The sequence below is a fragment of the Hemibagrus wyckioides genome, linkage group LG15, assembly GCF_019097595.1.
Source record: "Hemibagrus wyckioides isolate EC202008001 linkage group LG15, SWU_Hwy_1.0, whole genome shotgun sequence".
In the NCBI taxonomy this organism is placed as follows: domain Eukaryota; kingdom Metazoa; phylum Chordata; class Actinopteri; order Siluriformes; family Bagridae; genus Hemibagrus; species Hemibagrus wyckioides.
In genome coordinates this window covers 11043493-11115581 of record NC_080724.1, presented here as the reverse complement: position 1 = coordinate 11115581, position 72089 = coordinate 11043493, and the positions used below count along the sequence as shown (strand labels likewise).

The following is a 72089-nucleotide window of genomic DNA, read 5'->3' as shown; positions in this document are numbered from 1 at the left end:
GGTTTGTTGATATTTCTGTAATGTGTAAAAGCTGTTGTGGGATACTGTATAATTAATGCTTTGTCCCTCCTCCAGCCCCTTGGAGCAGCAGGAAAGCCTCACTCTTTGGTCAGCGCCTCTACCAAGACACAGTAAAGAGGTTAGCCGATGGCGGATCAGGAGACATCAATATGTCGCTAATAGAACTGCTGCAGCTGTGCTCGTGCTGGGGTCATCACCAGGCTTCTCTCATGCTCGCCACTTTACATTTCTCAGGTTTCGGCATACCAGCAGACCAGGAGAAGGTTAGTGGAACAGGATTAGAATGTTGGCTTGACGTCTTGTGTGTTTAGTTGATAACACATAGAATAATATGAGAATATCTCCATTGGGGATTATACAGATAATTATACATCTATTATCTCATTATTGACTTCTACAAAATGTCTGTTTTGGTCACGCCACTATCGGGAATCAAACCCACTTCTCGACTGCAGGGCCACGTGTACAGCCTGATGGGCGGAGTCAAAGACGAGCGTCTGGCTCTGCTGCATTTGGGCTACAAGCACATGCAGGGTCTGGATGGCTTCCCTAAGGACCAGGACATGGCTTATGGCTACTACGCCAACGTGGCAAAGCAGACCAGCACCGACCATGATAAAGTCCATGACAAGGATGTAAGAGCTCAATAGCACTATACATTTCCAAGACCCAAAACATAATTTCAGTATGTAATTCATATCCTAACACAGGATGTAGTTTAGAAGGGAAAGATACACTATGTTGCCAAAAGTTTTGGGACACCCCTCCAAATCATTGAATTCAGATGTTCCAATCACTTCCATGGCCACAGGTGTATAAAATCAAGCACCTAGGCATGCAGACTGCTTCTACAGACGTTTGTGAAAGAATGGGTCGCTCTCAGGAGCTCAGTAAATTCAAGCTTGGTACAGTGATAGGTTGCCACCTGTGCAATAAGTACATTCATTAAAATTTCCTAACTACTAAATATTCCGCAGTCAACTGTTAGTGATATTATAACAAAGTGGAAGCAGTTGGGAGCAACAGCAATTCAGCCACAAAGTGGTAGGCCATGTAAAATCACAGAGTGGAGTCAGCGCATAGGCACACAGGCGCACAGTACGCAGAAGTCACCAACTTTCTGCAGTCAATAGCTACAGACCTCCAAACTTCATGTGGCCTTAAGATTAGCTAAAAAACAGTGCATAGAGAGCTTAATGGAATGGGTTAGTTGCATGCAGTAGATGCATCCAAGCCTTACATCACCAAGTGCGATGCAAAGCGTCGGATGCAGTGGTGTAAAGCACGTTGCCACTGGACTCTAGACTCCCTCTGGAGTGATGAATCATGCTTCTCTGTCTGGCAATCTGTCTGGGTTTGGCGATTGCCATGAGAATGGTACTTGCCTGACTGCATTGTGCCAAGTGTAAAGTTTGGTGGAGGGGGATTATGATGTGGGGTTGTTTTCCAGGGGTTGGGCTTAGCCCCTTAGTTCCAGCGAAAGGAACTCTTAATGCTTCAGCATACCAAGACATTTTGGACAATTTCATGCTCCCAACTTTATGGGAACAGTTTGGGGATGACCCCTTCCTGTTCCAACATGATTCCACACCAGTGCAAGGGTCCATAAAGACATGGATGAGCAAGTTTGGCGTGGAGGAACTTGACTGGCCTGCACAGAGTCCTGACCTCAACCCGATAGAACACCTTTGGGATGAATTAGAGCGGAGACCGCAAACAACATCAGTGCCTGACCTCACAAATGCGCTTCTAGAAGAATGGTCAAAAATTCCCGTAAACACACTCCTAAACCTTGTGGAAAGCCTTCCCAGAAATGTTGAAGCTGTTATAGCTGCAAAGGGTGGGCCAACTCCATATTTACCTCTACGGATTAAGAATGGGATGTTAGTAAAGTTCAGGTGCATGTAAAGGCCCAACACTTTCGGCACTATAGTGTATATACATATCATCATTTATATCTCCTCCTATTTCAGTACATTTAGGGATAGCATTAATATTAACATTACTGTAAATTTGCCTTGACAAATATTTAGCAAAATCTGTCCATCTATATACATGCCCTTCCACCTCATATACATAATATATGCACTATACAGTACAGTATATAGTACTCTATAGACTTTGTATTATGCTCAAAGGCCAGTGTGTGTGTGTGTGTGTGTACAACTGCATTGCATTGAAGCAGCTTCCACACCTGATTCCACTTCTTTAATCAGTTAATTAGTTTAATCAGAGCTTGGCTTTCAGTAGACTCAGGTGTTGCTCCATCTTGATTGGACTAAATTACGTGCAGCCATACTGGCCCTTTCTGTCCGGATAAGATCAGACACCGCTGCACTTACAAAGCAGCTCAAGATAACCATACGAAGCTGTACATAAAGTTCCTCAGAATTAAAATAAACATTTGCTTACCCATTCGGTCTGACGAGTCTAATCATGAGCATAGCTGATCTAGAGACCTTTTCGTACCCAGCAATCCCTCACCGAGCACATACACTTAACCAACCCAGAGGATCTTCAGATGCAAGCAGGCGAGTCCGATGACATCATACAGTTTCTTAAACACCAGGCTGAGAGAGGAGACATCGAGTCCCAGGTATGTGATGGTTTCTGCTACAAGGGAAGTTTCGTCTGCTTTCGATTTACTCACTGAAATTGAAAAATTAGAATGATGTTGTTTTGCTGAGTTGCTGCTGGTGTATGTGTGTGTGTGTGTGTGTTATAGAAAACACTGGCGCGGATGTCATTCTTTGGCAGTAACGGCATGACGAAGGACATCAGCGCATCTCTGAAATGGTTCGCCAGATGCGCCATGCAGATGACAGATGCCTCAGCCATGCATGACTACGGCATCCTGTTGCTGAAGGTCAGCGTCCTGCTTACACACTCAGCGAAGACAGCGTGTACCTGTAGCATGGGTTCTGTGTTGTTTTACAGACATTTAGAGACAAAGCAAGCATAATTTGCATCAGAATGTCCAAATCCACCCAGGAAAGTTGTAGGGACAGTGTGACCAAAAGTTTAAAAATTTTTCCATTTATCTCAGTCACCAACCAGTCACTGAAGCTACTTTAGATAACAAGTACGTTTATCGCTAGCAGGTTAACACTGGAATATTACACAAATTAAAACCCTGGGTTTTTTTTCATGCTGAAACACCACCAGGGTGGGTTTGTTTGATAGAAATCTCTCCATTAACCAACTCGGTGCTGTTTCGTTAATGTGTGTCTGCTCAGTTCATTCAGATGTAGACAGATGTCATGACTGTGTCCCGATTGCTGTTTATCAGGGAATCGGAGGGAAGAAGAACAAGACCCTGGCTTTACAACTCCTGGAGAAAGCGTCTGACATGGTACGAAAACCTTGAATTTGCTTGAATTTTGTGCTGTGTATATATATATGTCATTTTCTGTTAATGTTGCTGCTAAAGCCAGAAATTCTTTTAGTTTGTCCAGATTTACATTCCTCACTCTCATAACAGCTAATCTAATGTTCATTTCTCTGTAAATTATTATTGAAGTAGTCAGTTAGATGATGTATGATTTATCTGTGTGAATACACTGCTATATTTATATAGATCTTGTGTGTGTGTGTGTGTTTCTCAGGGAAGTGTGGACGCGCTGAATGCTCTCGGTTGGTACTACAGCACTTCGGGAAAAAATTACAAAAAGGCTGTGTACTACTTTGACATGGCGGCTCGTAATGGCAGTCGAGAGGGTCTGTTTAACTTGGGGGTGTATCACCTGAATGGCGCTGTCCTGGACAAAAACGAGGTGGGCGGCACATACAGATAACTTTCTTCATCAAACTCTCTCAGTCTTAGACATGGTGTGTCTGTGCTGTCTCAACTGTAGTGATTAAGTGTGTGTGTGTGTGTGTGCATTTCAGACAGCTGCGTTTCAGTGTTTCCTGAAGGCAGGTGAACTGGGTCATTTGGAAGGCGCAGTAGAGGCTGCATCATCTCTATCTCGAGGACAGTTACCAGGCATACACAGAGATCCCAAGAAAGCCGTGAGGTATCTTTACAGATGCAGTGCAGCTTCTCCAGAATGAGAAACGCTCAGTTATTAAACGCTTGCAGCCATGCTCATTATAGGAAAATAATCTGACAGTCTGACAGGATTATCATCACAGCTTTATTCCTCTTTTACCACTGCGATTTTTCATTTTATTTGTAAAAGTGTAGATTTTATTTGTTTATAGTTACATATAAGATCGTGGAATGTCTGTAAGAGAACCATTAGCATTATAGTGGAAAGTGTCTGGAAAAAAAAAAGCTGCTACTATGGAAACGATTTGAAAATTCAGTTTCACAGTTAAATATCCTCTGACCAATCAGATTCCTGAGCACTGCTGTACAAATCAAATGAAGCAGCATTAAAATGTTTCGCTTTTGTTTGAGTCTGATTTTTACCTGCTACCCTTTTATCCCACAGTCTGCTGAAACCGGTCAGCGAGAGGAACGGTCACCTGGGCTTCACAATCCGAGATGCTCTGAAAGCATTTCAGCAAGGATCATGGTAACACCCCTGGTTGTTTATCCCTCTGTCCATTCTTTGCTTTTTTTATTCTGCACTTCATCCCTTCTGTTTTTAGTCAAAATTCTAAATTGTAATCCTATCAGTCCCTGTGTGTGTGTGTGTGTGTGTGTGTGTGAGTGTGTGTATGTGTATAACACACTAAGTGTTTTTGTGGTAAGAGACGAGGCCTTGCTGAAATATGCCAAGCTTTTTTCAATGTTTTATTTTTACTGTGTTATTTTATTGTTTGCATTTAGTTTCTTGTTTTCACTTTTTTAAATGTTTTATTTACTCTTCTTCTTCTTCTTCTTCTTCTTCTTCTTCTTCTTCTTCTCCTTCTTCTTCTTCAGCTTTTCCCTTCAGGGGTCGCCACAGCGAATCATCTCTCCCTACCTATCCCTGTCTTCTGCATCCTCAACACTTACACCCACTAGCTTCATATCCTCATTTATTACATCCGTTAAGTTTATTTTACTTCTGTTATTTTTTTTGGTTTTATGCTTCAGTTAAATTTAGTATTTTCGTTACTGTTTATGTTTTGTTGCATTTTTTAGTCAACTGTGTATGTGCATGTATATATGTATATATATGATGTGTATTTTTGTATGAAGGGATGAAGCCCTGCTGAAATACGCCATGCTCGCTGAAACCGGCTTTGTTGTGGCCCAGCTGAACGCCGCACACCTCTGTGAGGTAACTCTGCCGTTCACTACAGTACATTTGAGAAGCGCTGCGTCCTGACGGGACGATCGTATTTCCAGGCTGGGTGTGTTCACTAATCATTACAACAGCAGTGGATTAAACCGATCTGAGACTGGGACTCAGAGCACATTTACGTTCACTGGAGCCTTAACTGTTGCTCATCTTTGGGGTAAAAAATCACTACAACTGTTAGGATTCATTGGGAACTGAAGAAACTCATGGATCAAATGACTTTGTGATAGATTTGATTGTTTCACACACTTTTTATGCTTTTATATTTTTTTGCGTGCTTTGCTTTTTAGACGTTTTCTTTATTAGACATTCATTTTCATTATTTTAATTTCTTTATTTTTTTCTTTATTTTTTTTTTACTTTCTCCTTTCTGTCTATTTTTGTACATGCAGTTGCTATGGAAATATTAAAGCATTAAAGCAAGCACCTGAATTAAGATCTTTCATTTGAATTACAGCCACAACTACAGTCAGAGCTGTTAATCCAAATTCTCTTTCCTAAACCCTTTACATGTCTATCCCGCTCCAAAATGTAATCTCTGCACATCTAATACTAACAAACGCCAAGATAATGCTTTCCTTCCACGCCGAAAATGCGGCTCGCCTCTTTAACAGGATTAAATAACACTCCTCTGGTAGTGTACAGTGTTGCTTTAAACTCCTGGCACTTCGTCTCGTAGTCTCAAACGTTTCATAAATGCTCCACTAGAATTTTATTACACAAGTAGAATTTTATTTTTAGAATCACTGCCTGATATTTGTCACATATGGCTATAATTAATTTACACTTTAAACTAAACTTTATTCTTGTCTGTTGCAGGTGATGAAGCACGGCTCCGCCTGCCAGTGGAGGTATCATAACTACTCCACCTATAACCACGCCCCACATGAATCAGGTGGGTGTGTCCACTTACAGCTCAAGTATTTGGCTGTTCAGGACAATATACCAGATTTATACTGCTGTGCTGATGAATGTGATTGGTCAGAAGATTTCTCCAACAGCAGCTCTGACCGTAGTTCTGGCTATAATTCAATTAAAAATCCCTTATTCAATATTTCTGCATTGATTATTTTTCTAAAACAGCGTGCTCTCAAGTTTTTAGAGTGCACTTACCGTTTACTTTCTTACCTTCTCTCTCTCTCTCTCTCTCTCTCTCTCTCTCTCTCTCTCTCTCTCTCTCCCCCTCTCTCTCTCTCCCTCTCTATCGATCTCAGGGCTGCTGAAGATGGGAGACCATTACAGTGCTTCAGGTGAAATGGCAAAGGCTGTAGTGCTGTACAGCAGAGCAGCACTGGGAGGCAGTGCACAGGTAGCACACACAAAACACACACACACGCACACACACACACACAAAACACACGCACACACACACACACACACACACACACACACACACACACACACATACACACACACACACACACACAAAACACACACACACACGCACACACACACACACACACATACACACACACGCGCACACACACACACAAAACACACACACACATGCGCACACACACACACACACAAAACACACACACACACACAAAACACACACACACACGCGCACACACACAAAACACACACACACACACACACACATACACACACGCGCACACACACACACAAAACACACACACACATGCGCACACACACATACACACACACACACACACAAAACACACACACACACGCGCACACACGCAAAACACACACACACACGCGCACACACACACACACACACACACACACTTGTCTTGTCTTTCTCTCTCTCTCTCTCTCTCTCTCTCTTACATCCACACACACTCCCTCTCTCTCTCTCTCTCTCTCTCTTACATCCACACACACTCCCTCTCTCTCTCTCTCTCTCTCTCTCTCTCTTACATCCACACACACCCCCTCTCTCTCTCTCTCTCTCTCTCACTCTCTCTCTCTCTTACATCCACACACTCTCTCTCTCTCTCTCTCTCTCTCTCTCTCTCTCTCTCTCTCTCTCTCTTACATCCACACACACTCCCTCTCTCTCTCTCTCTCTCTCTCTCTCTCTCACTCTCTCTCTCTCTTACATCCACACACACCCCCCCCCTCTCTCTCTCTCTCTTACATCCACACACACTCCCTCTCTCTCTCCCTCTCTCTCTCTCTCTCTCTCTCTCTCTCTTACATCCACACACACTCCCTCTCTCTCTCTCTCTCTCTCTCTCTCACTCTCTCTCTCTCTTACATCCACACACTCTCTCTCTCTCTCTCTCTCTTACATCCACACACACTCCCTCTCTCTCTCTCTCTCTCTCTCTCTTACATCCACACACACTCCCTCTCTCTCTCTCTCTCTCTCTCTCACTCTCTCTCTCTCTTACATCCACACACACACTCCCTCTCTCTCTCTCTCTCTTACATCCACACTCCCTCTCTCTCTCTCTCTCTCTCTCTCTCTCTCTCTCTCTCTCTCTCTCTCTCTCTCTCTCTCTCTCTCTCTTACATCCACACACACTCCCTCTCTCTCTCTCTCTCTCTCTCTCTCTCTCTCTCTCTGTCTCCCTCTTTGTTTATGAAAGTTAATTGAATCAGAGAAAATATAACTAAACATAAAAAATGCTTGGATAAAATCATCATGAAAATTCTGTGTTGAGTGTCACATGTTCTCCTTTTGTCCATGTGGGTTCTCCCCTGAATTTCCTCCCACCTCCTAAAAACATGGCAATAGATTTTGTTTTTTCCCCCAAATTAATCTGCCTCTGCAAAGTCACACATTTTATTGTCCACACATTTTTGTGGATCTTCTAGTCTGATGACGTTGTCTTCTAACTTTTAGGGCATGTACAACCTGGCAGTTCTGACCGAGGAAGGACTTGACATCCCCGCAAACATCCTGGAGCAAATGAAGATCTGGACCGAGCCTCGGCTGAACAAGCGTGATGTTGTGGAGAAACTGTTGATCAGGTGCTGGGTTTATAAAGCCGTTATCTACTTTTGTCTGCGTAGCAACACGTGTTTCAGGTTTCAGGCAGGAGCTGTAAGATTTCTCCGTTTTCTCCTGGACCTGAGAGACTCAACTAATCTCTTAAGAGCTGGACTGTGAAACTATTTAGTGTGAGCATTATATCAAAATGACGACATAGTAAGATGTGACGCTATTTTTCTGGCAGTAGTGACTTATTAAGAACTATAACAACAGCTGATAACATGTTGCTATTGACCAAGAATTAAAAATAAAAAAAACTGAGCAACCTGAGATCTCAGTTCATCTCCAGTAAGAGCAAAAGTAATGATCACACTTTCTGATCATATGTGAATGTCTAAGTGTGAGTGCTGTTTTGTGTCTGGGTTTAGATGCAGAGAGCTGGAGGGTAATGGCGAGGAAATGAGCCCATGCTCTCTGGCTCTGATGGGGCTGCGCGTGTCCCGAGCATGGCGCAGCTTCACCCGCAGCACCGTCCACCTCATGCTGACCCTCACCGCTCTGGTCATATTAGTACTCGCCATCGTGACACAGAGTGCACTTGGTACGATCTTTGCCGTCTGTCCTTACATTTCCTACATATATATAGACATTTCGATTCTTATTTATTTATTTATTTATTTATTTATTTATTTATTTATTCCCTCAGCCCACTACTCTGCAGGTCTTCCACGCAGTATTCCTGACCACTCCTCACCTCACCTCATCAGAAGCGAACCCGACTCTCACTCTGTAGCTCAGGAAGGACCCACTGGAGCTGTCCGGATCGGTCAAACCTTTGTGACCCGACACTTTGGATCCCTGCAGGAGGCGGCCGATTTGGTCATCACGGCAACAGGAGTGTGCGTTTGCGCCTTGTGCACTGTGTTCGTTTCTCATCTGCTTTAACTGTATAGAAAAACATCGCAAAAGTGAAGGAGGACGTTTACAAACACACTGAAACTTTGCACTCAAAGCTGCAAAACAGCACCATCTTCTGGGAGAAACACAGAGGAAGCCAGTGACACGCGACCTGTTTTCAGGTTTATTCACAACCTTATTATCAGCAGTGAATAGTGTTTTTGTTTTTGTTGTTGTTGTTGTTGTTGTTTTGAGGAAAAATAGGTCAGGACTCAAGCAAATCAAGAAGGTTTAAAGCAAAAGAAAAAAAATCTATTCACCTAAGGGGAAAGGATGTGTGGTGTGAAAGATGTAATTGCTTCTTATAGAGCTTACCTTCATTTCAAAACTTAATTTTTTTTTAAAGTGGATATGAAGTCTACACACTCCTGTAAAAACTTTTGCCAGTTTTCTCCTTACATTTTTTTCTTCCTGTTATTTTTTTTTTTTTTTTTTTATGAATTCTGTTGGTTGCTGATGGTTAACACATTAAAAGCGCTGCTTTGTCATGCCTTATCTTAGGTTTTCAGGGTGTGTAGACGTTTTATATCCAGCCACGTCGATGAAATCTTTGGAAAAACAAAGTAAACTAGGAAGGAAGGACTGTGGATCCTTTTAGGATGAAAACTTGAAGGTTTTTGTGGTAAAATTCTGGGATTTTCTTTTGTAATCTTTTAACACAGTAAGCTGTATGTTTGAAGCAAGAAGAGATTTGAAACTTCTTTTTCCAAGCTGGGTGTCCTTACATAAACAGAGAAGAGGCACCTTTTTAATCTACAGAGCCAAATACAACAAACTAACTCTTTTAGAGTGAAAGCAAAGTTTACATTAAAATGTGTTACGGAAACATGAATCCATCGCGAAGCTGTTTTTATAAACCCTCCACGTTTCCAAGATGCATTTTGTACTTTCCTGTCATTGGTCACTGTTTTGTTCTGGTTTGAGGTGGTTTCTGATGTTTGAGGTCTACTGCACAAGATAATAAGTGTGCTCAAGCCCCAAAGGTCTCATTATTATCTCAAGAGATTACAAAGCACATGGCACAGGAAGTAAGCGGTTTTAAAGGTTATGAAAATCCTTATATGGGCAAGGGAATTTTTTTTATTTTGGTCGGCTCTATTGAGGAGCATGTGTGGTTTAAAGGTGAAGGATAGATTGTCGGAGAAGGTAGAAAAATGGACAACAAATAGATGGTAAAAAAGATCCATATGGAGACTGTGAAGATTAGTTTCTTCTTTTTTTTTAAACAAAGGAAACCAGTCAGCCGTTTAGGGACACATACTCAATTTCTTCTGTACAGCAAATAAATGTTTAGCATGGTTCAAGAGAAACGTCTAAACTTTGTGGCATAAAAAATAAACCCTTGTAATTTTTTATCAGAACCGCTAGAGGGAGACAAAATTCCAATTTCTGAGCGACGCTTCTTCCGTTGTGATGGTTTACAACTTCCAGCAAATAATTAGACATCTCTGAAGATCCCAGACTGACAGATTTGCATTCAATTTCAAAATATTTTATACATTATCTAAAATTAAACGGATTGCTTGACCTTAATCTTAAACATCGATTCCAAAAAGAAGGAGAAAGAAATGTAGTGTAGAACATAAAGAACATGATGTGGTACAAACCAACTGCTTCTGATACTGTAAATAAAATCCCATTAGGTGCTAAAGTCCAGTGAGTAGAGATTATTAGTTCTTATTAAGCCTCCTCGCTTTACCGCTGCCATAGCAACAACTTAGCAATGCTATCAGAGATGTCATTAGCGTGGCTTCCCCGATGTTCAGCCGATCGCATCTTGTGTAATAAAAGCAATAAACATCAGCGATTCTTTAGGGCCTGTGATTTGAGGCGTGTTACAGGCTGTGTGATACTTCACCAGTTTAGTTGAATGTGATATTATGGCTGTCCAGTAGAGAGCTTGAAACACTTTTGATGAACAAATTCTGCATTGTAATTTTAGTGCTCGATGATGACGCTGATGTTTGGACATCAAGATCAGATCTGAATATTTTCTACCTTTTAAGGATTATGAGTTACTGTTACTGTTAAATTGCTTAGTTCAGTTACTGTTTTCATCCTGAAGCTGATTGTTTTTCGATACAACACATCCCGAAATGCAATATTCCTCTTATAACTTGTAATTTTGCTTATTTTTTGATTTTAATAGCTACGTTTCATAGCATACCACCTGTGAAAGAACTATAATCCAAAAGTTAAAGATGTCCTTGTAGTGTTACAAAGCCCTGACACTGGAGACTCCTTTCTCTAAATATACATCTCTTGACATAAAACATCACACAATTACACACGATTTTAAATCAGTGCTTATGCGGCATCCGTCCTAGTGTATGTTGTTACTGTAGAGATGACAATGTAATATAATTAGTTGAATATGAATCATTTGACTTGCGCTGCTGATATAGAAAGCAATCAACACTTTCTGACCAATCAGAATAGAAAAGATTGAGTTGTATTAGCTGGTGAAGTGTTTCACAGAAATTTAATGTTGAGTAATACTGATATTCAAATGAACAGCGAGAGAGAGAGAGAGAGAGAGACATACATTATGTCAGTGTTTTCCTCAGATTTGTCTGTCCTTTTGCTAAACAGCAGTCCGTGTTGCTCTGACCTTACATTTACTGTAATCACTTTCAGACTTGATGTTTGTTTCAGTTGCCGTGCTGTGGCTTTGCACTAATAATAAGCCATTGTGCTTTTGTTGTTGTTTTGGCTGCTTAAAGATGCTATTGTGCTCAATCGATGTTGTGGAAATTCACAGGAGCAAGATCGTGGGTGCTCGTGGCCGGACTCTGACATCACTGGCAGTCTGGCAGTTCACTGTCGTGGTTTGTTGGGTTTTTGACAGAAAGAATGAACAGACCATCATCCAGTCTTCCTTCCCCCGAGTCGCGACCATAACCAGATCGTTTGTGAATGTCTGTAATTTACTTTTGAGGTGGCATAGAAAAACACCTAGTAAGTACTATTTTTGTCCGTAAGGCGTTTGTTCATGGGCAATAACAGTCATTTAAGTCTTAGGTCTGCACAACAATAAAAACTTTTGCTTCATGCTGTTGGTCTCAATGAGAACTTTTGCTGGACGGTGTAGTGCTGGTGCTTAACTACCTCAAAGGTCTTGATGTTCATGCTGATATTGCAGAATTTGCAGTTGTTCCACTCACACAAGACCGCACTGAGACGATTATATGTATATATTAATGTGCTCATTTGGGCCATTTTTGTCCCAGATTCCAAATGCCATTGAAAACTTTATATGCAGCTGTTAACCACTGGACCACTTTTACCATAACTTGGAAAAGTTATCTCAAGCAATGGATTTGGAAGGAAACTTATTGATGGTAAATTTCTAATAACAGATCTGGAATAACCATTACTGGAAGTTAGGCCTTGTGCACCAGATCTGAAGCTAGGAATCAGGAAGGGATCTCTCTAGGGAATGGCGAGATGCCACAGATAAGGTAAGGTTAAATAATGCAGATCTGGCAAGGAGAGATGACACGGATCCAGCAAGGTGAAATGACACAGATCTGGCAAAAGCGAGATAATGCATATCTGGCGAGGCAAGATGAGAGAGATACAGCAAAGCAAAATGACTCAGATCCGGGAAGGCGTAATGACGCAGATCCGACAAGGTGAGATGACACAGATCCGAAAATGATGCAGATCTGGCAAAGCGAGATGACACAGATCCAGCAAGGCGAGATGATGCAGGTCTGACAGGGAGAGATGGCACTGATCAGGCTCCAAGTCAATTCTGGATTCTAGTGCTTTTGATTGATTAACACAAGACTGGATAAGTTTGCTTTATCCAGTACATGAGCAATGATTTTGGGGAATGTTGTCTGAAGTAACTATATAACTTGATGGTCCTTGCACCATTGGTGTTCTCTAAACCTGAAAGTCATAAAAATATATGGGCTTAATTTAGAGTTTTGAGCCTAAAAGATGCACTGTGGCATTAAACTGCTCTCATTTGGTTTGTAAATGCTTGGTTGGATTATCCTTGCCTAACTTCCTGCTAAAATACATCGAGCCCAAGAATCGACGGTAAAGTACAGAACCTTCCCTGATAGGACAGCTTGTATGCTAGCTTGCTGTTCAGTCAGAGCTGAAAACTGAGGGTAGCTCTTAACCTGATCACAAAAAATAACAGCAGCCAGCCATCTGTGGAGAAATCCATCTGCAAGCAGAACCACATCAGAAGGTCATTCTATGTCAGGAGCTGATGGATTGCTGACCTGCAGGTTTACAAATTCTTCTCCTTGTCCCTGTGACATCTCATAACAGCTCTTTCAGATTCCAACAATAGCGAGTCAGTCTCTGAGTGACGTCAAGCTGTAGCATCTAGTGTGGCAATTATGTTGTAAAAGAGCAACAGGCTGGAGTTTCCATCAAGCAGAAAGACAAATTATAAAAATCTTCTTTAATGTATTTAAGCAGATATGTGTGCATGTTTATTGGAAACATCTTTGGAAAACTTAGAAAGAAATCTGATTCCAGAGAAATGACATTAAAGAGCGTAAGTAATGGTATGACCCAAGCACAGGTTAATCTGACCAGCAGTTAATAGTTTTGTAATAAACATGATATAACAACTGTGATATGACTGAACAGTGGATCATTGTAGACTTGGCTTTAGGTCTGGAAAATGGTATCTATGGTGTTCTATGGTATCTATGGTATAATTGTCATCTCTCTCTCTCTCTCTCTCTCTCTCTCTCTCTCTATCCTGTAACAGAAGCTATTGATTTATGACAGTTAATTAATTCATAGATTAAAAACAGACTCTGACCTACGATATTGTTTTACGTTCATTCTAGTAGTCACTAACATAAACTAAATTTTTATTGGTTTTCAAACACATTGGATTGGATTTCGAACACTTATTAAACGTATCTCTTGTTCCATTCATAGCATTTAATTCAAAAAAGACATATGATTTATTTTAACGGATACCTATCAAGTTTTTTTTGGTTCTTGTAACTTAAATAATTTTCAATATTGAATCTAAGAAACAATTTAAAAATCTGTTCATTTCCAGCAACAAATCTCATTTTATTTTATAGTTGTTGTTTTTTTCAAGGTTTCTTAAATGAGTAAAAATAGTGGGGGTTTATAATAATAATAATAATAATAATAATAATAATAATAATAATAATAATAATACCTTTTTAATGAATAATTTACTTTCAGTGTTCAATTTCAGTAATCGTGAGCTCATCATTCTATATCACATGATCATTATAAATAAAAATAAAAATAGAGAAACAACTTTTTTTCTTCTTGGATGGTGCAACTTGTTGCAAAGTGTTCCAAACATCCCGTGTTCATGATCAAGTGAACACGTGAATAAATAAAAGATCATCTATAACAGAAGACTCATATACTAAACATTTAATTATTATATTAGGATAAGCACAATGTTGTTTAAGTGCTGGGTTTAATAAACTGTAGTTAATATTTGAAGTTATTTATCTAAAACTTTCATCGATGGTGTTGTAAAGAAAACTTATCTACGCTTCAGACAGCTTTGATCTTTATTTTCTGTACGTATCAGTAAATATTGCGGTATCAGTAGAACAAATATGGCAACATAATCACCTCAAACCTTTTTTTTATTATAAAATAATCCTTTCAAATGTGTCAAAGTAATAGAGATTACACTGAGCATTTACTTAAGTCTAGAAGCCAATTTCATTTATTCAGTTAGATTTAATATTAAGATATGAAGATGTCTCTGTGTTCCAGAAAAAGCTCATTTACCTTATTATAACTTTAACAATAAAAATTATTAATTAAAAGTTAAAAATTAAATGAGATTTAACAAGTGGCAGATCTGCCAAAGGATTTTACAATGAAATGATTAAATATTCTTACATTTAAAAAAAAAAAAAATTACATTTTGAAATATTTGCTGATCTTAAATCTTAAAGCTTTTTTAAACGCTGGTATCACGGAGTGAGATATCTACACCTTGGAGCTGTGTGATAACTCAGGAGCTCAAGTCTCAAGTCCTTGAGGGCTTGAACCTGCTTTTTTTTTTCCAGGAAATGCAGTATGCACTTGCACATGCTCAGAAACAAACCTACACGTGAAAGGAACACAGACAAACCTCCTGTGTTTAAATCCTTTACACCTGTATGTCTTTATATGATGTATTTTTTAACTTTAGTTAGCAAGATCTTGAACTAATATCTTCCGTCGCTGTCCGTGTTCCTAGCTGCAGTTCCATCACGCTGCTCGTGTTCGCGTTCTTCTTCAGAGCAAAGTTCTCCGGAAAAATGCTATCACCATCAGATATCTGCTGATAGGCTTCTCATAAAAACCGGCCAACGCGAGTTTTCCAAAGTCAATACTATACCTTCATTGCTTGATAAGATAGTTGATATAACGCTAAGACGATGCAGAGAGAGGATAAACTTTTGGCCAACAGACATTCTGAAGAGTTTCTTCAGTATAGGATCCTAGGTCATTATCACCATGTGATTACTGCTGAATTCTTGATTCTAGATTCTAAATTTGATCAAAAGCTGTTTTGTTTTAGGATTTTGTTCATATTATATATTAACACACTCGTATTAATCAGTTCCTCCAGGATTTTACGATTGACCCAAAAACAAGCAAATTCTGCGATATTCTGAGGAGACTGTCCGCAGATTCGGCCAGATATGTGTCGTGCGACATCATCACGACATTTTCTGTGACATCACAGCACGCATTCAACTGAAGTCCACTTCGATTCAGATGCATCAATTCAAATAGTTTTCTGCAAAAAAAATACACTCAAATAAAGAATTTGTGTCACAAATGAAAGAAAAAAAGAAAAAACCCCTGCAAAATCATTCTTTTATGGCTTCAACAATCACAAAAAGAAATTTCTGCAAAATCCTAGATGGACTGATTATTGTGTTATCGTGTAATTGTGTAATAGTTGGACACGCAACCTAATCTACAACATGCCTAAAAATAAGCGTGAGCTCATCAGTCTATATCGCGTAAAGAAGAATAAAAATAGATAAGCGACTTTTCTTCTTATTTTGATCTTCAGGAAATGCTTATGATGCATCTTCCGGTTGCAAAGTGTTCTAAATATTCTGTGTTCAGAATCGAGTGAATAAATCCATCCATCCATCCATTTTCTCTACCCACTTTATTCCTAAATAGGGTCAGGGGGATCTGCTGGAGCCTATCCCAGCACACATTGGGTGAAAGGCAGGTACACCCTGGACAGGTCGCCAGTCCATCACAGGGCCACACATATAGATAGACAACCACACACACCGAGTGAATAAATGAATAAATAAAAGGTAGATTTTTGATCAGCTATAGTTAAAATAAAAAACCTGAATTACCCAAGAGATACCTGTAATCATTGATCCTTGTGAACCTTTCCATAAGGAGGTGTTTATAGTAATATTATTAACATGTCCCAGTTGTTTGATATTTATTATTAGTCATAGATTTTTCTAGCGGTCCAGCTGGATTCTAGCTAGCCACACAAAGTTGTTGTGATCTTGTAGCTAACACACAGGAACAAAGTACAGATGTTGTTCAGAATTTGTGGTACTGTAATGAATTAGAAAACAGTAACTGTTTAATTGATTCAAGTTCATTATCATTATTATTGTCATTAACTAACATTGCAGTTTTTTGAATATTAGCTAATGTTAGAATTAGCTTTCATCCATTATAGTTAAAAAACTATATTTCATTTTAAAATATTTACATTAGAGTATTTTGTATTAGGTATTAAAAATTCGTATTTATGCATTTTTATTCACGGATTTTCAACACGCTTTTTGGAAATTGTGTTGAAATCAGTTGGAGCAAAACCCAATATCAGTTGCGGGCCGTACATTTCACACCTAGGCCTACACTGGTGTCCTGAATTAATCCACCTCTATACCATCATTATGACGCCATTTTATTTTATTTATTCATTTATTTTTTACTATTATACCCTCATTGGGGGCTGAGTCCCCCTTAAATGAAAATTATCTTAGATGCCACGGCAATAGATACTAATCAACCGTTAAATAACAAAGTAAAAAAGAAATTAGGCTACAGTATTTCACACCTCACAAGGAATAGTCTGTTTTATTACGGTTACGACATTCTTGATGCAGCATGCAGCAAACTGCAATCTCCGGAGGACGCAGCATCCGAAATGAGATGCAGCGAATATAGAAACACTATATGGGCGGGTCGCTGCCTCTGACTACTCCAATTATCAAATCAAAGGACGGGAAATTGCTGACATAATCGTATGCCTGCTAGATGGCCCCAGTGATACCAACTCGAAATCTGATTGGTAAATGGAACAGTTTCATTGCCACTTATTTTAAGTTCTGGGCGCCTGCACTATTGATTCTGAAGGCCTTAGAGCCGGGCAACACATGATGTCAGCCACTAGCTGAAATATGATTGGATAAACACTCATCATAAATAAACACTACTGGAAGCAGCGCAACCAAGAGAAAAGCTATGAAATGTAGAGAATAGACTATTGGGAATCATTTACTACACATTCATGGAAAAATATATTAAATATATTAAAATGCAAATCAGTGATTCAGATCACTGCTGTTTAGGCCAGCAGAGAAGGCCTTACTGGCCCTGATGGTCTGCCACTGCCCATAATAAAACCCAAAAAAAATACCACATCATTAAGTATATATATATATATATATATTTTTTTTTTTACATTTTTATTTACAGGCCATACTTCCCAGTTCTGACTGGTTTAAAATCCTTATATACAATACAGACAGTCTGTAGTGATTCATGTTTATATTTTTTTTTTCTTTTTTAATCTGTATAAACAATGCACATATATAAGAAACATACATATTAGAAATCTCTAAAAAGCCATGGGCTTAAAAGGCATCAAATGTAATAATTCTTTACAAATATAATTCTTTAAAATATACAACTCTTTAAATAGTTTTAAACAAAATCCATATGTACGAATTAATAATAAAGGCCATCTGCATTTGCATTTAAAATTTGCACTTCACAGATATGCGGTCGTACAATGAGAGCAGCTTCAAACGGTGCTAAAAAAATGAACATACAGCAAGCATAGTCTAGATCTGGTTAGCAGAATGTCTCAGGACCGAGAACCGGACTCCTCCAAGGCTTGTTCAGTCAGATCTGCTGTTGTTAGAATGGTTCTACAAGTTCCTTCTGGGCTGCTTTAAAAGAACCATCTAGCAGCCTCAAGTACACAGTCTACTTCAAGCCCCTTTATGTAGCGCACATGCTAAATGATAATATGTAATAGAGTCCTGTAATAACTATACACTTTATTACATGCTACAGATGTGTTCCAGAGACTGTCTGAATCTGGCTCTTCTCATCATCTACGGAAAGTGTGGGGTTGTCGTACATCTCCAAGCCTTTCTTATTCTTCTCCTCCTCATCCACTTCCCCTTTCTGGCAGCACTTGCAGCAGCAGCAGCAGCGTTTCCCGCAAAAGCCCATCATCCTGGTGACGATGCGGTCCCACGGTTTGAGCGAGTGCAGTGGCCGGGGGAGGAAGTCCCAATTGCGAAGCACAGGAACCAGGGCGTGTGGGCAGTGTGACTGCATGATGTTCACCACCACTACGAAGATCACCAGCACCACCACGGGTACGCCGACCCCCACCAGAACCTGCCAGCCGGCAATGGACAGCCCCAACACAGTCAAGGGCAGAATGAAGAAGCAAAGGACCAAGTAGACGAAGGCAAACCAGCGGTATTTGGCTGTTCGGTCACCCAGAGCTTTAGCTAGTCGGATAGGCACACGTGTGAAAGGAATTGGGTACCACAGCATTATGCCAAAGATGTTGAAGAAGAAATGGCACAGGGAGATCTGCAAGAAAATGAGACTACATGAGTTACAAATGATATTAACAAAGCCATTGGAAGTTTAATTAGTGTAATCGTATTTGGAGGGCTAACCTGTAGCGAGTTAGCCAGTGTTTCTCCAGGACTTGCCATGGCAGCAAGAATAGCAGTGGTTGTTGTCCCAATATTGGAGCCAAGCGTAAGGGGGTAGGCTCGCTCAATGCTAATAACACCAATACCTGCAAAGAAACATGAAAACTTTTGAACTCAAATTTAAACAAAATAAAACTCTAAAAAGACCATTAAAATGTTCAATCTTTGAGGAAAAAATGGAAATACCATGAACAACTTACACTATACCATTTACGGACTGCTAGATCATTTGATAAGTAGTGTAGTGCACACGTCTTTGTTAGTAGAAGAATTCAAATGTTCATATTTCAGCTAATACTCACCAACAAGAGGTGTAATGGCAGAGGTGAAGACTGAACTGCTCTGCACGATGAAGGTCATTCCTGCCCCCACCAAGATGGCAAGGTAGCCAGTGACCCATGCAAATGGAAAGGGGAAATCTGCAAAGAGGAATCCAGTTACTCAAACCACATGTGTATGAATGTTTTTGGAAAATGTCTGATGATGGCAACATTAAAAAACCATCCAAGTGTCACCAGGTCACAAGATAATACAAAGAAGCCTTGTGTAATCAGTACATTCTGCTGTACTCAGGAATGTAGTGTACCTGAGCACTCTTGGTAACATATCACATGCTCAGATATGTTGCCCAAGTAAGAGGCCCAAGTTCATATTTTTTATACCTGTTTAACTCTTCAGACATCAGGATAAGGAAGCCTGTGCCAGCTATCATATACAGGCTATGCACTCATCCACTTGGACACTAATCCATGACTATTAGAGGTTTTACTGCTTCCTTTACACAAATAGAATCAATGCCTTGATGGTCCACCCAGTTTGTTTGCCAAATCAATACCAAAGCTGACCATATCACACTAAATCAAATGTCCAGATTTAATATTAAATCCTATGTGTTCTTGAGAAAGAAAATGAATGCAAGCATCACACAAGTTAATCATTTGAGCAGTCTCACCTGTGTTGAGCACCTTCTTAATGGCGACAGCCACCTGACCTCTGAGCATGGAGTTGAGCAGCTTGACGATGAGAATGAGGCATGTACAGAGCACCAGCAGGGACAGAGCTAGCAGGATCAGTCCTACAGCCAGATCAGGCAAGTTCGCCGAGGCAAAAAGATGAGAACCTGGAGCAAGATAAAAGGTTCAGGTTTTCAAATTTCAGTTAAAGGGGAAACAATGCATGGTGATTCCATTGGTCTATTGGTGATAGCAAATCAAGGATGATAAACATTGTATAATTCCTTCGATTGGCTTCATCAGTTCTGACACTGATGTACTCAAAAGAGTATTAAAACATCTTCAAGGACCTAACAACCGTCCAGTCACTTTTATACTATTAAATCCTTTATGAGGAACGTTTATGACGATCCAATTCCAATTATCGATGATAATGGTACTATTTGGTAATGTAGACTCATTAAAAGGCTACAAGATGGCGACAAGGGTACAGGATGTATGTAAGTGCTACTACAACCAGCAAGCTTCAAGCAGGCTTAAATTTCGCCATCAATTCCAAACGTGACCCCCAACCACAAGCCTTCCTCTCTATTTAGCCAGGCCTTTTTTGTCTGGTTTCGGCGGCCTCAGGTAGTTCAGCCCAAAGAGAAGAATAGCCCCATTGAGCATGTAAGAGTAGAATGAGAGGGAGGGGAAGATGGGGAAGATGTTTGCCGAATCATATGCCACTGAAAGAAAACCATTGTCCTTACAGTGCAGTAGTTAATGGGAGTCGCGGTCTAATGGTCTGAAGTATGTATGCAGGGATGAGAGGCGACAATCAACCTCCAACAATCAACCTTCCCACAAAGGACAAGTCACTTACATTTCTGTAAGTTTTTGGTCTCTGTTATGTTCTGTTGTGTCCATGTCTGGTTGCCCTCCATCCAGCACGGCGCACCGACTGTGCAGTTTGCTACTCCAGGAACGGTGACATTCATTAGAGTCTGAAATACCAAAAAGCAATAAAACATGTAAGTTCATGTTCATGTCACTAACATGTTTCCAAACAGAACAGCTAATATACAATGTAGTCGGTGCTAGAGTACATGCTATTAGTAACCAATGTTTATCTCCATGCTTTTTAAACCCTTAAACACCTTTCATTGGGGCACAAAGGCTGTTACACATTAACACAAGTCAAATGATAGGTCTATACTGTATATGTTCAAATTCTTCTGTTTCCCTGTTACTGCTGGAAATGAAAAATTGGACATCTATAGGTGGCATGTTTGCCTACATTCTCAGTCCTTACCGTGAATTTCTCCTTTTTGCACCATATCTTGATCAGGCTCTTGTTTCGAGCACTGGGATCACCAATGGCTATGTCACTGATGACAGAACTGTCCAGCTAAAAGGAGAGAGGAAGAGAGAGGAATATGAGTCACCAGACCAAATTCCAAACTCAAGAGCTGTTATTTCGATGGAACCTGTACAGTATACGGTTGAGGTCACATGCAGAATGAGATCAGGCACTAAATCAGAGGCTAGAAGTCATGCAGTTAGAGGAAAAACAAGCCACCATCCATAATGGACTGTCATCTGAGATGGATTTGATTTCACTGACAGATTGTGGGCTAATCTGAGCCATTCCAAGCTATTATTTTAACCCACAATTGGGTCGCCTCATTAATCTTGAGATGCTAAGTCATTCAGTGGGATGGTTTATTTTATTTATGTATTTATTTATTTATTGTTACCTCGATGATGTTTTTGGTGAGTGGTTCAGTGATGACTTTAAGCAAGTCTGGGGCGTCCTGGCCTGTCTGGATGTGGAATGAGTCGATGAGGAGTTTGGTGAGCTTGTACAGGACACCAGTGGCTGCTTCCAGAGGCAGCAATATCAACACAGACAGCCAGTTAAAAAAGTCATGAACTGTGGCTCCAGCAAATGCCCTGGAACACACAGTGAGAAATATTCATTAGATAATGAAGAGCAGGATATTTGATGGGACATGCTTAGTGTAGCGTTCATCATTTTGAAGATTTTTGACTCTAAGGATTAGAACCAAGTATTTCTACAAGGTATGAAATCTTATGCATTGCTCAATACTTTAGGAATTATTTGGCATTACATTGAAAATGGCTGAATTCATTTGTAGGGTTGCCAGGTTTTGGAAAAAAATCCAATCTCAAATACATCTCAAAAATTTAGGCATTAGAAAGTTTTTATTTTATTTTAAATACATGTTTTATTTCTTTTTTTCAGTCTTTGTCTGAAAAAGAAGTTCATATTTATCATCCCCACTGCTTCATCTGCTTTTCCCTTTCCAAATTTTTGCATTATTATGTTTGTATTCACCTGTCCATTTGATCTCTGTGTTTCCAGAACTTGATTAGCTCAAACTAATTATTTTACACTAGCCATAACAAAAAAACTCTTGACAAATTCATAGACTGGCTTTTTTCCACCTGCAACCTTGTCCCAAAAGTATCCTAATTTTGTTTAAATCCTTTGAAGCTGCTTCTACAAATCTGGCATGTTGTATCTACCTGCGGAACTCATTACGATCCCCGGCCTGCATCACAGCCACAATGGTGTTGGTGATGGAGGTACCGATGTTAGCACCCATAATGATAGGCACTGCTGACTGCACCTCCAGTACTGAAAAAAAAAGAACACAAGGAACTCTTAAATCCCAGCACATGCTATTCCAAGACCATTCACCACAAGTTCTTATGGTTTGTATATTATATTTAACATTGGGATAAAGTAAAAAGTGGACTCACGTCCAGATGACACCATGCTGACCACAATGGATGAAGACGTGCTGGAGCTCTGAACCAACACCGTAACCAAGACACCAATCACAAGCCCTGCCACAGGGTTGGACAATATCACATTGTCTTGAAAGATATCTCCAGCTGCTTTTCCTGTTAAAAAAAATGAACTGAATGTCACCTGCACCTGGACACATGCACATCTAAGCAAAAGAAAAGATAAGAACATTTCAACACTTTACACATTAACCACATTAACGACAGTTAGAATAGATAGCAGTAAAAAGCTGTACAAATCGTGACCTTACTGTAACACTCTATGCTAATAGAATAATAGAACCTGAATAGAATAATAGAACATAATTAAAAATCCAGAGTAAATTCTTCTCACTTACCACCAACAAGCTGAAACGCTGAGCTCAGAACATCCAGGGAGCAAACAAACATGTAAAGGAATCCGAGCAAGAGAACAAATCTTCCGATCGAGGTAAGGACTCGGAGTATTTTTCCTTTTGTGTCCAGTTCTGCACAGAAGAACAAAAAATGAAAGATTGTTTCATACCCAGCATTCCTTCACACACGTGCCTCGACTTTGGAGACCGCTGAGCGTCAGAGACTGGCGTGGCAGCTCACCTGACCATTTGGGCCCCATGTCCTGGAGCTCAGGAAGTTCCCATGGGTTAACCGAATCAGGATCTAATTCCACAAGAGCCACGGTGGAGTACGCTGGAAGCACCACAGCATCTTTGGACGAGTTTGTGTCTGTTTAAAGGAGCAGAAATATTATGGGTCATGGGTGAAGGAAGGAGAAGATGGAGAAAGAAGGAAGGGAAAAGAATATGGTTTACCAAGGTCTGGTGGAGAGACTGAAGAGTCACTTCCGATCTCTGGCCGTGGAGCCATTGCCTGGAGGATAGTTACAAAAATATTAAGCAGCGGCTTCATGATAGATTATTTCTCTCACATAGTCTAGCTAAAATAACACATCAACCCCTGCCTGTATTCCACTGTACCGCCAGTTATGTAACATTGTGACATTCATGTACTATTGCGTTCTTTATATTGTGTAGCTACTATCGTAGTATTGTACTTTCATTGGGTTTTCCTGGCTAGGTCTACTGTTAGCACCCTCCATGCAGATTCTAAAACAACTCAATAAAATTAATAATAATAATAATAATAATAATAATAATAATAATAAATAAATAAATAAATAAATAAACAGCTAAATTAAAAATAATTGGATTTCCACTGTTATGTTTCTTCAAAGCCAACAGTCACAGAAGAATTCTAGATAAACGTGTAAAATATGATGCATATTATGAGATCTGATTGCCTTCAGGTGTAGATGAGATAAAAAATGAGTGCCTGATGGAAATGCGTCTTTTTAGACTTTTTACAAATAAATTCACAAATTTTAGTCACAGATGTTTTGAACAAACAATCTCCCAGCTGTAAAGTTGTAGAAAAGTTATAAAATGAGCAAATGCATATACCTTGTTCTTACCTTTTGGAGTAAGTTTAAAGCAGCTTTAAGTCCTGAAACAACTGAGCAGTGTCCACCTGAGGTACCTGTTCGAGTCTGGGCTCGCGCTCCTTTTTATGCAGCACACCTGTCGCACGAGACACCTCCCCCCCTCCCACCACGCATACAGCGCGCGCGCTCTGCAGCCGCACGGAGGCACGTTATAGATTTACGAGCGCCAATAAACAGCCTTTGGACAATGTTCAGATTCAATAATGTGATAAAAAAATGTTGTAACGCTACAAGCTGAAGATTTTTTGGCTCTAATGTCTAATGTCTAATCAGTGGAAAAGATGTTTGAACTTGTGTATGATTGAATCAGTAGAAATATTACGTGCGTCTTATCGGCTCCGTGCGCCCTCTGCTGGCAGAATGAGAAAAAATATCAGGACTTAGAGCTAATCCTGCTTAAAGATATTATTTCACAATAAGAAGCTGAACATTTGGGGAGAAAACAGTAATAATTTCATGCAGCTATGCCTTTTACTGCTGTTTATGTTTTACTGTGACGTTCTTGTGCTACTCTAATGTCATTTGTTGTATTGCACGGTCATTCATGTGCTATTATGTCATGTATTTACTTTTGTGTCATTTCTGCTTTTGCATTGTCATTTGTTCTGTTGTTCTGTTATTTATGTGCCACTGTGTAATGTATTTATTATTGTGTCATTTCTGCTATTACAATGTCAGTTATGTTATCCTACTGTTATTTATCTGCTATTATACTGTCATTTCTGTTTGTTTCATACATCAGTCTACTGTTAGTTTCTGCCATGAAAAACCTGTAATAACCGAATAATAATAATAATAATAATAATAATAATAATAATAATAATAATAATAATACATTGGTAAATGGAAAAATGCCAAGTTCTGGGTCTGTTATTTCTGAGAGCTCTGTTGTAGAGAAGAAATTATTTCTTCTACACGTCTGATCGTAGGCAGTAAACATTTCACGCTTAAAAACCTCTGTGTCCAGCAATTGACGTAAGATGTAAATCGCAATTACTGAAATTTAACGTTGTGATTATTTACTTTTTGTACTTTTAGTACATTTGTGTGTGTGTGTGTGTGTGTTTTATTATAAATTGTAGACCCAGTTAAAAATGGCTTGTAGCACATAATATATTCATAGATGTTCTTGATTTTATATCAAGACTATAAGCGCTATTTTATTATATATTATATTTTATTATATTCATGCATGTATATATAACATGGACATATAGCTAGCTAGTTTAATCATAATGTAATTATAAAGAACAGCAATATTAGTATATTTAACTTTTTGAGGGATCTTTTTGAGGATCCTAAACTATAAGCTTTAAATGTGAGGTTTATTAAAGATTGTCTCATGTTAATAGTTTTATGGACAGTTTCAACATTGAATCTACAAGTAAACTCAGAGACAGTGCTAGTATTAACTGTAAAACCTTAAATTTTGGCCTTTATTTATGGAATAAATTTGATTCTTTTTGGATTATTTGAGTAAAATAACAGTAAATAGTTAAACCTGTTGAATTCCTGCCTATGCTCTGTTTAGATATTTCATGAGTTTAGATTAAATTATGTGAACAGCTAAATCTAATGAGCTCTCTGCTCTGCAAAGAAGGTGATAAAAGATTATAAAACAATTATACTTATTATTGTGTCTTTATTATGCCTATTGACCTGTATCTGTATGATTCCTTATCAAAGTGTTGATGCTTCAAGGACACGGACTCCTGAGAGACAGATTAAAATAGTTTATTGGGGTTTAGTAGAACCTTTAAATCTCTCTTTCACTTGACTTTTGCAACAAAAATATTAAGTTAACTAGATAACAAAGCAAAGACATACAAATTAAATCCCAACTCAAACAATCAAAGTTCTAAAATATTGTGTTGACAAAGTTTTCTCTTATTTTATTGGTCAGGCTGAGAAAAAAATTGGTTTTGGTTTTTGGAAATGAAGTTGCATCAGAGAGCAATGATTTGAAGCACCTTTTACAAAAGATATTAGAGCTTTGCAGCATTTTCAATCCTACTGATCAAACCAGAGGTGAAAGTTGTGAAGAAAAAAGTTCAAAAAATGATTCAACAAACTTTAATTAAGCTAACAGAAAAAGTAAACATGAAATTGGGAAGCCATGGTCAAATAGTGAAATATTGGTTTATGTGTGACAGGAAGTGGATAGGTCTCTGTGTAGGCAGGGGAGGAGTCACCTGGAGCTACAGAGTTAAGTCAAACCAAGCCAAAGGACCTGGTGGTTTTAGCATTAGTGAAAATTTCAGATAAACACAATTTAGGGAGTTCAGTCATGCAGAAAATATCTTTGTCCCGGTATCAAGGTACAAAAATTTGAAAAGTTGGATATATCTTCTGAGGATGGATCTTCCAGATGGTTCTGGAGATAATGTTTTGAGTAGATACTTAAAAGAGTCCATTCCTTTGACTGGTGAAGTGAGAAGAAAAAATCAGGATCCATCAGCTTCCAATCCCTGTATCTTGTCCTCCATTGTTTCTATACAGTGCTTCATTTTAAACATGGACATCAAGTTGAGATTCCCTTCAGCATTTCAATGGCCTTGAAACTTCAGCCTTTCCAATTGCTGAGGTCATCTGCTTCAGATGTTCACAGGTCCATCTTCATCTACTCATTACTTTGATGTCCTCTGTTATTCTTATTCAATGTTTCAATATCAGTCTCTACTCATCCTTAAGGCCTAGACCTAATCAGTTTATATAGCCAGAGGTATCCCCGAGTCCATCCCTGCTCCTGTTGGTTCTGGTTGTGTTTCTGTTTTAGGTCAGGCTGCATCACTGCTGTCTGGGTTCAGGGTTCATCTCTTATCTGCTGCATTCCATACATAAAGAAAGGGCATTGATTATTTCAGATCTTCTTCTGCTCATCTCCCTGCACTGCCCAGCCCTGTCTTGTCCACTGCCTGGAATTTTCCTTTACATCTTTTTCCTGTATTCCGCTGTAATTGTTTCAGCTTTGTTTCCTTGTTCATTATTTCCTGGTTTCTTAACAGGTTTAACACATTTTAATAGAAGACCTCATTCATCTGTTTCGTTTGACTCTGGTAATGGATTTACCTGCATTAACCACATCCGTCTGAGTTTCGACCCTTGTCGTGGACAACGACGACGTTTCATGGAAAATACAATAAAAGGACTTGGCGGTTTCATCTTGCTCTGAATCGTTTTTGATACTCTGAAGGAAAATTTTATTTAAAATGATTTGAATGACTCTTTTAGTAAGACTTTACCATCTGCTGTGACATTGCACAAACTTGGATAGGACATGTACATCATAAAAAGAAAGATACATCTGCGAAATTTCACCATCCGAACAACCTGTGCTAATAAAATAAAACACGTCAGTTTTTATTTCCTGAAATTTTATTTTTATGTTTATGACATAATCTTGTGTAATTGGATACAATGAATCCTTGCATACTAGTGTACTGTAATAATGTAGACTCATACCTGCATATTTGCGTAATTATATATTTACTTTAATTTCATACTTGCATGCTAGCACACTGGCAGCAGTTTCCCTAAAGAAATAATTTAATAGCAGCATTCTTGGGGTTTAATCATCACATCTGCTGTTGTTCTTCTTGTAAACGTGAAGATGTTAAAACAGGAATCACAACAACACATGTCCTGAACAAAATCATGGTATTTTATCATTAATTTTATAAATAAATTTGCTATTCATATTTTGATCATTAAAATGCACAGAAATCATTCAACACCTCATAAATGAAACATAGTCTTTCATTATAGATTATAGATTTTTACCGCAATGTTTAAGATGAACAGAAAGTTGCATCATAAGGATTTCATGAAGATCACGAGAAGACGAAACTTCTCTCACACAGGTTTTTTTTTTTTTTACTGATTGATGGGATTTCTTGAAAAATTTCAACCTTCATAACCAGATGGCAAGCTGAAACAGAATTATGAGTTGAAAAACGTTACTTTAATATCTTCATGTTATTAGTGGTGGATGCTAGTTTTGCTAATTCAGTGCTAAAACTTGATATAGAAGAAAATGCATGAATTTTCAGGAAATTGATCTTCACCTTGAGGTAGTGGCTTGAGAAAGGTTTTTATCTGAATGTTGAAAATGTAAAAAAGTAGAAAAGTTGAAAGACTAAATGCAATGTTAATCTTGGAATCAGCTCCACACTGAAATATTCCTTTATCGCTTGGCAGCTTTTATGACTGAAATCAAGTCATTATGCTCGGTTGCTGATTAATCTCAGATAAGCGTGACCTTTTTGATGCTGGATGTAATGAAGTGGTGTTGATGGAGTAGAATTCTGATGCCCTTTGGATCATGCATGTGTGTGACATTATCAGCTAATTACAATAACGATTAATATTCATCAGTAGCGCATGTTAATTATTGCATTTGTACGCCTTATTTTGATGCACAAGCCATCGTCGATCATGTGACTTTCTAGAGGACTAGAGACCAAAGTTATGTTATTATCTACACCATATAATGTACCGGAGGCTCTGTGAGACGCAAAGACGCCACTCCTGAACCCAGATCTGGCCACGAGCAAGTCCTGTGGACTTTTATTGACTTTAAGTGATTGATATTATCTTGTGATATTGTGTCTTTGTGGAATAATACCGTGTATCATAAATTCATTAGATATTAGGTGCACTGTAATAAAATAACCTTGCACATTTATTTTTAAGTATCTTCTTGGCAGTGTAATTATCAGGTGTAATTACTGTAATATTAGTATATTAGTATATTAGTATTACAGTAACTACAGTAAATATTAATACAGTAACTATTAGTAATAATATTTCTACTGTTGCTTTAATATTTAATATTTTTCTTTTTATATATTTGATTTGGGTTTTCTTTAAAAATTCTTATCTGCAAATCTGATCCTGATGTATTTCATTCCACGTAAAAACAAACCAAAGATATTGCCCAGTAATGACTTTCGGTTGCACTGCTCACCTGAACAACAAAATGAGAACAAAACCAACAGATTCAGTAAGTCAAAGACAAAAAAAAAGAGAAAATAAACAAAAAGAAAGCAAGCTATGTGTGTGAGATATTTGAAATCTCCTGCTAGCAAGCAAGTGTTAGCTAACAAACATTACTTAGCTTTACTGCCACTTTGATTCAATAGAATAAACAAAGCTAGTTAGCTAGACATTTAAAAAAAAAAGAGAAAATAAACAAAAAATAAGAAAATAAACAAAAAGAAAGCAAGCTATGTGTGTGAGATATTTGAAATATCCTGCTAGAAAACAAGTGTTTGCTAACAAACATTGCTTAGGTTTACCTCCAGTTTGATTCAATAGCATGAAGCTAGCTAGCTAGATATAAAAAAAAAGAAACTGTGATGTAACTGTGTAGTTATCTATGTTGTACTCATTGTTGTAGTTTTTACTTTTTGTATAAATTTAGCAACTTAGCTTTATCTTTCGTGTGGCTAGAGATTAAATCTTGTTGCAATTTCTTAAAAATCAGCTGAAGCTGTTTACCCCAAAACCTGAGTAAAATAATATAAAATATGAAAAATAAAAGAAATAACCACACAAAGTCCTTTTTGCTGCTTCAGGATTAGGTTTTTAATGATAGTGTATGCTTTATTGTGTTTTACAGTACAGTCACAGCACAGTGATTTTGTAGCCAGACAGTAAGGTCATTTCACACAAGTACTGTAAATATTTTTTTTACAGAATTCCACTCAGGCTGTTGTATTTAACTGTAACTGTGACTGGACAGAGTAGAATGATAGAAATGAGTTGTTCAGAATGTGTGGTTTAATTCCATTTACTTCAAAATTCCACAGTAATACATCCAGATAAAGCATTATTATTATTATTATTATTATTATTATTATTATTATTATTATTATTATTATTATTATTATTATTATTATTATTATCATTATTATTATTATTATTATTATTATTATTATAATTATTGTTGTCCTTTTTGCAGATCGAAGGTTAAAGTCATCCACAGAGTCGTGGTTGAAAGCACAGTGATTATGGTACTCCCACACCACCATAAAAAAAAAAAAATCTTATCTGTATCTTCATTACATCTACACAGTTCACATGTGGAACACATTTCTGAGGAAATTTGTAATCCTAAATTTAAACCTGCTTCTCAAGGCCAGACTAAAAACACAACGTGAACTGAGTGAGGCTGAGAAGTGAACTATGGACAATGTAGTGATGCCAATCAGCCTATAACACATGTCTCTGGCCTGGGGGAGGAAACCAGAGGACCCGGAGGAAACCCCTGAAGCACAGGGAGAACATCCATGTACAGAGAGAGAGATGGGAATCAACTCCTCAACCCTGGAGGTGTAATAATATACATATTTTGTCCGATTTTCATTTCATATTTTGGAGCTGTAATTGTGGTGTTGTTCTAATTCAGGTTTATTGTCATGTGCATAAAGAAAGCTTATGCTATATTTCTACACACCAAACCACATATGGTGCAAAACAGATGTAAACAATGTGTGCAGTCTTATATTGTACATATTCAGTACTAGAAATTTTTAGAAATATTTGGTATACAGGTGGTATACAGAGTATAGCCCAATTGTCTTATCTAGCTTATATAATTATATAATAATATGAAATAATGTAATTACATAAGAAATAAAACACCCGGGGGGCGGGGCATGCTGACAACCTGAAGTTCCTTTTACATCACAGCATTTTGTGCATGATTAAATAAAAAGTTTTTTTAGTTTTTATTTCATCATAGTTATATTTAAAACCAGTGCTTTTTCTCTTAAAGTTAAAGTTTATTTTCTCATTTGTTCCTCAAAAATAACAAAAAAACTAACTAACTAACTAACTAAATAAATAAATAAATAAACTGCAGCTGGTCACAGTAACAAGAAACTGGAAAGAGAAAACCTGACACTGGAGACTACTTCCATCCATATTAAATAAACATCTCCTTTATTAAAACTTAGCAACACCAGAACAAATACCTTTGTTTAGCTTTCTTTTCAGCTTTAAATCTGAAGCATCTGCTGAACAAATCCCAGTGTAAGTACATTTCTAGAGAAATGCTCACATTAAACAAGTGCATTAATATTAAACTGTGATTAGTGTTAGAGCTGCTGTTAGGTTACAAAAGTATTAATCAACACGTTCGGACTCATCACACTTTATCAGAACTTTAAATGTTTTTTTTAAAAATATAAACAGTGTCTGAAACTTAGCTAACGCAGCTAACAGGGACTGGTAGCCACCAGTTTAGCTGAATGGAAACTGTGTACACTTGTGTAAAAATATTTAAGTAAATATATGATCATATATATGAAATATATGATCAGTAATCTATATGATCTCTCAAATTTAAGATGCAGGAAAAAGTGAAGGTAATGCAGCTTTTTAATACATCTATTAAAAAAAAATGTAAAACAGCAACAAAACTCTCAACAATCCGCTGTTTAAAGGAAACTATAAGTAGAAAGTGTTTTCAGTGCACTGTGCTGTGTACAGATCTGTAGTAAATGATTCACAGAGTGTTTATTAAAATAGGCAGGTTCAATAAGTTCATGACTGCGGTCATCCAGGACGACTCTCATATTAAACTCCAATACTAAACTACAGCTCATAAACCGCTCACCTCGGCCAAACGAGTCCAAACAGGTCTTTCTCCGAGTCTCTTTGTCAGTGTGAAATGAAGGCAAAGGTCACGGCTATGACATGTGTATTACCACTCGACTGACCAAAGTAAATATCATCTTCTGTTACAGAGTCAAACTGCAACGACAATCAGTTTTGCAGATAAAAATAATATGGTAAAATGAGCAAGACTTCAAAATAAGTGAGCTGCTTTTTGATCAGAGCAAATGAGGAAAAAAAAGTTTGAGCTTCCGTGTCTCTGACCTCCTGTAAATATTACATTATAGAACATTAAACACTATTTATAAAGAATATCAGAGTCCACAATGGCATGACGTTATGCACAAGTCACTTATTGTTTTTACTTCAGGATTAACCTGAAACAAATATTTACATCAGGTAAGGTAATGATAATGGAGTCCACACACACACACACACACACACTCGCAGCTATAATTTTACTGCGATACGTAAAGTGGAGCCACATGAGGTAAAGTATAACAGGCATTTGATTCATCTCACGTAATCGGCCATCGCTCCAGCAAACAAAAGCACATCCGTCCGATTACAAATCAACCAAGCGAAAGCTAAACGAGTCAAATGATTCTCCCTCAATCTGTTTCAATGTGTGACGATGAGCAGAAAAGCAACAGTCAGCATATGGAGTACGAGTTATCTTTGTACTAAAGAGTCAACAGTTTAAAAGAGATGAGAATAAAAATAAACACAAAATAATATATGGAAAAGAAAATAGAGTAAAATTTAGTTACAAATATAAAATGTACAAAAATTATATACAAAAACTATTAATGATTAAAATCATTATAAAGTGAAGTAGAATATTAATAAGCTAAAAAGAAATAGAAACAGAACAGAAAATAGAAATAAGTTAGAATATAATGCAATAAGATAGAATATACAGAGTAAAGTAGAATCGAATAATCAAAGCAGAATATCATACAGTCAAATAGAATACAAATAGAATTTACAGTTTACAATTATATTATGAAGTAAAATAGAATTAAAAAAAGATATACAAAAATATAAACACAAAGATAGAATTGAGAACTGAGTAGAAAAGTTGATTAGAGAAACATAGAATAAAATGATTGGAAGGGTATAATGAACAGTTGTATAGAAAAATAGTATGTGTATATAAAGTCAAACTTAATTTTTTTCCCTTAATTTCTTTTTATTGCATTTTAATTACATATGTACATATGAATTTCCATAACAGATAAACAAAACACACACACATACACAAAAATAAACCCCAAACCAAAACAAAACAAACAAAAAAAGAAAAGAAAAGAAAAGAAAAGGCTTCTCAGTATTTTACATTAATATACCATATCACCTCTGTCTTTTTAATTTTATTGAAATCACTGTGGAAAACAGAATAAAAATAGAATGTAGAATGAAATTCCACAAATAGAAAACCTAAAAAAATATATATATATATAACTATATGATAAAATATACAGTATAGAATATACTAAATCTAAATATAAAAAATAGAATATACTAATGGAGAAAAGTAGACTAAAGAATGAATGTAGCGAAATAAAATAAAATTCTAAAGCACATGAGAATAGCGCAAAAAAGAAAAAAAAAAACTATGAATAAAATGATAAAATTATGAAATTATATAAAATTATGAATTTATACTCACAGAACTAGAATTGAGTGCAAAAAAAATATGATGCAATAAAATGCATGAACAAGAACAGAATCTAAAAAATAGAGAACAGAACAGAACAAAGAACAGAACGAGCGAAGGAAAAAAGAGAAGAATGAAAATAAAATATAGAGTTCAGTTTACAGATTAGATTAGAGTGCAGTAAACAAAATAAAAACCCTATAAAATAATGTAATACTATAATATGATCTAAAATTAGAACAAAGTAAAACAAGTTAAAAATAAAAATTAAAAAAAAATATAAATATTAAGCGGAGCAAAGTCAAACAGAATTAAAAAAGTTGTCTCTACAAAGAACAAAGTAGAACATAATAAAATATAATAATATTTCAGCAAATGTAATAAAATAGGGGGAAAATGAAATGAATAGAAGAAATTAAAATTAAACAGAAATGAAAAGGATAAACACAGCTAGGAAAGAGTTGCCCTTTGTAATGATATAGCTCATAAAGAGTTTAATAAACAGCTTGATTATATGCTAATTAATAAATGTGTGTGTGTGTGTGTGTGTGTGTGTTAGAGCATGGAAATTGCTGATAGTATAATCTATGCTACAAAGAGAAGTAGAGATGTGAGTTAATCAAAAACTATGGTGCTACAGTGTGATGGAAAAAGGAAAAAAAAAACATTAAATTATGGACCTACATCAAACACACACACACACACACACACACACAGCATGCTAGTAGACTTGTAACTACATTACTGTAGGGTCAGCGCACAGCTGAACACTCTCCGGGTTTCAGCTTGATAATTAGACCATAAGTCATATAAGGTAAGAGAAACCTGTGACTGTGAAATGATAGTGATAGAGATAATGATCTGATTTCAGAAATCTGAAACAATACTACATTTTTAAAATCTGAATTCAAATTTGACAGAATGAGAAAATTTAAATCAGATTGTAGGTGCTGGTTAAAACATTTATACACCAGTTTATGTGCTTGCTTGTGAATTTAGAGGAATTCCTATAAAGTTTGTTGAACGGTGAATCATTTACAGAAACAGAATGCAGAAATAAATCTTTATTTTTTTTTATAACCTTAGGACTTGTGTGTGTGTGTGTGTGTGTGTGTGTTAACACAGGCTTATTTCTAAGTGTGTAGAAAATAAATACTCATCTTTCATCAATATAAATCTCATCAATAAATCTATCTTAAAAAACACAGAATTTATTTTATTTTATTTTATTTTTTTTAAAAAATCATCTTATGAGTTTTGGTGGAAGTCTCACAAGTCTGTAACTATAACTTTTTGCTATTTTTTTTCTCATAAACAAAACCCCAGCAATTTGAGGATGACAATAAAAACAGGCAGAATATGAGATTTAAATGATGTGATAAAACACATGGCAATTGTGCTATAGCTATATAACAAATTTACACACGTGGCATTTACATTACTTGAGCTTTAGATCTGTATTTATTAATCAGCGCCATCTATCTTCAGAAGCCATGTTTGTTTGTAACCTTATTTATATATAGTGCCTAGTTAAGCTGACATCTCTGTCTGTTTATGCTATTTGTAGCTACATCAAATGACAAAATAAATGACGGTTTAAAAGCAGTTTGATGACGTGTTGTTAATCATTCTAACCACTAGAGGGCGCGCCAAGATAAAAAATACACAAACAAAACAAACACACAAACCTGCAAAAACTGGACCGAGGTTCTGGAGTATATTGTTGGAACGTTGTAAATACACAACTCACTTCACTTCTCTTATAAATGTGTTTTGCATTTGTTTGCATGTTTTACATGTGTTTGAGTTTGGATTTAAGTATTTTGCATGAATTTGTGTATAAAACTAGTAAACATGGGCCATTTTGTGTGAGGTGAAATATAGAATAATGTATGCTGCAAATACTGCATTTTGTGTAAAGCACAGTAGATTATTCTGCACGCACGTGAAAGTAGAGATTTTCTATGTTGATCCATGAATTAAATTAGGAAATGTGACAACATTTTTTGTATATGAGAGAGTTTTGGTTACATGTGGCATGTGAGTGCGTTTTGTGCGCATGTGTGAGTCAGTGTAAAGCATAATCCAATGTGTTGTGTGAATGTGAGGTAAAGTTGTGTAAGAATATTTTGTGCATATGTGAAAGTTAAAGTAGATAGATAGATAGATAGATAGATAGATAGATAGATAGATAGATAGATAGATAGATTTACAATGTAGAATATATCTAGAATATGAAGAGAGTTTTGTTTGAATGTGTGAGGTAAAGTAATAATTATAGAGCATTGTTCATGAATGTGTGGAAATAAAATGTTGAACGTAAGAGTGTTTGGTGTGAATATGTGAGGTAAAGTAATAAATACACAGCATTGTTTATGATTGTGTGAGGTAAAATGTTGAACATAAGAACATTTGGTGTGAAGGTGTGAGGTAAAATAATACATATCAAGCATTTTTTCATGAAGTTGTGAGGATATGAGACCATGTTCCATGATTGTGTGAGGTAATATTATGAATATTAGATCAGTTTACATAATGTGTGAGGTAAAGTGTTGAATTTGAGAGTTTTTTTCTGTCAATGTCTGAGGTAAAGTAAGTAAGAATGATATATTTTTAATGAAAGTGAGGTAAAATGTTGAACATGTGAGCATGTTGTGTGTATGTATAAGGTAAAATATGAAATGTGAGAGTATTTTGCTTTATTGTGTGAGGTAAAATAATGGATATGAGACTATTTTCCATGATTGTATGAGGTATATTAGAAAATATGAATGGTTTGAATAAATGTTTGAATATGTGAGGTAAAGTAATAAATGTACAGTGTTGCACATGATTGGGTGAGGTAAAATGTTGAACATTAGAGCACTTGATGTGAAAGTGTGAGGTAAAGTAATAAATACACAGCATTTCTTCATGAACGTATGAGGTAAAACTTTGGATATGAGACCATTTTGTGTCAGTGTGTGAGATAAATTAATTTTTGATGAATGTGTGAGGAGAAATTTAATATGAGAGTATTTTGTGTGAATGTATGTGAGGTAAAATGATAGATATGAGACCTTTTTACATGACTGTATGAGGTATATTAGAAAATATTAGAGTTTTGTTTGAATGTGTGAGGTCAACTAACAAATACAGAACAGGAATGTTACAGGATCTGTGAGGTAAAATGTTGAATTTAACAGTATTTTTGGTGATGTGAGGGAAAGTCATAAACATACACAGATTACGAATGTGATAGTGTGATAGAACACTATGACAAACTGAACATTAGAATGTGTGTGTATGTATGGGGTAAGTCTAAAGTGTGTGTTGTAAAATACTGGCTGTAAGAGAGTTAAGAGTTAAATGCTGACCTTACACAGACAAACACGTATAAACTTATGTAAATAATTATGTATATACAATGTAAAATCTCTTTTGCGGTATTTTGCCTGGTTGTTTGCTCACACACATGCAAACTCATATAATATTGCCAAGAATGTGTTAAATGACTATATGTGAACAAAAAGAAGTATACACACATAGTTCAGCTCAAATCTCTCTCTATTTCCCAATGAACTTCCCAGAGACGTTTGGCTGAAATCGATCCTTCATCAAGGTAGCAGAGATTCTATAAAACTGACTGATCCGATATTTAAGAATAAATTTGATCTTTTCAATGGGTGATTTCCTAATCCACTAAACTATAGAGTAGTTGTGTGAGTCTTTTGTTTTTCCAAAGTAAAAGTATTAGTTATGGTTTAAACGCATGCTTTACCCATTTCACAGTCGAGTCTGCGTGCTTATTTCCTGGCAAGGCGATCACCCAAGGGAGACATTCACGACTCGGGTTTATGGCATTTTGGAGCAAAAAAGAAGCATTTTCGAATCTAATCTCTGTGTGTACGATTACCACAGTAAAATTGCTTGGATACTGAGAAAGAGAATGGAAAACCTGTTGACTCAATACATTGAAAACTACTCTTAACATTAACAAAATCATTAACATTTTAACAAAAACATTAAAGGTACCAAAGCTGATCTGGTTGTATTCCACCATAGCGCTGATGAATCCTCAATTTCGATTGGTTAAAAGGCGTGACAATAGCGAAACAACTATTAACATACTAATGCTGTATGTATTGTTTCTATAGTACATACACAGGGACTTGTGTGTATAAATGGTTTAAATAAAACCTTGTATTTGTTGATTAAGTTTCCTGTGAAGATATTTATCTACAATTTATGGAAGGAGTCTCCACTGTCAGCGATTTGTATTAGTCAGAGCTGTAATGTTCGATGCCACAGGAAAATTTTCATGAAAACCTTCAGGCTAAACAAACAAAAAGCCTAAAACAAAGAACTAACTTGTTCCACAAACATTCAATAAAATTATAAACAGTATAAAAAGTAGAATGTGTTATTGTTTAATAAATAAAATTAATATCACTTACAAATTTGCGCTTAAACATTCTACGAGGAATAAAACAAGACACTTCAAATCAGTCATTTTTCAAGCATTTGTGTCATTTCCTCTGCCACAGATGTTAGACACAGCTGGAGTAAAACTATAAAAAACAAGGAAGAAGATCGACCAGCACTTATTTCCACTGATGTTAAAATAAATACATTTGACAGTGTTTTTTTGTCTCAAAAGAACTAATTACACCAATAGAGAGCTCTGAAATACTGCTACAGGAAGAATAAATATTTACTTGTAAAATTCGAGAATTCTCTTTACATTTCTATCCATGTTAATCGCATTTAAGCTGAAAATCAGTTTGGAAAATACAAACGTAAATGTAAAATTTGTTTATTTTTGTTTCAGTGGAAACTGTTGATCCTCTTTGTCTTTTTGTGGTTTGACTTGTTTAGTTGTGTATTACATCTGCATCAAAGAAAATGACAGAAATAATTGAAGAAATGACCGTTTTGTGTTCCTTGCTGGTGGGATTTTTCTGTACAAAAACGCTGACATTATGTAGTTATTTCTGGAGCTGACTTATCACCTCTCCTGGCCACCCACAGTCCCACTGCCACATTTATCTGCATTGTTGTGAAAACTGGATAACAGTGAGAGTTAGACAAATGTGTACTAATATATTCCATACCTTCCAGAAACATATCTACAGTCCTGGAGCTCTGGCTTTCTGTAACTCCTGGTTTTCAGATATGTGAAAAAAATTCTACGTAGGTGATATTACAGGCTAACAACATTACCACTAAGAGTCAGTGGTCTAACCTTGGAGGAGGCTTGGATTGCTATGCTGAGCAATGTTCTACATGCCACACACACACACACACACACAGACAATCAGAGGTCAACTGTTGGCGGATGTTTCTGGAGTTTCAGAGCTTCCAGAAACACAGTAGCCTCCATGACACCAAAACTCTTCTGACACTAATCGCTTCACACACACACACACACACACAATTATCTTTCTCTTCCCCCGCCACACACATACTCATCACCCGCTTCTGTCATCTCAAGGCGATACAAAAATGAAATAAACGGTAAAAGAACGAGGAATGAGGGAGAAATCTATATTTTTTTCTCATGGCAGGCCTTCGTTTTAATCAAACCTCGATGGAGTCGGAATGGTAGCAATTTCAAAGTCAAGGTTGCACATCAAGACTAATTTATCCACCTCTCTCTCTCTCTCTCTCTCTCTCTCTCTCTCACACACACACACTCACACACATCCTGAAGCTTGGGCTCTACCAGTTTCTGCCATGATTGATCTGAGATGTCTCGGATTCTTCTTAAGGGAAAATGGAGATCGGTTCTCTCTCTCTCTTTCTCTCTCTCTCTCCTTTTTACCTTCCTTCATTCTTTTTCTCTGTTTCCTCTCGGTTCCTTGTTTCCACATTTCTACCCGTCTCATTTTCTCTGTTTGTTCTTATCTATCTATCTATCTATCTATCTATCTATCTATCTATCTATCTATCTATCTATCTATCTATCTATCTATCCATCCATCCATCCATCCATCCATCCATCCATCCATCCATCCATCCATCAAATCATTTGTTTTAAGACAAGAAATTGTTTTTCTGAATGTTACAAACTCCAAAAATTATTAAAAAATTTATTTAATTTTATAATTAAATAATTATAAAATTATTATTATTATTATTATTATTATTATTATTATTATTATTAGCTTCAGCTTATGAATATCATCCACCATCCAAATCCCTGTGAATGGGCTTCTATAGAAATGATCATTTGTTTTAAAAACAAGTGCCTGAATACAGCATAAACCTGGGATTTGATTGACAGCTAACACATGCAACACTTTCTGACCGATCAGATTGGAGAATGCTTTGCTATTAGTTCTTTTCAAGCATCATTACATTCAATAGAAGAGCTAAAAAAGTAAGACCAGACCAGTGCTCAACCTACTAGTTTTTTTTAGTAGTTTACAGATTTTTTTAAAAATAAAAAATGCTGTGTCTACCTCACTGGGCGGACTAGACTTTGACGATTTGCTTTAATCAAGAATATTGAATTAGACAGAAGATCAACACGCCTGAAGTGCACCAGCATGTAGACGTGCCAGTGGTTAGCTGGCATGCTGTGAAAGTTAACGCATAAAACACACATGTGCTTTCAGATCAAGACTGACAGCTTAATGCAGCACTGAATAACAGCTTTATTAAGGGGTTAGTGCACGGGTTTGATATTCTCGCCAGTCCTCCGCTGATCCATTAGACATTCTCAGTACTTAAGCATGACCTGGAAGAGAAAAAAGGGCAGGCTGGTCAGGTGATGTAATGTGTGACAGTATTGAGTCATTATTTTCCGTGACTGTGGTTCTTTCTGGAATTCTGTCCTATTCTTCACTTTGAAGAGCACTTGTTTGTGAGGGGTCAATAATAATGGCCATTTTATAATAATGGACATTTATTTTCATTTATGACAGTTCACTTAGCCTGATTCTTGTTAAGAAGGCACAGATAGATAGATAGATAGATAGATAGATAGATAGATAGATAGATAGATAGATAGATAGATAGACATTACTGATTCCCAGCAGAAAATTTATCACTTTCCAAAAGCACAAATTAGTATAATTTGTGACAGTTTTAGATTAACATCAGATTTGTTATTCCGCCACAGAACGATTCTCCATTCTGATTGGTCAGGAGGTACTGATTCGTTTTTTATAGCAAATCACAGCTTTCTAATAATGCGCTTCTTCTAATATGTTATTGTTTCCATAGTAACAGCTCACGTAAATTATAAACATTTAAAAACAGGTTGTTCAACAAAAAAACTTCCATCCAATTTACTTACAATCATTCACTATGCTAATCCCAGTTATATTCTGGTGTGTGTGTGTTTGTGTGTGTGTGTGTTCACCTCATCCAGCCAGTCATTGAAGGCGGATGTGCGTGTGAACACTGTAGGTTTCTTCAGTTCGTTACAGTTGGTGGATGACACAAAACTGGTGACACCCTGAACGTACCATTTACCATCTTCCCCCTTACAGTTCAGAGGGCCTCCAGAGTCGCCCTATAGATAGATAGATAGATAGATAGATAGATAGATAGATAGATAGATAGATAGATAGATAGATAGATAGATAGATAGATAGAAAATGATGATATGGGTCAAAATGTGGAAAAAGAGACAAAGAACAGAGAAGAAACAGAGAAAGAGGATGAAGGAAGGTAAAAAGGAGAGAGAGAGAGAGACAGAGAGAGAGACAGAGAGATAATGAGGGAGGGAAAATGCGGGAGAAAATAAGAGGGAAAGAGAATGAAGAATGCAAGGAGAGAAGACAGATAAACAGAAAGAAATACGAGAGAGAAAAATGAAAGTGGAATGAGAGAAATGAGATTAGAGTGAAGGAGAAAAGAAAGAGAGAGACAGAAGGGCAGAAGAAAAATCATGAGAAAATGAAAACGGGATTAAAAGTCTGTCTGTGTGCAGTTTTGCAGTTTCACTTCTTCCGCAAATCTTTACATTTATTTATAAAATGATTCAATATATAATCTGAATTATTCTGTAGCTACGGTGTAATGTTCTGCACGTCTGGACCTGTCCATTGGGAAGTTCCCTGTGTGTGTGTGTGTGTGTGAGTAAAGGAGTATTTAGAGAAGTGTTTGAATGCTCACGTTGCAGCTGGAGCGAATGTCTCCTCCTGCACACACCATGGTGGGCTTCACGTTTTTACCCCACCAGTCGCTCTTGCTGCAGATGCTGTAATCCACCACTGGCAACATGGCCTGCTGCAGCTTATCTGGTATGGGGCCATGTGCTACGATGCACACACACACACACAGTTAGAACCTCATACAACTTTGATCCTCAGAGTAACACAAATCTCATACACACACACTGCAACCATGGCAACGCTCTAACCAGTCCCAGCTTCCTTACTAGCCTGACTAGCCTAATTAGCATATCTTGACATCTAGATAAGATTTATGATCACCACTAACACAGATGACTCAAAGATCGAGGATGAAGAGGTTGTTTGTCTTCAGAGTGCGATAAAAACATTTCCATTCAACGTGTCGCACATTTAATATCCATTCACTAACTAACACAACCTACAATTTATTCTGTGCACTTGTTTTTCTCGCTCATTGCTCGACTTGTGACTTGATTAGTCCGGGAAAAAATAACACTAAATGTTACACAATTAATAATTAGCATACAGTATATGCTACTTCTTGTTTTCTTGTGTCAGTTTATATAACTTTATCTTACTAACAAAGAAATGTGAACTAAAAAATACTGTGTGTGTGTGTATGTGTGTGTGTGTGTGGGCTCACTGTAGAGGTCGCCCCAGCCAGAGACATAGCAGGGTGTGTCATGAGGCAGGATTTCTCCAGCAGGAGGAACGCAGGCTGTCTGAACGCTCGCACTGAGAAATGCAGCTTTATCCAGCTTCAACAGAGCAACGTCATTACTGCAACAATACACACAGGTTCACAGCAACACACACACACACACAGCACTATACATATTTCAAAGATCCAAAAGTGAAGAGGGGATGAAAAATTAGGCAATTGCAATTTTTTTGCATAATCTGTATATTTCTATAATATTTGTAAAATATTAGACTGTTTTGTGTAGATTCATGATATTTAATCCCAATTATGTCCATTTTGATTTTCAGGCTGTATCAGTGTGTGAAATGTTTAAGGTGTGCCAATATTTATGCAAGGCATTATAGTGTACTATAATGGTGTTTTAGTGGCTGTGGGGATTTTAGTTTTTTTTTATGGATAACACATAACAAATGCTAGTTAGCCAGTGTAGTATTTTTTCATTAAAGATTACTGTTTTTTAAATCTAAATTACTTTGGTCTCTAAAGGTAGTGTTTAGGGTTTGGATCGGTTTGGGGTTTGTAGATTTTGAACTATTTTGACATTTTGTGAAGGAGACCTGGCAACCTTGCAACAGTAAAAGCTGCACTTTTTTAAATACAAAGGTCAAAATAGCTCTCGCTCACCCGCATGCCACGCACTCGATGCTCCATTTAGGATGGACAACGATGCGAAGGATATCTCTGATCTGCTCCGTCTCCTCCTGTATGCTGAGGTCATGCTTTCCCAAGACGATGCGATAAATATCACCTGAGCTATATGCACAGAAACAAACCCAAACACACACACACAGATGGTGGTCATACAGTTCTGTGAAGCATATTGAATAACCATAATCATTAATATTATATTTCCCTTTAGAAACTGCTATGTTCCTTCAGGTACTGGCCAACTCTGTGGTCGTACTTATTTTCTTTGTGGGGTCTGGCATCTATGCTGGAACTGTAACTGGACCCAGTGTGAATAAAAGACGCTTGGTACTGGGTGGCTATTTCACTCAGACGCACTTGAGTCGATGACCATTTAACCACAAATAACAAAAAAAAAACCCTACTGGAACGGGGAAGTTGTTCCTTTCAGCTACTAGCCATATCACTTTCACATCACTTATACATTGACGGTCCGGCTGTGAGGTTGAGTATCATCCAAAAAAAATCCCAGTCCTCCACCAAACATTGTGTTTATATCACCATTTATCAAAAACTAATATATTTGTCAGAAAATATTTGTCACAATTTCCTCATATTTGTAAGCAGGGAAATTTCTAAGGGCAGAAGTGAGTCTTTCACACTTGTTATTAAAGATACAGGTTACATGTATTATAGGAAGATGCTGTAGTGTCTTCTCTTGATCTCTTCACAGAACACAGATTGTACAGAATACAGTTTGCATTCATACGACTCAGTAAGCCGAGCAGTAGGTAGTGAACTGAATGCAGTAGACACTGAATCGGTAAAGAATTTAATGCAATAAGTATGGAATCGAATGCAGTAGGTAAGGAATTGAATGCAGCAGGTTGTGAATCAAATGCAGTAGGTACAGAATTGAGTGCAGTAGGTACAAAAATGAATGCAGTAGTTAGGGAATGAAATGCAGAGTTTACTGAATCAAATGTAACAGGTACAGAATCAAATGAAGCAGGTACGGAATCAAATGCAGTAAGTAATGAATCAATGCAGTAGGTACTGAATCATATCCAAGACTGAAGTCAAGACAGAATCTTCAGGAGGCCTGAGTCTTTTCAAGGCCAGAACGTAAGTGGACAGCTTCACTTGTGCATTGAGCAAATGATTAGACTCATTGAAGAAGGAATTACTCCTTGTCGAACATTTTACATTTGAAAAGAAGACAACACAATCATTACTTTTTACAAAAAAGACCAAATTTAGCAAGACTAAGCCCATGACCGGAACAAGTCCAAGTACAAATGCCAATAAGTCCAAGTTAATACAAACAACAAAAAACAGAACAAGAAAAAGAAATTCCAAGACATGACCTCTTACATCTCCAATCCTCCACTCTTTTTAAAATAATTATATTACAAATTACACAGCCAAAAACCCACCAATAAACCATGTTCAGTACAAATGAACAAGCTACTACTGTAGAGCAGGACCCACCTCCAGGCTGGGACATATGTTGGTAGAGATCATTTAATTTGATGATCATAAAGTTGTGCCTAGTTATGAATCATCATTTCAATCAATCATTTCTTCTCCAGAATTGATGAGGTATAAAATTAAAAACAATTTTTTTGTTTCTGTTTTTTGTCCATAACACTAAAGGAAAAGTCTAAAGTGATCATACATTATGACATAACCCCCACTAAATCTCCCTTCACTTACAAAATGCAGTGTCCAGCTGTCAAAACCCAGCGTGGAGCGATTAGAGTCCCACCACAGGTATGATACCAGCGGCTGCCATGTTTATACTGGAGAGAGATCTGTACACACACACACACACAGGGCAAAGTAATTATTTAGAAGTGAAATGTAAATTAAAATGTCTAAATCTTTAAAACGTTAACCTTAAAGGTTTTTTTTTATCAATACATGTGAGGAAAATGTTAATAATAACAATATTAAGTCTTGTTTCCACAGTCATTTTGTTTTTACATTGGATGTAGCAAAGATTTAACAGCTATGAGCCAGAACTAGTTTCCAAATCAATGTCTGTATTTTCCATCTTATTTCCAAAAAGCTAAAATGCTAAATAATAAAGCTAATACTTCCTTTTATATTTGTATTATTTACCAAACCACCTCTTAATTAACCACAGTTTAGATTAAATATTGTCCTAGAAACAATGAAACTACATATTGCTAACTAGTAATCAGCTAACGTAAAGCTAAGTCGAGGTGTGACTTTAGTGTTAGGTACAAAACATAACATGTAAACAACACAAGTAACATGAAGTAAGCAATAACATGAGAGAAAATGCAAAGTTACGGTAACTTTGCTTTTATATTGTCTGTGACAAACAGACAGCTACGAGCTAGCTAACTAGTTACCTAACTAGTTAACTGTATCCTGGTTATGTCTTCATACTCCACAGTTAATCTGAGTATAAAGTGAAAGTTGAAGTTCAAACTTTAATTTATTTTCATTTAGCTTTCCAAGCTAAGGGATTAGCAAAGTTACTGAAGTACCTGCCAGGGCCAGCTGTGAGGCCTGGCTTCTTCTCCGTTCACCACTCTGCCAGGGAGAGGCTGAATCTCAGGAGTGCCACATGCATAGGCTAGAGGACACACACACACACACAGTCCATGTGTTTTAAATGCACCTGATAATGATGCTAACTAGTATTACAAAGCTATGAATACAAGCAAAGCTAAAATAACCTGATTGTATATTTCTGCAAAATGTTAAATACTCAAATACAATGTGCGGAGATGAATACGTTACAATTAAATTGGCATGAAAGATTACCGTTTGAGTTAAGAACAAAGCCAGTGTTCGGATGGGAGCTAAACCTCAAGCTGATAACGTACTCACCATAATCTGCAACGAGCAGGAGGAACGCCAGTCGTGTTAGCATGATGTGTTTTTGCATATGAATCATGTGGCATTGAGCTTATATAGCTGCCACTGACCTCCATGCATTAAAGGAATAGTTCATACACAAAACCTACACAATGCTACACCTAGTCAAAAAGTCATCAGTCAGCCAAGATGTTTTATGTGTAAAGTTTTCTAGCTTGTTTTATACTAAAGCTACAAATCTGAGGTAAAAAAAATGCTTATAGCTAGCAGTTTTCTGTTAACGGTTGCTTTAAGGCAGGTAGAGGAGAAAAGAGTGCTGGTTTATCAGGCCTGGTTATTGATATGAGCTGGGAAGAATCTCTGTACACACACATGTGGAAAAAGCAACATGGTATGATAGAAAGATTCACACAACACACAACATTTTATGGTTAAAAAGCAAAATGTTAAATCATAAAGCTAAAACTTTCTATATTATTATTATTATTATTATTATTATTATTATTATTATTATTAAGGAAGCCACCTCATGCATTAACATTATGCTAGCTTAAATATTGTCCTAGAAACAATAAAGCCAAACCTTGCTAGCTAATAATCAGCTACTATGAAGCTAAACTGAGCCGGAAAAACAACAGGCAACAACATTAAAGAAAATTCAACTACTGTATCAACGCAATGTCATTCTGAAAGAAATACTTTTCATATCAACCTGGTATGAGTAAAAATGTAGTTTATAGCCATGTTTGATTTTTTAGCTAGAGAAGTGAACACTATTGCTGCTATAGTCTAAATGAAAACAGGAACTAAGTACACTGAAAAAACAAAACAAAAAAGTTTGTTTAATTTATTTCATTTAAATTATGTAACATTGAGTAGCACAATTTTTTTTTTACACATTAACAAAGATTCAAACCCACAACTCTGGTATTTTGTGTAATGTTTTTATTTAAGCTGTGCTTAACATTGTACCTAAAATCTGACTGATCGTATATTTCAGTTTTTTTTAAGTTTTTTTTATGGTGTTCCACAAGAAGTATAAAAACTATAAATGGGATAAAATGTCTTCATTAATTCATAAACTTATTTGTTATTTTACTTATTTGTTTGGTAATTTGTTGTGGTTTGAAGAATCACACACTTTAGGAAATATATAATGTGATGTGGTAGGTCAGTGTTTAAGGTGTTGGACTACTGATTGGAAGGTTCAAATCCCAAGGTCCACCAAGCTGCCGCTGCTGGGCCCCTGAGCAAGCCCCTTAACCCTCACTTTCTCAGATGTATAAAAATAAGATAAAATGTTAAGTCACTCTGGATAGGGGTGTCTGCCAAATGCCAGAAATGTAAATATAATGGGAACATGGAACAGGAACTCCACTTGACATCATATCATATAATCACACCATCCTGAGGTTGATTCTTCTTCTTCTTTTGGCTTTTCCCTTCAGTAGTTGCCACAGCGAATCATCTCCCTCCACCTATCCCTATATTCTGCATCCTCAACACTTGCACCCACTAGCTTCATATCCTCATTTATTACATCCATATACCTCCTCTTTGGCCTTCCTCTTTGCCTCCTGCCTGGCAGCTCCATGTCCAACATTCTCCTACCGATATACTCACTCTCCCTCCTCTGAACATGTCCAAACCATCTTAATCTGGCCTCCTAACTTCGTCCCCCAAACGTCCAACATGAGCTGTCCCTCTGATGTACTCGTTCCTAATCCTGTCCAACCGTGTCACTCCCAAAGAGAACCTCAACATCTTCAGCTCTGCTACCTCCAGCTCTGACTCCTATGTCTTCCTCAGTGACACTGTCTCTAAATCATACAGCATGGCTGGTCTCACCACTGTCTTGTACACCTTCCCCTTGATTCTCGCTGATATTCTTCTATCACACAGAACTCCCGACACCTTTCTCCACCCATTCCAACCTCCCTGCACTCGCTTCTTTACCTCTGATTATTTTGTTGATTATTTTCCTAAAGTGGCACAACTTCATGAGTTTTCTCATTAGACATACAGTTTTATTTGAAGATGTTGGTTGTTGTGTGTGTCAAAAAAACTTTATGAATAATACAGAGGAGGAAAAAGACAGATCGATAGAGCCAGATGCAGACATGGAGGCTGTCCAGGACTGTAGTATCAGCGCCACTGACATATTCACACAGGCGTGACTGCATAATTGCAGACACTGGCGTTTACTCAAGACCAACAATCCTGTAACAACTTTTTCCTGAGTTAATAAATAATACAGCGCCACACCGTCCTCCAGATCTCACTGAATCTAGAGCACTGTTCATCTATGCCTTTCTGTTCTCTCTCTCTCTCTCTCTCTCTTTCCTTTGACAGTTTTCTTCTCTCCAGGGGAGAATTACAGTTCTCCGAGAAACAAGAGCGCTCTCATAAATCCCCAGTTTAAAGAGGCACAGCGAATCAATGTTTGGCCAAACAGCTAAATGGCTCTGTTTGTTTTTGGGCTGTGTTCGAACAATTCACCACGCCAGATATTTCGCGGGCTGATTTACGCATGTGTGTCGTGTTTGCGTAAGCGTCGTGGGACGACGGGGCACCACGGTGCGAAGCCGATTTGCTCGAGGACACGCTGTCCCTGTTGTCATAATATCAGGAAGATAAAATCTCTCCCGAGGTGAAGATAAAACACTCTGTGTAAGGACACCCATCTCTAAATGATTAGCTCACATGGGGAAGCGTGCTAGAATGTCTGAGAATCTGTGCTTTAGCATCTTTGCAATGTGTATTTTTGTTTTGTATTATAATCCACACAAAGGTCACATCATTTTTACTTTAATCTATAATAAATACATATATAGATCACTCATATAATCAATTCTTTAATTCACATGTGTTCTGACACACTGATATTTTTTCCTGATTGTTTTCCCAACGAATCTGAATGGTCAGAATAGAAATGACTTTATGATCACTTCTGTTACACATAACTACTTCTATTTACACACCTTGCACAACAGGTGAAGCCTAATAATAAACCGATTCAACAAACATACTGTTATTTCATAAAAAATATGTATCATCATTATGGTGAATAGAAATTTATGGAAGGAGTCTCCAGTGTCAGAACAAGTCCCTGATGTTCCTTTCAGATCTTTTGTAGTGCTTACATCTTCGAGACTTTTCTCAAGTCTTATTAACTTAGTGCAAAAAAGTAACATTAAATGGATAAAAAGTATGATGTACAGTTCTTTAATAAATATAAATATCCATCAGTCCTCAATTGTGTCATGCTGCATCCCACCACCCAGTCACTGATTATTCTCCTGTAAACAGAATGTCAGAGTTTTATTCCTTACATGCAATGATGTAATTATGGTAGCTGAGAATTGAAAAACAAAATAACAAATCAAAAAAATAAATAAAACAAATCTGGAAACAAAATAAAACTGTAAAAGCAAAATAAGAAAACCCGAAAACACAACAACAATTCAGACAAACCGGAAAAGGTAGGTGTAGTTTGTGAATGGAATTCTTACCACTGATTGTCACTCAAGATATACGATATAAAAAGTAGGAAATTGTGTATCTAACTTTAGTTCTTGAACATGTGTGGAGTTCTACACTCACTGTAAACCAATATTTTTCAGTAGTGCAACTTTAAATCTAATGCAAAAATATATATTTACATCTGCCGTGATTTTGGATAGACTGATAATGGCATAAAGAACGCAGGACTGTTTCAAAGACAATGTAAGGAATGCCATAAGAGCAGAGCTGCGTTCGTACACACAAATCCACTTTTTTTTTCCGCAACCTGCTGGACTTCCTGTAAATCCTGAGTGACAGATGTCTCATCCAATCAGCGGTAAGAATCCCATTACAGTATTACAGTATGTTATGCATGCAAATGAAATTAATATCATTAAAGACAGAAAAAAACTCATTGTGTTCCTTTTTTTTTTTTTTTACAATTCAAGTGACCCTATGGAACACTCTCCATGCAGCATTTCCCATGGAGCAGTTCATCCAGCCACAGTAGCCACAGTACACACACACACACTTATATAAATCACCAGCGGCTCAACTCACACCCTGTAAGAACGGCCAAGAGGATCTGCTGAGGTTCTCAGACATGGCAGCAATCATGTGAAGCGAAACCAAAGGCATTGAGGCTTTAAAGGGATAAATCACATCAAACTCAGGAAAGGGGGCAAAGGCTCATTTAAGCTGATCGAAGTATCCACTTCCTGCAAGTAAAGCCACCACTTCCTGTAAGCAAGCCCTCCACTTTGTCTGGCTTTCTCCTTCTTAACAGAAACTGTTGATAGGTGAAGAAAAAAACCCCATGCTACATCTATCTCCACCTAAATATTTCAGTTAGATAATTATTTAGGGGGAAAAAATAATGGAAATATATAACGATCAACCAAATGTGCAGTTTGGACGTTATTTAGAAACATGATCGATTTCAAAATTCCACATCGCAATCACAAGGTACTTCTATGTGGGCAAATTGTCTACACAGATTTATAGGTATCCTGACCTTAGAACCATTTCCCAGAAACAAACATATGGATAAATCATAAATGTCTGGATCACATCAATAATCATTAATGCTTTATTTGTTTTACATTTAAGATACTTGAGGGATACAGAGGAGAGTGAAATATGGCTGTATAAATCTTTTTACTATGATATTACCATCTAGCAACACATAATTAAACAGCTGCTACTTGTTTTACTCATGTTTGAGGAATAATGGAGCGTAATTGGTCCAAACCTTCATACCATACAGTCGGAATGCTGTTTGGGGTTGAACTAAATCCTTTAAAAGCTGGGTTTATTACCAAAAAAAGAAAGAAACAAAAAAAACAGCAATGAAGAACGAGTGAACAGACTGCATGTATCATATTTATCAATGATTAATAAATATTTGAATTAATATGTGAATAACTTACAGTTATATCAAAGGTGGACATGTATGAGAAATGTTTAGTTATTAGTATTTAATAATAATACTAATAATGATTCTGCTGCTGTGCTGGATCCAACATGGCCTCATTAAACATCTGTGATTGACAAAAACAGCTTCAACTCTTCATCTTTACATTTCTACACCTGTACACTATAATAATTTATAATCCCACTATCCGGTGTCACTCCAAGGAGCTTGAATCTGTTTTTTCTCAAGCTTCCACACCATCATAGTCTTCTCATTGCTGCTGTCACCTTCGGTTTGTTCATTAGCAATCTAAATACAATCAACATCTGGATTTCTGTCCAGCTGTTTTGCTTTGCTTTGCTTTGTGGCAAAGTCTATTGTTAAATGGACTACCCAGATAAAACTGAAACTGAAAGACTGATCCGATGAATAAACTGTAACCATTGCCTTTCATCCACTTTTTCTCTTTCTGTCTTAACCTATAATGTGTGTATTTTCCTGCAGGAAAGTAGAAAGCGCTTCTTGCTGAATTATGCGTCCAATTACGAACCAGTGGACGAGACAAAAAACAGCAGGATAGACGTTTTGATAGCGGAAGTCAGTGTGTGTATACGTCTCATTTCAGGCAACTGAAAATTACATGCTCTTGGCCTTGGATCACACTGCTGACTCTGAGCCATCCTCTCCACCTATCCTGGCTAATGAGAGCTAAAGGGGAAAAATCAAGCCTGATCCCCCAGGATTGGCAAGCTGACGCTAGGCCAAGCTCCTTCCCGCTCCCTTTCCCTTTAAAACGCCATTCGCTGGCTGTGCATGGAACATATTACACATAATCACAGGCCCAGATGTTGGCTGCATCCATCAATATGTGTGGCTGATGGAGCCTAGGAAATGCCTAGACAACGGTTTGCCAGTAACAATATGACAGAGGTGTTTAAAGGAGGTTTATGGGGGAATTCGGAAATGTGTGGGGGCAGACACGCTAAACAAAGTGAACTGTTAATAAGTAAAGACAGAAGCTTGTGTTAACGCGCCTAGGCTCATTTGTAGTCCGGCTACAACAGAGAAATATTACATGATACATTTCAAATGGATAAAAAAAAAAGATATATTTTCTTTTATGAGACGGCTGAAAATTTGTACTTTGTGAAATTCAGGACTACGAAGTGTTTTTTTCCAACATAGTGCTTCAGCAAGCTATCCATTTGTCTATCTGCTCACCAATTACATTGGTACCTCTTTCTTCTTCTATCTTATAGTACTGTAATCCAAAAGATATTCAAAAATTTACTTTCCACTTGGCCTGTTCTTCCATCCATCCATCCATCCATCCATCTATCCAGCTTTCCCTTTATCTCTCCATCAAAGCTTAATGACACTGTCTCAAAAGTCTTCTTTCAAAGTCCTTGGCTTGACCTTCCATTGATCAGTCAGTCCATCAACCCATCAACCCATCCATTCATCCATCCATCCATCCATAAAATATGGCATTTCCTTTACATTTTCAAAAAGCCTAATCAGGACTCAATCCAATCCATCCATGCCTTTTCCAATCAATCAATTTAGCTCTCTCTTTACCTCATTTTACAAGTGTAAACACCAAAACAGGAGTCACAAAATTCACTTTAAACTACTCATTCCTTGCTCTGTTTCTTATTTATCCATCCATCCATCCATCCATCCGACTTTCTCTTTTCCTGTCAAAGTTAAAAGACTCAATAAGTAGTTGTAAAATCCACTTTCTACAAATCCAAACTATCATGTTCTTCAATGCATCCATCCATCCATCCATCCCCTCTCTCTTCTTTCAGCAAGGCTTTTCCTTTACATTGTGATAGTCTTAGAAACTAACAGTGTGTTTACACAATTTGTTCATAATATTATAGCTGTAGTAAGCAGTGGTTCTGTTATTTTTAACACTGCTGCTGAAGATAACTCTAAGCTGTAACTGTATTCACAAGGCACACTGACCCAGCTCTTGATAAGCGGATTATCCTGGACCAGTTTAAAGGTCACGCAGGACACACCTGGAGATCCAAAAGTACCAGAGCTAAAACAAATAGTGGCATGATCACTTCATCAAGCTCAGCGATCTTTCCATCCTTGGCAGTAATAGGAGCTGAATGTGTTTTGCTATCGTATGTCGTGCTCTGATTGGCGCCCAGCGGTGAGGTCATTGGCAGTGATCCGTTTGAGAAAATGAACTTGGATGGAGGGAGGGCAGGAGAAACAAAAACTCACACGGCGCTGTCTGTCACGGGCCTTTGAGTCCAGGAAATGGCAAAGAAAAAACACAAGAGGAGGAAAGAAAGAGGAATTCATAACAGGGCCATCATCCCCTCCAGTGATAATTGGCTGTGCTACATGAAGGAGATTTCAATCCAAATAAACATCATGTCCCTTGAGCTTTACCACAGTGAACTTCACCTCAAGGAATTAACCTTGCAGAGCCTTTACTTGCTCACACATACACACACTCATATAAATGTGACAGCACTTCTATTACTTTTTAGACATCATCCCTTACTGTACACTCCTCTTGTCTTAAAATGATAGTCATTCTCTTTCTTTCTAACTCTGCATCTGCTTCTGTCCTTTCCTTCCTTGTCTTTCCCCCACTCTCTCTCATTTTCTCATGGCCTGTCTTTGACACCCACTCCCTCTTGCTCGCAAACCCTCCTCCTCCTCCTCCCTCCACTAAGCTTAAAGAAAGAGGGTTTGTGTGGTAATTGGCTCCATTTGGGCACCTTGAAGCTCCTGCAGTGACACTTTCGACTTAATTCAACCTTTACCCCCTCCATAAACCCCTCCTTTCCCCCTGTCTCTCTTTTCAAAGTCATCGCCTCATCATGCTTCCCGGTATGCCGATCTCCACTTGAGTCCGCGCATGGAACCTTAACCAAAACCGCATTGGTTTAAAATTAAGAACGGTTTAGTATGCTCGTCTGCCTTGGATCAGAAGGCCGTAAACATAAAGTGCTTTGGTCATTCAAGATGCAAGCCCCCCTTCCACACTTCACTGTGATTATCTCTGCTTTTTAAAATCATAAATTAAACTACAGCTCGGTCTTCTGGGACCACTGGGACCTCAAAATATAAGAGATGTGTCGGTCTGTAAAGAATAGAACGCAGTAAAAAGATACATGGGTTTGAGTTTCGCGTGATATGCCGTCATAAGTCATAGGTCACTGTTGCTGTGTAAGGCCTCAGGTCAAATGTCCCATAAAGGGAAGTGATGACTTTTTCTGATTCCTTATCTGATTAAAACCTGACCATGTTTCCGAAAGCTTCAAAGGCACAAATGTTGCGAATTATGATGTTGGAATATCATACAATGTCTCAAAATCTTCAAAGAGAGTTTTCTTTTACTAAACAAATGAACATCTCTTATTAATACCAATATTTATCTTGTGGTAGGGAGTGCGAGCCGCGCTGTCCATGGGGTGTTAGAATGAACTATGAGACTTGATGTGAAAATGGTTAAAAAAAATTGGCCCTCTATACTGCTATGATTGGCCATAATTTAAGCCAAGCCTCCTGACATTTACTCTTTCAAGGATCTCATGGGCACCTGGTTAGTGTGAGGCTAAACTGACACAAACAGACCCACCATCAAAGGCTGCAGACTTCAAACAGCCAGCTTAGTAATCATGCATTCCACTAATAGCTAACAATCCTGAAATGAGCTGCCAGTTCACATTACAGGGCCTCAAAAAGCTTAAGATAGATTAGACATAATGACTGAGACAATGGGAGGGTGTTGTAGATCTGGTGTACAAGGTTGGAAGAAATCGGAGAATCTAAGAAAGAAAAACAAGATGTTCATGGATGTGAGAGCCATGGTGGAGGTGAAGTTGCATGGAGGCACAATAGTTCAGACAGAAGTTCTGAACTGTACTTTCCTGTTCTCCTTCCCACCCACCCATCCATCCATCCATCCATCCATCCAATACAGATCTTCCCCTATCTTTGCATGAAAGCCTAAAAAACAGATTTCAGGGCTGCAAAAAGCTGAAACAATGGAAGACCTGGTTGTGGACCTTGCGTACAAGATTGGAAGAAATTGACGAAGCAATGGAAGAAAAACAAGAGGTGTATATATAAGATATATGTTGAACCCTTCACTGGCTCCAAGGTAGAGATATAGTTCAGTCTAGGAAGAAGTCCCAAAAATTGTACTTTCCACTTAATTGTTGGCCTGTTCTTCTATCCATCCATCAACTCTCCTTTCAGTCAAGATTTACCCACACCCTTTCATTCATCTTCAGTACATGCTTTATGATGGTCAGGGTCACTATAGGACACACTGTATGGAAGGCATGAATACACATTGAATGGGACACAAAGGGATAATTTTGAGCAGCCAATCCACCGACCACCAAACCCTGAAAGAAACCCACACAGACACAGGAAACAATGACCCAAGAAACCCTGGACCTGGAACCAGGAACCTTTGAGCTGTAAGGTGCCAACACTACCTACTGCACCACCATACTGCCTCCTACTTTTTCATGAAGGCTTAAAAATAATCCCAAAATGAGATGCCACTTCACATTACAGGGCCTACTGTAGATTAGGCATAATGACTAAGATAAACAGAGGGTGTCGTAGATCTGGTAGGCAGGGTTGCAAGAAATGGGAGAGAGAAATCCGAGGAAGGAAAACAAGATATATGTGTGGATATGAGATCTGCATGGGCACCATGGCAGAGGTGACCTATGGATAACACATAGACTTAGTATTGATGGGAGGTTTAAAAAAAAAAATTGAACTTGAAGGTTTTTGGTTAGTTCCTGACTGAGAAAGACATGAAGTCATGACTTACAGCCTGGAGAAATACAGCCCCGGTAATGGACGACTGTTCAATCCATTCATCATCCTCTTAAAGGTGAGGTGGCCTTGATTGCTCTTGTTTAGGTATGACCACATCGCTGGAGAGAGTGAGAGAGTCAGAGAGCCTGAGAGAGAATGACTGATATGACACTCTCTGGAGGAGTCTGCTTGTTGTAAACAGTTCATAAATATAGCTCTTTTTTCCCTACATAGATTACTGGAGGAATGTGACAGAAGGCACAGAGGAACTACGGATAATATACTAGCTCAGCTCAGCAAGGCCACTGGCTGTCATCCATCTATCCATCCATTCTCTCATCCCTCCACCGAACTACCACTTTGTCTAACCATTAATTTCTGGGGCCTGCAGCTCCTGTTGGTCTTGTGATGGCTCGAGTCCTTGGCTTGATTTATAACAGGTAGGATAGGAGAAATGCTCATCATTTAGCTGAACATTTTCCCTGGTGTGGCCTGTAACACCCTCTATCACTTACTGCATCTTGGTCTTGACAGCAACCTGTATCTCTTTCCCTTTTTACTAAATACCACAGACTCTAAAGTTAGCTGAGGACATCGTTAGCATATGTTTTTGGTGGTCAATGAGGGTGTGATGTCGCTTTGGGAAAACAAAAATTTTACCTCTAATATAAAAGAGAGCAAGAGGATAAAATGCAACACAGAAAGACAGTCCAGTTGATCCAAAATGAAGAGCGAGTCTTCGCAGGCTTGCATCTTATCAAATCTTGGTAGTAATACCATATTGTTACCAGAGGAGAAAAAGTATAACATATGTCTTTCTTAAACAAATAAAACATGTTAATCGTTAACAAATTGCTGAAGTATACGAGAAATAAAACAGATGGAAATCTTGACTTTTCATGTGCTCAAGTGTTCACATCATGCATGTCCTGATCTCTGAGATAATTGACAAATTAGTTCCATGCATATTTTGCTTTAGGGAGTGTGCTATGCTAAGTTTGCTAGCTGAAAATTTGTTTGGAATTTAAAATGCACACGTTTCTTTTAATGAATTATTTAGATTGGTTCTTGTGTATTTATAACAAGTGCTCCTTGTGTAGATCTCTGTTCCAGTATAACATAGGCTGCTCCACCACATGCTTCAGATGAAGTTTTACAACTTTATAAAGCAGGAAATAACCAGAGAAACATCCCAAGATAGTGTTTCTATCCTTCACTCAGTATTTTATAAGGGTCTGCTATAGTTTATTAGCCAGTCTCACACAGTGTGTGGGTATTAAATGCTTAGCTTGCTTGTCTTTAAGGCCAAAAAGCAATCTGAAAAGTGGAGAGATGCTACCTACCACCTGATTAAATACTAGGAGGAATCTGGATGCCTCCAAGCTTGGAAATGTTGTCTGAGTTGATGAGTTTCATGAACACTTCATCATGTAAACTCCCAGTCTGAGATGAAGCATGTGCTTGTGCTTTTGAAGAACCTCTTCATTTGTGTTTATAGTTTTATGAATTATGTTCAGCGAGAGCCTGAGAATCTAACTCTGCAAGTTCATTTAGGACACTTGAACATAAACATCAACATGGGAAGTTTGCATTTCAAGCACTGGCTTCTGTAAGCAGTTTTCCTGTTTTAGATTATGTGTGTGCGAACGTGTCTCCTCAGAATGTCACTTTCTTTACTGCGCAAGTTTGGTTCATAATGGGGCCATTGAGTTTGTCCGGCTCACCTCACACTTTCCCAGCGACACCTGCATCACTCTGCAAATTGGCAGCCAAGTATAGTTTAATATACTGCTCCGAGAGGACTGCGTAAATCACTCTTTCAGCATGCTAATACCCCCACATCACGCCCCGGGAGCGCCAAGGGCAGCCAACTGCTCTCCCACAGCTCGCTTAATCACTTTAGCATAAAGTCACACGTTCCAAAAGCCACTGCCATGAGTGCTAAGAGCAGTGACGGCTGGTCACGAGGTGAAAATTTAATCTATTGATAGCTTGTGAATTGAACTATCGTGCTTGAGTAATGTATAATATCATAAGATCTCATTAATAACATAACGGGAATGTGATTTTCCAAGTCCAGGAAAATTTCTCCCCAAATTTCATCATCTGCTATTCTCTATTTCTCCCCTATTTCACAACAAATCATTTCAGGTGAAGTGCTATCCACCTTCTTCACCATACAAGAGCTTACAAATGCCCGTGATTGGCTGGTATCACTTTGATTGTTGAGGGGAGTGAGAGAAAGTATGCCATGACTCCTGTGTAATGACTGTTCCTGGATGAATCTACATTGAGGACTAGAAAAAAAAAATCACTTCTCTGTTCTTTATACTTTATACACTTTTTTTTTATTTTATTTTTTTACAGACCATACATCTGAATCATAAACTAGCACTCCTGTAGGCTGGCAAATAGTGAATATAGCTACAGTCAGAAAAGATTTAACCTAAGCATCAGTTCTAAGGTCACAGACACAACGAAAGCAACAAAAAAGACAACACATTCCTGATTCCAGCCATAACACAGCCCGTAGGTAAACATCTACAAATCATTAGCCATGATGACCGCTCTACGAGCTGCCAGGTAAATACACCTGCATATTTCTAGCTGAGGAAGTTAATGTAGATAAACACTGGACCTGATGTCTGACATAAAGTTGGATACTAATGCAAAGGTTTTAGAGCTGCAGCAGAACTGCTGGACAAAGAGCTCACTGTAGCTTTGTGCACTGAGGACACACGCTAGACATAACATAATTCCACCGAGCACTTGACTCACCTCTACACATACACTAAAGCTAAATTCTATTTTATATTAACACACTTTTTTTATTTATTTATATCCTTTTTTCCCCTGCAAGGACCCACAGGTCAGGATTGTTTGGCGTGTTTTTTCCTTTTCCACCATGTGCTAGTGATTTTAAACCTAAAAACCTCATATGTTTTGGTTCCCAGCATGTCAACCAGGGGATCGGCAAAGTTGATTGGCCGTGATATAAATCTGTTTTGATGAAGAGGAAGCCTCTGGTTGGCTGATCAGCATTCCGTGGTTTCACCCCGAGCTGTCGGCTTCGCTCTGTTCAGTCTTAGGAAAGGTTACAGAGCGAACAGTCCCCCAGGGGCCCGGTGCTGTTTCCTAATTGGAAGTGGACTCTGTGAGAAATCTTTGTTTTTTGGGTGTGAAGTTTGTTTCAGAGATGGAACAGTGTGTCCTGCCCAAACAGACGTGGATGGTTGGCTTCAAGACCAGAACAGGTGCAGAGTCCCACATAGTTTCTTTTTTTGAAAAATAATTTAATTTTCAATTTTAGTTTGTGGAAGGAAAAATGATTACAAATTCCATTTGAGGTGGAAAGTCCTGAACTATCTGCACTCTGTATTTGATACTATTTAAAGCTCTTTTTTTTTTACATCAGTAAAATTACAAACATTCTACTAAAATCTTAGATTTGTGCTGACATTTTAGCATCAGACAAATCCTATCTTAGCAAATACGACAGTAAGAATGGAAACTAATACCCAACATGGATGCATCACTGTAATCTATCTGCTGCTATGTACGCTTAGTACTTATCACAACAGCGACAGCTAGCCATTAGCATTCATCTTGCTTGCATCATGCTACCTAGCATGTCTGAGATTAGGAATGACGCTGTTCTTCATTAGCCTTAGTCAACATTTTTCCACATTCCTCAATTCCATGTGGAAGTACTTTTACTTTAACACTAAGAAAATTTAAGAGCTCTCTGGCTGAAGAACAATTACTCGATTTATTTAGGGAGTACATGTTTACTTGAATAAAAAAAGTTGTTTTCCGACGCTGGATTCCATTAAAGCTCTAATGAATGTTTTTGATTTGTAGGAAGGATTGACCTTATGGTTGTGTCTTTCAACTTTCCTCCAATTTGACCAGTTAGCCATCCTTGTTTCCAGTGTGCTTTGGAAAAACAAGACTAGATTGACATAACATTAAAAAAAGGAAAAAGACAAGCAGAAGCATATCCATATATGCCGATATGTCTGTGGCTCTACACTGCTCTCTTGCTGTTTGCATATTAAGTGGAACTACTTCATGTCCACATCACCAGGTTTAACAGCACTGTAAGAAGATTGGCTTTCATCCAGCTAAAGACAGGCACAACGTGAATCATCCACCTCACGTTTAATAGGATACAGAAGTGGAACCGAATCTTCAGCCTGTGCTTCGAAGCTGGATCTGAAATGGCTGGCCCATCTATTGATCCAAACTCTTTGGTGTTTCTGGGCCTTTGAAACTTGGCGGTTTCTTCACAGCTCTCAAGTGTGCCATTGCTCTCAGATTTGTTTCGCCCTCGGTGTTGCTAAAGAACTGGTGTTTACAGTGGCAGTGCCAGACGCCTGACGCTTTTTGTCCATAGATCTGTGACTGTGACTGCGACTGCGCCAGCGACAGCAACATCGACTCTACAATGACAACACAAAGCCAAAATGCCAAGAAAATGACAAACCTCCCTGCATGGCTTTTGTCAGCTATGAAAAGATATTTGATCTTTCCAGCGACCTTCATATAATATCAAACAGACATGATGAAGGTCATCCAATGTGTTGCAGAGAAATCACAAATATTAGGATTTTGTGACTAATATCTGAAAAAACAGGTTTTCCTGGTCAGGATGCAGACGGATCCATAGCTGATCCCATGAACGCTGATGGGAATGCCTTGAAATTTCAATTCACTTAAACACTTGGGACATCATGTGAAGAACATGAGGAAATAAGTACATCAAAAACAAGGAAAACCACCTGCACAACATGTGAAAAATAATCATTCGTGTGAAAATTAAAATAATTTATTCAAATATGAATGTGTGAAAATAAATGATGTAAAAAAGGCTTTGGAAAAAAAACATTACGTGAAAAATTAATATGTGAAATTAAATTACACAGGAAATGAAATGAAAAACCATCTACAGATCACGTTTGGGGGGAAAAACGGATGCACTACATATGGAAAAATATCATACAACAATTAAAACAAATGTGTTTCATGTGAATGATAAAAAAATCATTAAATGAAGGAAATCACTTGAAAAGAAAAATGAGCCACAAGGTAAAAAAATAATAAATATGGAAATCAACAGATATACCTAACATAAAGGGGGGGGGGGCACAATACAACACACAAAACATTTGTTTTCAAAATTATCTAAAAGAAATATGTGAAAATAAATGAATAAATCTTGTGCAGGGGAAATCAGGTAAAATTAAGTGAATTATGCAGAAAATGAAAATGAATTTGTGAAAATGAAACACACACAATATATGTGAAAAAATAAGTTGTGTAATATACAGTAAATAAATAACATTAAAAAACAACCTGTGGGCAAAAAAACAACATACACATGTGACATTGTATTCAAGTCATAAAACATGAATGGTGTGAAAATAAATGAATCAATAAAAATTTCAAATTTCAATAAAATAACTTGTACTGTATGTGGATAAATCACCTGTGAAAATGTTTTACAGAAAATTTCATTTAAAAGCGAATCGTGATTATTTACTGTGTGAACTTCACTAAAAATCATAAAAATCAGTTTCAAATGCAGTTTGCTGTGTTGTGACCTTGAGCTATAATTATTTGTCTCTGATTTGGACTGATTGAACAGATCAGATGCTGAGAGAAGACACTCTGAGGGTTTAGAGATGTTCCATTAGATGGCAGTGTATTGCAGCTGGACTCTTAACTCGGGAAAGACAAAGTGTTGGAGATTCGGGGGCAAAGAACCTGCATCGGAGAACTGAAGTCTAGAACAGGATCAAGAACGACATTTTTATTGTTCTTTTTTTCCTATATGTTCATCTGGAAAAGATTTAATAATATGACAGAAATCATTTTCTACAGAAATCCTTTCAGACGTTTTCAAATGTTTTTTAACAAAGGAATTAATATGAAGAAAGAATATTCTGGATTTTCAGCTGTAAATGTTATGACATTCTTTCACATCAGATATCAGATCTGTAAGTGGAAAGATCTGAGCTGGATTTGTGGTTAAGCCTTTAAAAAAAAGGAAACATGATTCTCTATACCTGCTTTGCTTTCTTCACAGCTCCTAACTCCGTCCAGGCATCGCCGGTCATGCTCTTTCAATCTCCGTCCAATCTTCTTCAAACGTAACCCGCAATCCGATCGACCCGCGTGCTAAATGACTCCATGAGGCCGACTCCCTGATGTCACATCCTGAGGTAATGAATTTGCTTTGGACGCAATCTGGGTCAGGTTCGACACGAATGAACCGAGAGAGGTCACGCAGGTAAGACAAATGGCATGATGTGAACTTCAAAAAAATAAAAAAAGTCAGATTAATCGAAGGATATCGCTGGAGATCTACATATCCGGAGGTCATACATGCCGAATTCAACACGAAGCAGTCGGCGTGTCTTTCCTCCATTTGATTTTTTTCAAATGTTTTTTTTCCCGTATAGCTTTTTCATTTCTAAAAAAAATTTGAATATGAAACACGGTTCCTTTGATATTTTATCGGATTTGAGAAACCAAAATCTGGTTTATGTTTGAGACAGCAGCCACATCCTGACTGAAATAATTGAATCATTTTGGTATATGGCACTCACAGTACAATAATTCTCAGTCGTTTTTCATTCTTAAAGACTCGAGCAAAAATTTCAAATAAACACAATTACTGGTTGCTGTGTCCTGCGGTACATTTTACTGCCACGAGAAGGCAGAAATGCTAGCTGTATTGAACTAAATATGCACCTCGTTGTAGACGTTTAAGCAAAACTCCACCCTGAAATACATTAAATACTTTTATATTGCAATATTTCTGATGCGTTTATTGATTCTGGTGCTAATCTGTTCGATTGGTGCTGGATTTTTGCTGTCCGAGTCGGCTAGTCAGCGATCTACTGTCTGAATCGGCTAGTCAGCGATCTACTGTCTGACCCGGCTAGTCAGTGATCTCCAGTTTGAGATGATTAGCAGCGATGATGCTGACAGCATGAAAGTTGAAGCTTTGAGCAGACTGTAGAGATGAGGAGGTGACAGAACTGGACATTCTTATCAAAACGGCTTTATAATGCCCTCATGATGCTAACTTCTAACCCAAATCATGAAAACAACAAATTTTTCAATATAAACGCATAAATCTCCGTCCCTAGTATATGACCTCATGCTTATTGCTGACCTCAGGTTTACGACCTCACACTTCTGCCAGGATTTTAACCCCATGCATGTCAGCACAGTTCATGTCCTGAGCTTTTCTCTTTCCTCACGACCTTACGACTTCTGCTAGCTTATTAGCTTCATGTTGTTCATGACCCAGCCTTGGAGTATGACCTCAGCGTGGCCTCTTTGTGGCCTTTAACGCAGCGCTAAGAATTGTCGTGCGGCCTGGTGCTCAATCGCTCGCACATGGCACCGCAGAAACCACGTCCATCATGAAAACACAGCTCCACCGACGTAAACACTAATCTCGACAGACCGTAAGCCTCTGTCAGCGAACTAGCATTACACTGAATGCTTTGAAAGCACTGGCACTTTGACACAGCGCATGTTCTCACCAACGAGAGTCGACTCAGATGAAACACCGATCCTCAGATGTTTTGCATGCTCGTGTAACCTACACCGAAATTACACCGGATTGCTTCCAGAACGTTGTTCTTCTCTGAGCCCACTGAGAAAGCATGGAGCTCTGCTTAGTACCAAAACAGAGCAGTGTGTCTGACGGAAATCCGTACACAAGCCTATTTTCAAAAATGTGAGAATTGTGAGTAAGTGTGTGAGTGTGTGGGAGTGCGCTTCAGAGAGGACCGTGTCCAGAAAGTGCATAATGAAACGCAGATCACCTCAGCGCTAATAAACAAGGACAAACATAGCAGCTTGCTCCCATAATCAAAGTTGACGAAAAGTGACAGGTCACCATTAAGAAAAAACCTCCATCAATGAATGCTAGGTGCAAAAATTCACAGGGGCCCCTCGGACCTTCATGGAAGCCATTATCTGCCCTCGCTGGCCCTGAGAGAGGGAAAAGGTCAAAAGTCAACTCCAGCATTAGCAGCCTTGTTTACAGAGCTTCACTCCATATTTCTGCTGATCCCACACAAGATCAATATTTCTGTCATTCTGCACCATTATAATGGCTCAAATGTCTAATAGAATATTGAACTTTTTTTTTTAAATTCTAACAATTAAAATGAAATATTTTGAATGAATAAATTCTTTTTAATAGCATATATATTATTGCATAAAATATATTTTGCTATTATATTTAAAAATAACTAAATATTAATTATAATGAAATATTTTCATTAGTCTAAAATTAAAGTAAAATTTAACAAGTGAATTAATATAAGTTAATAACACTAAATAACACTATATATTTATAGTGTAACACAATTACATATAATATTTCAATCATTTAAATACACTTTATATATTTTACATATAATTATTTGTCACAGATTACATTATACTAATTTTATATTATATTTATTAAATATTATTGTTTAAAATATATATTTGTTTTATCTGTTTTTCATTATTTTTGATTAGGGTTTGACTGAGTAGACATTAATATTTTTAATAATAGTTGACATTATTATTTTAAAAAATAAAATAAATAGCCTTTAAATAATGTCTTTTAAAAATGGAATAATGAATTATGGATAATGGAATATGGCCTCAGGTGATTTTTTGCTGTAGAATGAAACAAATTAGAATTTAAATTCTGACCCAGAGTCAGATTCTGTACATGATGAGCTGGTCTTGTTCAGATATAAATACGTCACCAATGTGCACAGGATTATCCGTTATCAGCCTCTTGGCCGTTCTCTGTCTAGTCCTTCAAGCTGCCAAGAATTTTTCCAGCCTCAAAAATCCTGATCATAATCTGACTGATCACCCTGAACTGCCTCTCTCATTTATAAGCTTAAAATTGCATATTAACTGATCTGTGATCAGCCCCAGAGGGACCACAGAGGCTTATAGGCATTAAATCCAGACTCTGGTGAGATAAGCCTCAGACAAAACACGATGTGTGGTTTATGAATGATTAAATAAGTAACAGGAATTAAATTGAGATCCAGATTTGATCTGTGGTTTTTTGGGTTCTCCTGATGATACTAGATAAACAGGGGACCGAGACCCTGAGGCTCTGTGATGTTTGTGTAGTAAGGTGAGAACAGTGCACCATGTTCGTTCGTGAGGAAAAAGCGGTAACGCTCGAAAATATGGCAGTGAAGGGGCAAAGGGTCTTGACGGCTGGAATTATGGTTAATCGAAGAGGTGGTTCCGGATCAAGGAATTTGTGGAATAGCAGCCAGGCATGAAAACATTGTTTGGTGGAGGTTTTATGGGATTAGTTACTGATGGTGCTGCATATTTACGGTGGGAATCTCTCTCGCTCTCAGTTGATTGGAGGCATGATGATATGCAGGCACGTACTTTTACTAAATAGACACTCTTTCTACACCGTTCATCACGTCCTTTCCCACCCTATGTGACAGATGTGTGGATGAATTGTGTGCGTGTTTGTGTGTGCATGTGTGTAGTGTGTGTGTGGTGTGAGATCCCCTCTTGGTTTTTCGATGTGGGGGAGAAGGTCGTTCTGTCTGAGCTTGACAGTGGGTACACACACACACACACACAATCAAAAAAAAATAAATCCTTTTCACATTTGACTAGATGTCCTTTTATGCCATCTCTTTTACACAATAGCTCAGATTGTGTGTGTGTGTGTGCGTGCACTCACGTTCATACTTATTTCTGTAAAACTAGCCGAGGTTACGATTATGACGACCCCCTACACAGACGAATTAAACCAAGCTGCTCCAAATGCTCAAAGCAATTGGCCCGGGTCCTTAATTTGACCCGCCATCAGGTAGCGTTTGCATCTGCTGGGAGTGTGTAATTGCAGAGGTTCGACTGATTATCTGACAGCACAGTGAAGTGGCCTCAGTGAGGCAGAAAACGAGCGGTGATTTAATTAGAGTCGCGTTCTAGTGCTCAGAGTTCTGCCACGCTCTATTAAACACAATGGGTGAGTGACTGCAGTACTACTGTACACACACACACACACACACACACACAGAATGTGGCATCTGGAGACAGAAATAGATGTAAAATTACTGGTGGTGTTACTGTTCACCTGCAACCTGAACTGCAAACTGGGTTTAAAGTTAAACGGAACTTTCAGCCTGAAACAAACATGTTTCATTTTTACCAAAATCAAGTGTGTGTGTGGGTCGTTTTGAGGCCACATAGTGAAGAAAGATTAGTTTTAGCCATCTATGGTTACAATCAAGGAAAGATTCTTTATTTAGGAATTATTTTAGACAACAGATAAAAACCAGATATTCTATTTTGCTCAGAAGTAGGTGCACCCATGACCATCACACCCGACAATGTGGTTCTTCCCAAAACTGTTGGCCCAAAGGCAGAAGCACACACAAGTATCTAAGGCAAGGGTGTTCCGCAAAGGGCCGGTGTGATGTACAGGTTTTCATTCCAACCAAGCAGAAGCCATACCTGAGTCTACTGAAAGCCAAGATCAGTTGATTAAACAGTTGGAATCAGGTGTGGCTCCTGCTTGATTGGAATAAAAACCTGCACCCACATCAGTCCAGATACCAGAAATCCTGGTCTAGGGAGTCTTTGTAACCTGTAGCATTACGATTTCCCTTCACTACAACTAAGAGGCTCAAACCTGTTTCTCTATACACAAAGCTGAGCTTCATGAAGACATGGTGCAGAGGTTAAGGTCGAAGTCAAAGATCTTGACCTCATCCCCAATGAACACCTTTGAAATGAACTGGAACTGGAGCCTCTTAAATATCCAACATCAGGACATCAGAGTCTGATCTCACTAATGCTCTTGTAGCTGAAAGAAATCTTTCACAGAAGAAAAGAGTGAAGCTTATATTATGTCAGCAAACAGAGGGGTAAATAAATCATATCTTCATATAGATATGATAGTCAGGTGTCCACATACCATTTTTTGTGATGTGTTTTGTGGTATTTTGATGGCTGGGGCTGTATTTTCATTATTGCTCTAGAAGGCTAGCAGTTATTTGAGGCTCCTGAAGGTGACAGGAAGATATTGCTGGAAACTGAATGGATTTTGAATTTCTTATAAACTAAAACCGTCTTGTCGTAATTGGACTGAAATTTGAAAAGATTTGAAAAGGAGCTAGTTTCTTAGCAAACAAGCTGAGATTTGAAAAAGAGCTAGTTTCTTAGCAAACAAGCACAATAAACTCTACGAAACAGTGGTGACAAAAAGTAATACTACTAATAATACACAATAATTAATTAGATGTAGATACACAATCTCAATTAATTCCTTTACCCAAACATGTTGGGACACTAGACTATGTAGAAAAGTTTAAGGAGGTGAATACTTTTGATATAAAGTACATACAATTAGTTTGGTCAGAATGTTCCCAAATAAATGCTGATAAATCAGCAAGAATTTGTTGATTCTGTTGGTCTAGCTGTTGATATGTTATCAGTCTATTAATGAGACTTTTTTGGTCCAACCTGCTTGCCACTGGACTAAGGGTTATGTAGAATGTTACTTTATTTAATGTGCATCTGATACCCTGATCAAAAGCATCAGCACACTGAGCATCCTAGTGCAGCTAGAGGACCAGCCAGGCATCCCAATGTAGGCTGAGATCAATGAACTCAACAGAGCCTCTGTGTGTGCAGGCCGAGGAACGGCAGCCAACCTAACCAATTAGTGCAGACGGTGAATACGAGCAGCTCCATTCTCGGGGTTATGCTCTCTGCCTCTCAGGCCCCTGCTGCCTCAACACTGCCTGCTATAATTCATGGGCCTGTTTGGTAAGACAGGCAGAGATGAAGTTCCCAGCACCTTCAACTGCACAGCCATATTTCATCACAAACTGGCAATCCCTGGAGATATTTAAAACACCTTATATTGCCTCGTCTATATTTCAGTCTCTCCATCTCTCATTCTTCTCTCTCTCCGTCTTGGGTTAACAGGTAATTGGTTCAGATTTTTTCCATCACCCTTAGAGACACTCAGAGCTGGGCACTAATAGGGCCCCTAAAGACGTTGCAAAGCAGGAAAAAAAACAAATGAGCGCGCTCCTGAAAGGAACAGCAAAGTTACCCCACGCCGATAAAAGGCTGCTTTGAGAACAATCAGGTGCTCTGATAGATGAGGTTGAGCTCAAACAGGGCTAGTTAGGGACCCTAATGAGGGAAAAAGGGCTTCATCCCAACGGACTCGGACAATGCCCCAAACAACGGCTTATGAGAAAAGTAGAAAGGGCATGTGCTTCGGAATGGAAATCCCCACCGGACCTTTTCTACCCTGCTCCACTGCTTCTGGCTTCGCTGTTAATTGACTTCAGTTTCAGCTGGCAGGGAAAATAAAGTATCAATTTGAGACACTAATTGAGATTTGTTTTTGATGTGAAATCTTTTAAGTTTGTCCCAAACCCTGAGCCACTGTCTCTTGTTTTCTTTGGCGGTTTCCGAGTTATGATGTTTGCGTTTCCCTCGCTTCCAAGCTGCGGTATGCAGAGAAGAAAACAACAGCAACATGAACCCCTCCTTTCTGCAGTACTCCCCTTCCTCCATCCCGTCGCAGTTTGAGACAGAGAGTCACAGAGGGCCCGGGTCCAAGCATTCTCTCAGGACTGCTTTATAGGAGTCTTGCTCACTAAAGCATGTAATTCTGCTGTTGGTTTTAGCCGGGAGTTGCAATTGGCGCGGTCAATGGAGCCGTTCAGAGCTTTCTCCATCAGCTTTGTCTCCAGAGGGCCATGAATGGCTCATAAAAAAACATACATTAATGACCACAGATTGGACCCATGCACGCAGTCACATAATACCGTTTACTGCAATGCATGGCCACTTATACCATTTGTTATAATGTACACGGGAGCAGAGAGTCTTGTCAGGCACTTACACTGGACTAAACTAGCATTACAGACTAAAATAAAATCAAAACTTGCCTTTGTATGGCATTTGCAGTAAATTTTTAGGAGCTAGACATTACTGCTTCACCGTGCTCACTGTAAGTCATTTGTCATTGTAATGTTATTGAAAAGAAGTTGTTTGCCAGCGACAATTGACTCAAACACCTCGTCAGAATTGGATTTTTTAATCTCTGAATTTGTCAAAATGATTCACGAGCTAGCGGTATTAGTTATGAACGCCACATTTACACACATTAAGTAAGGAAAACTTGATGTTCCTTCAATCGTCCAACGTTTCCTGCGTGTAGCCGAATGGAAATTTGCCTGCAGCTTGTTTTCTTACAGTTAGATCATTCAAGAAAAAAATTGAGCAAAGGAATCAAAAGGTATAAAGTGTGTTCCATAGTTACATGTTGGGGCTTTTATGGTTTACAAGGTAAAAATATCAGTGTTTGTACAAAAGGCACATTGCTTTGCCTGTACACACATACCTCGCATTGTTTCTCATAACCACTGTTTGCTTTACAGCCTTGTTTCAAAGCCTCTGCCTATAAAACCATCATGTGCAACCTCCCTGAATGAAGATGTCTGTGATAGATTTATGACACGTCTTTACCCGAGCGGGCAGGAAAAAAGTGTATCGCTCCAACCCGGCTCACATCATAACTCAGAGCGCCGCCAAGCTGGGGCTGGCACAGCCGCCAGAGCAGCTTAAGAATGTCTGAGTGAAGATTTGTCATGTTGAATTCTTAGTGGAGCCAAAGGCTGACTGGCAGAGGTTCATCGCTTAGCTCTATCCGACTGGGCTTGTTTCCTAAAATCGCCACAGTGGTTAAAATCATTGGAACTCTGTTTCTTTTGTTCTTCTTCTTTTTCTGCTTCTTGAGCGAGACGGCAAAGAAATAAAGAGAGAACAGACTGGACTTTTCCGTTATGATCACCTGAAGTTGATCTTATATAATTGATTTGTCATTTTAAGAAGCCTATAAGCATTTATAATCATTATGTCAGCTTCTTATCCACAATGAGGTCTGACAACTTGCTCACAGTGAAGTGGCACCAGTTGGAATTCACCATTACTTAAAGAGAGCGAAGCAGCGGTGCTTTAGTCCTTTAGTCTGTCCATCTTTCTCAGATCCTCATCTCTCCTCGTCCCTTTGGCCCAAACAAATCTTCCAAAGCTTCAATTATAATGCTACCATCAACATCATCTTGCTTTGTCATGCAGATCTCATAAAAACCTCATACAGATCTTGTTCTGGGACTCTGAGCCCTCCAATTTCTCCGCAATCCACTAGTATGCTTAATTTTTCATTAACATGATGCTGAAAGTCACTGAAAAATGGCATGTGATAAAAGCAATTATATTATTAGGAGCTGAGAGCAAAACCTGACCATCATCACTTACGGATAGGAAGATAGGAAGATTGTTGAACAATGTACTCCTGTGACATCATTCATAAGTGAGAACAAAAAAATATACAATGCCAAGCAAGATCACCAAGATCACTAAACACATCACAAAGGTTTCAATATAAACATTTCAGGGTGGAGGTTTTATTTAAAGAGCCAGCATTTTAAAGCTTGGGCTGACTGTCATCAAACTGCCAGATAGTCTGCTCTGCTTTTCTTCCCCAAACACAGTAAGTGTGTGTTTTTGTGTGTGTGTGTGTGTGAGGGGAAGAGCTTGTATCTGATCAGCCATGGCCTCCCGACATCTATTAAGTCCTGAGACTTAGACGGATGGGATTCCCATCGGAACGGCACTGCTTGGAGTGACCGAGCCAGTCATTCCCACCGGAACCTCCGAAAAGAAATAGAAAGGTTGCTGAAAAGACCAGAAATGACCAGAAGTTAAAGGGTGATGCATCTATAACTTTCTTTCTTGTTGGCCAATTAAAGCGGATAAACAGCCATGCTGGAAGAGAATGACCTCCTCATAATGAAATGGAATGGTAGCCCTGGATGGGCAAAAGAGGTCAAAGTGATTTAGTGTTCTTTCTTTGCAATGAATGCTGGTGAAACCACATGGGGAAGGAGACAGAGCGGCATTTACAAGCTGACAAAGCCTAAACATGGTGACACCCTCCCCATTGGGCTGACGTGGACACCTATCAAAGGACATAGTCATTTCGCAAGTTGAATAGATAGACGCAAAGGCGTCCCAAAAACAATACTTTTTTTTATAGCGTGTGAAAATACAACTCCCTTAACACATTCACTAAAGACGTAGCCATGTGTTAAGATTTGGATATTTGGATAAAAGGATGGCCACTGCTCTGGTTGCCTTGATAAAGTGTCATTTCCGCATGGGAATAGTAAAGTATGTGTGAGATGTTGGTTAATGAGGCATTTCTGAGAAACGAGAAGAAAAACAGAAAGTGTGAAAAAACATCAAAACTGGTGCCTCAGTTCAAACAGACAGGAAATGAATGCTAGCCAAATGAGAGTTAAAAGAGAATAAAAGAAAGTTGGCATTGGCTTCTAATTTAACTCTAAAAAGCAGGCCTCTGGAAAGCCCACTTGCATGAGTTCATAATTTGCTCAGCTTTTAGCAAACATGATCATTTTTCACGATTGTTTCCATTGGCATCAGAAGTGGAGTGTTCACACTTCACACCCCATGTTTATTGCGTCATGCCATTCGGCAGCGTACCTGCAAACACTCAAATACTCCTGAAACTCCATCCGATCTATCCATTTATGCAGCTCCCGGTGCTGAGCTAGGATTTGCATCATTTACCCTCAAACTTCAGCAACTCCAAGGGGGAACCATGTGATGGACTCGTTCCAAACGTAGAACTGTCATATAATAGTCACATTCTTTTAACGCACTTTGACGTTTTCATGGAAAAGCCGAGTTTATCGCTCTATTACATGATTATGTTTTATTGCAGCCCTTTCAAAAAAGGATCATGAAGGTCTTGGTGTAACAGGAACGAGATGAAGCGCTTGATTGAGAATCACAAGCGCCGTTCTGCCCTGGAAACAGTGTGTGCTACATACCCTTGCTTGTCTTGGAAACTTATGCATGCACACACATACATTTCTGCTTGCCAAAAACCCCCCACTTGCACCTGTAACCCAAGCACTCAGCAAGCATGGGCTTTCTAGCCTTGAACTTTTTACAAGCCTCTAGTCTACAGTAAAGCTGTATTTCTGAAAGGATTGGGTGAATTTTTTCGGGTACATGATCCCAGTTCTGACCCACATCCAGGCAAGCTGAGCCGAGCTCTCAGCTGCCTACACAAACACACCATGATCCGACCATGACCATGCTGGCTTTGTCCAGTTTGTGTTTATGGACAGTGCTCTTACTGTGGAGGGACCGTCAAAGGGCATTAACAGCTATTAGCAGCCATTTAATATTGCACCGTAGGTGAGAGTTGCCAACTCGTTGCCTTGAACTGCTGAAAGACTGAAGAGAAAAAGGAAGCCAAAGTCACTAAAAAGATACCATACTTGATATT

The 72089-nt window shown here is 38.1% G+C and overlaps 3 protein-coding genes across 4 annotated transcripts in view; 1 reads left to right on the top strand and 2 right to left on the bottom strand.

Annotated features, from left to right (window-relative positions):
* The window catches only part of LOC131366420 (protein sel-1 homolog 3), a 20447-nt gene extending 8279 nt beyond the window's left edge, over nucleotides 1-12168 (top strand). The window contains exons 10-23 of the mRNA XM_058410905.1: nucleotides 76-284; nucleotides 477-656; nucleotides 2495-2617; nucleotides 2747-2887; nucleotides 3311-3373; nucleotides 3627-3794; nucleotides 3910-4037; nucleotides 4458-4541; nucleotides 5153-5234; nucleotides 6075-6150; nucleotides 6470-6564; nucleotides 8071-8198; nucleotides 8589-8761; nucleotides 8867-12168. Of these exons, the coding sequence (XP_058266888.1) occupies nucleotides 76-284; nucleotides 477-656; nucleotides 2495-2617; nucleotides 2747-2887; nucleotides 3311-3373; nucleotides 3627-3794; nucleotides 3910-4037; nucleotides 4458-4541; nucleotides 5153-5234; nucleotides 6075-6150; nucleotides 6470-6564; nucleotides 8071-8198; nucleotides 8589-8761; nucleotides 8867-9105 (1889 nt within the window). The 3' untranslated portion in view covers nucleotides 9106-12168. The remainder of the gene's footprint in view (nucleotides 1-75; nucleotides 285-476; nucleotides 657-2494; nucleotides 2618-2746; nucleotides 2888-3310; nucleotides 3374-3626; nucleotides 3795-3909; nucleotides 4038-4457; nucleotides 4542-5152; nucleotides 5235-6074; nucleotides 6151-6469; nucleotides 6565-8070; nucleotides 8199-8588; nucleotides 8762-8866) is intronic.
* A 5710-nt stretch (nucleotides 12169-17878) lies between these two features.
* slc34a2b (solute carrier family 34 member 2b) lies at nucleotides 17879-24385 on the bottom strand. 2 transcript variants are annotated; one of them, XM_058410171.1, is made up of 13 exons: nucleotides 24313-24376; nucleotides 23665-23722; nucleotides 23450-23578; nucleotides 23212-23340; nucleotides 22826-22969; nucleotides 22589-22700; nucleotides 21796-21991; nucleotides 21351-21446; nucleotides 20922-21042; nucleotides 20056-20223; nucleotides 19406-19522; nucleotides 19065-19189; nucleotides 17879-18975 (listed from the first exon to the last, which is right to left on the bottom strand). In XM_058410171.1, exons 2-13 carry the CDS (start codon nucleotides 23717-23719, stop codon nucleotides 18436-18438), a joined length of 1932 nt encoding a protein of 643 aa, XP_058266154.1. In that variant the 5' UTR covers nucleotides 23720-23722; nucleotides 24313-24376; the 3' UTR covers nucleotides 17879-18435. The 2 variants fall into 2 exon arrangements, with proteins under 2 accessions (XP_058266154.1, XP_058266155.1); XM_058410172.1 differs by having other exon boundaries at nucleotides 17880-18975; nucleotides 24324-24385.
* Nucleotides 24386-40251: 15866 nt separating this feature from the next.
* LOC131365615 (chymotrypsin-like elastase family member 3B) lies at nucleotides 40252-46078 on the bottom strand. Its single transcript, XM_058409307.1, has 8 exons — nucleotides 45955-46078; nucleotides 45609-45697; nucleotides 44806-44903; nucleotides 43087-43215; nucleotides 42403-42539; nucleotides 41740-41882; nucleotides 40982-41134; nucleotides 40252-40354 (listed from the first exon to the last, which is right to left on the bottom strand). Exons 1-8 carry the CDS (start codon nucleotides 46019-46021, stop codon nucleotides 40337-40339), a joined length of 834 nt encoding a protein of 277 aa, XP_058265290.1. The 5' UTR covers nucleotides 46022-46078; the 3' UTR covers nucleotides 40252-40336.
* Nucleotides 46079-72089: the final 26011 nt, after the last annotated feature.

Excerpts from the sequence above, each read along its gene's own strand:
- slc34a2b (XM_058410172.1), bottom strand. The coding sequence starts at position 23,719 with ATGGCTCCACGGCCAGAGATCGGAAGTGACTCTTCAGTCTCTCCACCA. Across the intron at positions 23,341-23,449 it reads CATGGGGCCCAAATGGTCAG|AACTGGACACAAAAGGAAAA; the intron begins GTGAGCTGCCAC and ends TCTTCTGTGCAG. Across the intron at positions 20,224-20,921 it reads GACCAAAAACTTACAGAAAT|GTTCTCATCTTTTTGCCTCG; the intron begins GTAAGTGACTTG and ends ATCTTGCTCCAG.
- LOC131365615 (XM_058409307.1), bottom strand. The coding sequence starts at position 46,021 with ATGATTCATATGCAAAAACACATCATGCTAACACGACTGGCGTTCCTC. Across the intron at positions 42,540-43,086 it reads ATCGAGTGCGTGGCATGCGG|TAATGACGTTGCTCTGTTGA; the intron begins GTGAGCGAGAGC and ends GTATTGTTGCAG. Across the intron at positions 41,883-42,402 it reads TGGCTGGGGCGACCTCTACA|CACATGGCCCCATACCAGAT; the intron begins GTGAGCCCACAC and ends TGTGCATCGTAG.